Here is a 62,726-nt window from a genome sequence, read left to right on the forward strand (position 1 = left end):
TCTAATGATTTGTGGACTCTTTTATGTGTTTTTAGGATGCATCAAAATACTATATTAGTATGGAAGACGATCAACAAGTTGATGATAATGCAAATAATGAATAAAAAAGTTTTTTTCATAAAAAACGGGTTGGGTCGGGTACCCGTCATGTCGGGTGCGGGATACCCGACTCGTGTATCGGGGTAATACCCGACATAGTGCGGGGCGGGTATCAGGACAACAATTTTGGTCAAAATTGGGTGTGGGTACCCGCGGGTACCCATTTCGACACCCCTAGTTAAAGTAATATAAATGGATAATGAAACTCACATTATTATTACTGTTTAATAGGTAGAAGTAGTTGTAGTAGTGGGTCATATTGGTATAAGTTGTAAATAAATTGATGTATATAGGTAATGAGTTGAGAATAACTTTCCATAAATGGAAATGTTCGTATTCTTATGTGAAGGAAGAAAATAGAAAGTGCACATATATATATGGGACGAAGAGAGTATTATCTTTAAAAAACAAAAAAATTTATGTGAAATACTAGTTTGTGAACCTTGTCTCGACAATAAGACAGAGAGGTTGGAGTAGTGAATACTGAATAGGCTCCGAAAATCACATAACTCATAAAAATAACAGTTCTATTTTGAATTTCTATGATTTCTAGGACAACTTAAATTATATCCTTGGTCACAAAGCGCATCAAAGCATATTATGAATTTTTTTTATGCGGCTAGAGCTTTGCCTACATTTTAGCTGAGCAGAATAAGAGGAATCTACACTGAGAGCTCCGACGTGGCTACCCTACAAAAACATAAATAGGTGTATGAAAAAAATAAAGGAATTAAGATCATCATGTTTTCAACATTTAGGACCTGTTTGATAAGTTGGTAATGTACTTGTATGACTATTTTCAAGTGTTTGGTGTCATAGTTAACATATCATGTAAGCTTGTGTTATCCTATATGGCTCAACCAAGCCTGCAGTTTTTCCTCAAAATACCAGGTTATGTATCTCACAAATTTGGTCATATAGCATTTTCGCCTCATTTCTTGTCTACTAAACAACAACAAAAAAAAAACTCTAATCTGAGCTTATCTTGACACAAAGTTTGCATTTTTTTATCTTACTTTGCATATATTCTCATATCTCATCTTTCTTATCAAACGGACACTTAATATGTTAATGAAAGATACAGACACATAGTGAGACTACTGACAACAAATTTTTTTCAATAACAGTAATAAAATAGTACTTTCACCTCAACATCTGTAAGCTCAAATTCAAATATCTAACAATCATTTGCTATATAAGGACCGTCTCAATTTACTCACAATTCATCCCACAATTTCAAGGACTGTTCAACTCCATTTTGCCCTTAATAGTAGTATTTTTATTCCCAGTTCAACAAATTTAACTAGCATACCTTAAAAGCATATGGAAGACCAAATGATCCAAAATGTCCATGCAATTCTGAAACATATTGCAGATGTATAGATAAAACTTCACCAAGGTGATGTTGTTTTCCATGCGACAAGATAAAAATGATTGTGCATTTTGACATAGACAAATAATTTAGTAAATAACGTTCATGGTACTTCTGAGGTAAAGTCAACAGATGTTTGGGCTCAATAACGAATATTTGAATTGGAATAAGTCATAACACTTTTTGTGCTATCTTTTTGTCAACAATTTATTCAACAGAATGCATCTCACATATCATCAAATTTAATAAAAAATTTATACGTTATCTTTAAAAATGAAAATTTTCATGTGAAAATAGTAGTTTGGCCACCTTATCGGGGCAACAAGACAGTGAGGTTGGAATACTGAACGAACTTTGAGAATCACGTAACTTATATATAACAGTTCTATTTAAAATTTTATGATTTCCAGGACAACTTAAATCATGACCTTTGTATACAAGCCCATCAGTGGATTTCTTATGTGGATCGAGCTTCGCCAAAACATTTTAGCTAAGCTAGAATAAGAGGAATCAACATTGAGAGCACCAACAGCGGCTTCCCTACAAAAAAGGGGACGGCTTTGGATACGCAACCCTAGAAAATAAAAAGAGAGAAAAGGGGAGGAGTCATCGGACTGTCCTAACGAATCGAGGTTGAGGAAGAGAGAAATGTAGGCGGCGACTTAATCGTTGTGGTAGAACATTCGAGGACCTTGCCCCATTTCCGTTCAATTGGCGATATGGAAGCGAGACATGAGAGAAAGTGAAAAATTAGGGTTTCTGTCGTGTCAAGACATGATATTACCTTAGTCACTTATGCTATGAGCCACATGTCCACAAAACATTGAGTTACTTAGGTATGGCTCTGTTTTTATCGAACCCATGTTTCCTTCAATAAAACATTTGGGCCCACTTTTTATTTTACTTGATTCAAACTTCACTTATTGGATTAATCCATTTACATTGTTTCGATAATATAGTAGTACTAATTTTTTATTATCTCCTACATGGCTATTTACTTAATACTCCATCTGTTCTACAATAGAAGTCCCCATTTGACTCGGCACAAATTTTAGAAAATGTAAATAAAAGTGGGTTGAAAAAAGTTAATGGAATATTAGTCTCACTTTTATATTCTCCATCCGTCCCTGAAAAGTATGAACATTTGGTTCAGCACGACTTTTTTTGTATAAACGGTAAAGTAAGAGAGAGATAAAATGGTTGTGTAAATAGTGTTAGAGGAGAGTGAGCTCCACATCACTGATAGTATAGTGTAATGGTATATGTTGTAAATAAAAAAATGTGTAAGGTAATATGTTGTTTAACTATTCTAAAACTATAAAGTTAATGCTTTTCAGAGACGGCCTCATAAGGAAATACTCCGTTTGTCCCACTTTAGGACTCCCAGTCAATTTTTGCACTTGTTTTATAAAAATAATAATAATAGTTAAAGTGGAGAAATGGTAAAGTAAGAGAGGGAATAATGTTGTGAAAGGTATAAAACGAGTGCAGAAAAGTGACTGGACTCCTAAAGTGGGATGGAGGGAGTAGTTCATATTTTCAGGGATGGAGAGAGTATTAGTTTTATAATAAAATCTTAGTGAAATGAGTTACTGGAATGCGGAATGACAAGCTCCCCACGACATCCCATCTGCAGGCAACCCTTCACGCCGTCGTTTGACGGCTCCAGTGAGGTAAGATCTCTCTTACTCCCTTTATCTTCTCACTTCATCATCTTTAGATTTATTGCTTACTAGTACTCCCTCCGTCTATTAGAAATGGAATATTTGGTTTCCGGCACGAGATTTTATGCAATGTTGTTTTGTGAGTTCATGTAGAGAGAGCAAAGTAAGAGATAAGAAAAAGTAGAAATGATGTTATTTCCATTTTAGAAAACATTTCATTTTTAATGGGACAACCCCAAAAAGAAAAACGTTTTATTTTTAATGGGACATAGAGAGCAAGAGTATATTGTTTAGAGTTAATTATTTAGAAGCGATATTGTTTATCTTGTGAATTCTCAGCTTTCGTGAATAATTCTTTTCATTTAGTTTGTAATCTTATTTACTCATTTCTTTCACAATCGTCCAGTTATCGGTTCTAGTTCAATTAAAAAAAAATTACTTCTCTATATTAATTACCATCATATTCTTGCAATAGTTATAGTTTAAGAGACAATCCTCTAAAATAGTACTCCCTCCATCCGGCATTAGGAGTCCCAGTTGAATTGGGTGCGAGTTTGAAGAAATATTTGAGTGTGTGGTAATGGAATGTAGGACCCATTTGTATTATTATTTGCTATTCTTTGGATGTGTTTTTACTTGTGCTCTTTAGTGTTTTATTTTATAATATTTTTATTTCACTTTTTATGGAAATGTCTAACCGGGACTCCTAATGCCGGACGGATGAAAATGGTCAACCGAGACTCCTAATGTCGGACGGAGGGAGTACTACTAAGGAATGAACACAAATTATTTGTGTACCCCAATAGAGTTGTCAACTGGACCGTGAAACAAAGCGGGCCTGGGCTGGGCTCATCAGTTGAGATGGGCTCGAATTGGGCCATCTTGTAAACCCAGGCCCGGAACCACCCGAAGCCCAGCCCAGGCCCGGGCCCATCAGAGGCCCACCTTCTATAATTAGTTTTTTTTTTTATGTAATTAGGTGATTAATCACTGATAATAGTATACTCCATTCATCCGCCATTAGGAGTCCCATTACTTGGAGGCACGAGTTTTAAGAAATGTTAAGAAAAGTGGGTGGAAAAAAGGTTAGTATAATATGAGTCTCACTTGTATATATTAGTTTTAAATGAAATGTGAGTGAAATGAGTTACGTGAAGGTGTGACCCTATTACCATTTATGGTAAAAGTGAACCGGGACTCTTATTCCCGAACGGACTAAAATGGAAAAACGGGACTCCTATTTGCGGACGGAGGGAGTATTTATCTATTTATGCATATCACCTTGTGCACGAAACATGTTAATTTTGTTTATATCATTCCAATATTTTGGATGTCTCCGAATGGCTCAAACAATAATAGTTTACTATCAACATAAGTTTCCAACTAAATCATGAATGAAATATTCAATCTTGATTATATCTATTTTTTTTATAATTTTTTTTTATCAAAGATGTAATAAGATGATTTTGAAGTTTAACTTTAAGAATATTACGTATTCAAACCTTAATATATGATGATAATTATAGAATTATTTAAATTTGTTCAATAGTTCATATACTTGTAGCTTTAAAAATACAACATCAACCCATATGTCATCATCTACTAACAAAATAAAACTAACAATATTGGTTAAACCTTTAGTTATATACTTACTTTTAAATAGAATAAAGAACATGAAAAATATTGTTGACATAGAGCCAATAAATGAACTTAGACACATTATTAAATTTATATTTAGTTAATGTGATATAAAAATGCAAGTTATATATTTTATTTTTGCGTATAATACATTTAGGATATCTTTAAAATATTTAAATAAAAAATTTAAACAAAGCCCAGCTTAACATGCCCCGGACCAGCCCAGTCCGGACCCATGCGGCAAATGGGACTGGGCCGGGCCGTGCTCAGCAAAATTAGAAAAGGCCCAGCCCAGCCCGCCTCAGCCATGAGCCTGAGCCGGGCTGGGCCTCAATATAGATAGGGCCCGACGCCCGGCCCACTTGACATATCTATTACCCCATGTGAATGGAATGGATCACTTATCTTACAATTATGGCGATTGAATTTTTCAAAGCATGTGAATCACTAAACATATACTCCTAGGAAGTAGTACTCCTAGTAGTAGTAGTATATAGTAGTATAAAGACATTTTACACTATAATAGTCATTCGATTTTCATCCTCCTCAACCGTTTTTAAAATAATTATACGTATAATTACTTGCAATTAACATTATTCAATGGGTGACCTAGCTCTATCAGTATACACATTCGGCCTTTGTTTTTTAGGGAATGATATCCATTTTTAACTAATTTTGTTTTCCTTAGTAGTTTGAATTATAGAATTAACTCATAATCGACTATGCATCACCATCACATAACTTGTTTATAGCTTAGGAAATTTCGTATACTCCAAAAGACTTCCCTTTCAATGTGAATATATATGCGCACAAATATTTTTATCGCAAAAATCTAAAACTTCCTCACCGTAGCATTATTCTCTTTTAAGTTCATCCTAAAAGAATATGCATTTCCTAATTTTAGAAAGTCTTTTTCTCTTTAATGATTTAATGAGGTGGAACTCATTCTTTGATAATAATATTTTATTACTTTTTATGTTTGTTTTTCTCTGATAAAACTTATGTTTGTCTTTTTCTTATTTTATCAATTTTGTATTAAAATCTATATCGAATTCAAAGTGCATATTTTTTTGAAGACGAAGACACGGAGACGAAGTATATATGCATACATATTTTATGAGACCGCCTACATTCTTAAATTCTAAACTCTAATCCACCACCATCATCACAATCCATTTATTTTTTATTTATTATATATTTTTTTTAACTTACAAAAATAATCATCTCTTCTCGGTGTCCTTGTGATCGGCGGAGCAACCTATCGGTGAAACACGATGCGCGGCCGACTACCGGAAACTGACGTCGTCCCCTCGAACTAGGACTCTTCTTCACTGCGTGTATCTCATCATGGCTCCGGGGCGGAGGCGCGGAGGGAAAGGGGCGAAAACAAAGAGCGAATTGAGTTTGGGCGATCTCGTTCTTGCCAAGGTCAAGGGATTCCCTGCTTGGCCTGCCAAGGTACATTGCGATTCACGTTTAATCCTCTTCTATTTCTTTTACATATTGTTTTCTCTCAATTTTGTTCAAATAATGTTTTTTAGGAATTTATCGTATTGGGAATTTTAATTTTTCATTGTCCTCGCATTCACTTGGCTCATCACTTTTATGGGGTTGCCCTGGGCTATTGAGAATTTGAGATGGATTGCAGAGCAGTCTAGGTGACGTAGATAACGCGTATTAGGGCAATATAGATGAGCGGAGTGTGATGTTTGATACTGCTAGTCTTCTAGATCCACATGTAGACATATATACTATCGGGGCACTATCGGGGCACTATGAAGGTCAGCAGGTGAGGCTTTAGAGTTAGGGTTTAGAATGAAATAACCAGATGAATTTGGGGTTAGAGTTGATGAGATGGGTTATCTTGATGTGTTATAAGCTCCTCAGGGTGCCATATTTGTTTTGTATTTATTCAAGGTTTCTTTTTGAGCCATTGTATGCTTAACTATCTTTATACTTCCATTTAGGATAATGAAATAATGTGTTTAGTTTTAAGCTCCACACTTAGCGCATATAAATATATATATTTGCAAACGATTCTACTCTTGATTATTGGCCATTGTTCTTTTCTTGAGCATTTGGTGTCACATGTGTTGTATTGTCAAATTGTCATGCATGCACATGTTATCTAAACTACGGTTTGTTGCGACTGGGAGTTTTCTTGTATGTGTTAATCGATTGATTGGGTAACCTTTCATGGCATGAAATTCCAGATTAGCAGACCTGAAGAATGGAAGCATGCTCCGGACCCGAAAAAGTACTTCGTGCAATTTTTTGGTACAGAAGAGATGTGAGCACTTTCTGATTTTCTTCATACATGTGTGAGCGGAGTTTATTACTAATAACCCTTAGAAACTTTAATTTCATATCTTTAACCTGCTAATGCACAAACTTAAAAACTAGTACTATCACTTTAGGAGAATATCAATTTTGAGTTTTTGTAATAGTTGAAAAAATACACTGTGCCTATACTGCAAGTTGCTTGATGGTTTTTCTTATTACCGCCAAGGCCTAATATCTTCTTGGTAAGAAAGTTTCTATATAGTGGCAACCTGTTTGAACATAGGTGGTCAGTGGCAGAGTGATGTTATTATTCTTATCAGTTTGGTGTTCTAGGAGGCGTATAGGCCTTTGTGTAGTGATGGACATGACATAATAGGAGGTAAATATATAAACAAGCAGCAGGGAGCATAATAATCTGTCAAGTGGTTAAGAGAGCATTTGGAATTTTTGGTTTTTCGCTTATGTTTCTGGAGAAGAGAGTGCTTGCTTAAGTGATTTGGTTCTCAATCAAGGAAATAAGTGGAATGTATCAATTATTTTCTGCAGTTTGATGAGCCATTCTCAGTATCAAAAGAAGATATCAGTTAGAAAATACTAGTATATCAAGAGGAATTTTGATTAACCTCTATTCTGGAAGAATTGCACTTGGTCTAATCATGCATTGTAGTCAGATAAAAGCTTAAAATCAGCCTAAGATCAAGGAAGCATAGGTTTTGTTCACCATGCGCATTATTCAAATGCTTGATATAGTTTCCATCTGGTGTCTAAACTTGTCAAATGCTTTGGTTCACTAATGCTTCCACTGCAGAGTCAGTCCTTATTTTAGTACAAATCAAGTGGGATATGTCCTTTTATTTGAAGTATTTCTCGATCTTGTTTATCTACATTATTAGACATTGATCATACGTAGTGATTGATGTTTGCTATCTATCTCTTCTTTCTTCTATACCAAGTTGCCAACTAGCCCCAAATGGCTGCTGTTAGTTAAATATTTGATCTGGAAGGTGCTTTTGATTCATCATGTTAGTATATGTTGACATTTAGTTTGCTTGTTAATGATCTCACACGTGGCACTCTACGGCTCTCCTAACATTGATTTGATATTAAAGTATTAGGAAAATGAAATATTATCATGTTCTTGTGCAAGCACCATTTGTCTTGAACTCTGTGGTCTTACTTTTTCTTTTAATAGAGCTTTTGTCGCTCCTGCGGATATCCAGCCGTTCACAAGTGAATCCAAGAACAAACTGTCTGCTCGATGCCAGGGTAAGACAGTCAAATATTTTGCCCAAGCTGTGAAGGAAATATGTGAAGAATTTGATGAGTTGCAACATAAAAGCTTAAGTGGTGTAAGAGATGATAGCAATGCAGATAATCTTGCCTCTGAGACACATTCAGTTGATACAGTTACAGGAGAAGCCTCAGAGGTTAGTTTTAAGAATGGGAGGGACAGTGAGGGGCCAAACTGCAAATTAGAGACAGCAGGACTGAGTGATCTAGACCCTAGGTCAGAGCATTGTTCAGAAATACTTGGTGAGATGGATAGTCAAAATGTTAAGCCTCACTTGTTAGATGACATGAGCCATAGTTTGTCTCCACATCCATCTTTGGGAGATATGAATAATTTATGTACGAAATCTGCTAATCTGGTGGAGAAAAATGGTGACCAGAATACATTGACAAATGGCAGCCAATCAAAGCTGGCAGTGGATCCTAAGAGGAAGTACGATGATGCAAAGCGCAGAAATAGTGATGTGGTTATATCACATGAACACAATGAAGATGTAGTAAAACTAAAACAGGCTTCTGGTGGGAATATGAAGATGTCATCTGCAGATAATTCAATATCAGATTTAAGTAATGGCAGTAAAAGGAAAGGAAAAAAGTTGCTGACAGGGAAAAGGCATCCAGCAATGGCAGATCATGATTGTGTAGATGCTGAAGCCATTCCTGAGGACAATAACGAAGTAATCTCTAGGAAAAAGATGAAGCTACAACATGACCAGGAAAAGCAAACTTCTCGGAGCAATGAAGCATCACTTCCTCCCAAGATGGACGACATTGAGGGTACAAGGTTAATATCAGGAGGGAAGCCTGAGTACCAACCTTCCAGAGCACAGCCAAGTACAAATGAGTTCAGCAATTCTCCCGATGAAGATGATCTCCCTCCAACAAAGCGCCAACGCCGAGCACTTGGAGTTGTCTCAACTTCTACTTCATTCTCTGAAAATAGACGGGTAAGTTCTACATCAGATAAAAATAACGTGGTGCATTTGAACAAGGTTCAACCTCCAATAATGCAGCTTCCAGCAAAGAGGAGAGCTGTCCGCCTATGTGATGATGATGAGGATGACGAATTACCTAAAACTCCAATTCATGTAGGATCTACCCATAAGGTATCTGTTACACCTCGGGTTTCAGATTCCAAAAAGAAAAATGCTAAGCGTGGGGAGACACATGGAAACAGTCATATGGTCATGAGAAACACTGGAACACTCAAGGATGAGTTCAAAGATCAGGTACAATCTTCTCAAGTATTCACTAAAGCTTTATCACCAACTGCTCAGCCAGGCATGGAAAAGAGCACTCCAGAAATATCTGCAAAGCATGTATCTCCTGTTCATCCCCAGTTACATACTGAAACCATGCCCTTGTTAGAGGCTAAGCCAGTTTCAGGCTCCCCCGAAAGGTCCCCTCGATCTGTTACTGCTGCCAGACCATTAACAGATTTACGAAAAAAACAGTTGACCAAGACACCTGGTAGTGTGTACCAGAAGAAAGTTCCACTAGTAACAAACAGTAGCCTTGGTACAGCTCCTAACAGGCTAAATTCTTCTCTAAATCAATCAGCAACTGAAAGGAGTAAACCAGCTTTGTCTGGTGAGAAAAAGAAAACCACCTCGAGGCCAAATTCCCAAATCAATGATTCTTTCCATTCAGTTGGAAATACAGACGAAAGCATTACCTCACATAGTGAAAGGTAATTAGATGTTTTTGGTTTTCTATATCTAATTATCTTCGTTACTGTTGCATATCTGTGTCCTAAATCGGGTTTTATCAGGTTGGATGGTGGTAAAGCCACCAAAATAAATTTGCCGGTTGATTTGGCGACTTCAGACTCGGCCATGTCAATGAAAAACCTAATTGCTGCTGCTCAAGCGAGAAAGAGACAAGCAAACTTGCATAACCCTTATGGAAATCCTTTGAGCCTATTGATTCCTGATGCTGACATTCTTGGGCATAGTCCGAACCCGGCCTCTGCTGCATTAGCAGTTGAGTCTAGGAACATACTCCTAATCGATGGGCAAGACCATCCTACTTCCACTTCCTTTGATGTTCGCCAGTTATCGTCTGTCAATGGACATGAAAATGAAGACCTGGAGGAGAGGAGGGTGAATTCATGCCATCAGGCTACTGGGAGCTCTCTAAGTGGGGGTACTGAAGCTGCTGTTGCTCGTGATGCTTTTGAAGGGATGATAGAGACCCTGTCGAGGACCAAAGAGAGTATTGGTCGTGCAACTCGTCTTGCAGTTGATTGTGCAAAGTATGGGATCGCCAATGAGGTACATCATGAGTACCAATCAACTTTTTTTTGTGTAGGTCATCTAATTCCGCATTTCGTTTCTAACGATACGGTAGATCATATATGTATTAAAGTGTGTCTAGCATCTCCTGCGCATTTCAATTTTATATCTTCATCAGTGCTGGAGCATATTGTCATCATATTTATACTCACTCTCTATCATAGAAATAGGCCATTTGGAGATGGCATGGATTTTAATGCGTAATTAGTAAAGTAAAAGAGAAGGAGAAAAAGTAGTTGAAATAGTGTAGTGGATGGTGAGGCCCATAAATGATAAAAGTAAAAGACAAGGAGAAAAAGTTCCCATAAATGGATATGGACTATTTCTATGGAACGGAGGGAGCGCATTGTATCTGGTCACGCACTCAGATTCTCCTTTGGAATCTTTTCTTTACTTGATTCCTATTTCTTTAAGGGTTTAGGGTTATGAATTTCTGAGTAGAAGCAGTGTGCCAAGTAAATCTAGTGTATATGATATCAGACATCCTTGGAAGTTTTAGCTGTCACACGTGCATTTAAGTTCAAGGATTTTTCAAGAGTGGTTTTGAGAGAAGGGTTACATTGCTTCAGAAGCTGATTGTTCCTTAGTTGTATTTGTTGGTTTTAATTTCTAATTATGGTGACTCAGGATAGGTATGTAATAAGAACAATTTGGCCATTTTGATGTCAATAGAGTTTGAGTTATTGAGGCTGTGAGTAATGAGGAATCGCATATCATACTAAACAATAAGATCAGAATTCAGAGACTATCTGTATTTATAACTGTCCCCTTATATTTGAATTAATGTTCGTGGTTTTGCATGAACTTCATGGGTTTGAAATATTGTTGGTAGGTTTTTGTTAATTTCACATGCCAGGATTTGTACTTGGTATGATGTAAATTAGGTGCTCCTGTATCACCGGTAGCTTTTACATACTGATTATGACATTTGATACTAAAGAATGAGTCGAAGATTGCTACTAAGCGTGGTAGTTTCGCATATATATTTGAGGACAATTTTATGCATTCACATCTGCTAAATTAGCATTATCCTAGATTGAGATGCATGTTGTAATACGACCAGATAATCTGATGTCACAGAGCCCTGTGTTGCAGGTTGTGGAACTTCTAATCCTGAAGTTGGCAAATGAGCCAAGTTTACATCGCAAAGTAGACATTTTTTTTCTGGTTGACTCTATAACCCAATGCTCTCATAGTCAGAAAGGTATGAGATTGTAAAACATTACCTTACTATGCAAAATACTCTCCTCTCACAGACAAAGGGATACAATATACATGCAAGCCCATTGTCCCACCCCATTGCAGTCTTACGAGTTATGGTAGACGTTGAAGGTTTTTTTAACACAGATAATTATCAACGCTAATCAGATGCTGTTTGTCAAAATACTTCTCAACTTGCTTCGTCTTTGCCTGTTTTTCACTGTTTTTTTTATGCTTCTGGAACATAATTCTGCAGTTTCATCATCTGTTTCCTTAATCATGTGAAACATTTTATAATTCCTTTGTTAATGATCTTCAGGAATTGCTGGGGCATCTTATATTCCAATTGTTCAAGCAGCATTGCCTCGTCTCATTGGAGCTGCTGCTCCACCTGGAGCAGGTGCACAGGAAAATCGACGTCAATGTCATAAGGTGACTATATCTAAATGATAGAAACTATGCAGGCATTGTGCTTCTGTGATTTATTTGCAACCCTTTTAGGTCTTGCGGTTATGGCTTGAGAGGAAAATCTTTCCAGAGTCTGTCCTTCGACGTTACATGGATGAGATAGGAGCAGTAAATGATGGTGGAGCTGCTGGATTTTCCCAGAGACGTCCTTCCCGAGCTGAGCGGGCCATTGATGATCCAATAAGAGAAATGGAAGGCATGCTTGTGGACGAGTATGGGAGGTATGGATTATGAAGTTTACTCAATCCTCTCCTAGAATTTGTCTTCTATTTCCTCTCTTCCCATCATTCCTATTTTCTTAAGCTCTAATGTTTCTGTATGTTTGTGGTGGTTGTCTTTCTATTTCTATCCATATATCGCCTGATGGCATGTAGAGATATTATTTCATATTGTTATTGGTTTAGGAGATGGTTTGATAGCTAGGCGCAGTCTTTATTACTTTTTAAACTGCTAACTTGCTTATAGTTCCAAGATAAATTATGTTAACTTCACACTCAGAGCACACTTTGGGTCTTGGGGAATAGTAAGTTATGCTTGAACAAAGGAACTATGTAGTCCCTAAAGGAAGCTCGCCCTTGGCTGGATTGGTTGATACCTTTGAACTACAGTTTCACTAAAAGGGAGCATTTGCAAGTAGGAGTTGGGTAGTGAAACCACATAAACAAAACGTGCGCCTCAATAGAACCTCACATTCTTAGATTGTGTTTCGAGCAAATCCTGAATGTACCTATGTCTCAAGTCTCATAATAATAAAACCAAGGTGATCCACATGTCTATGCACTGCAAATCCTTGTTTAATGAAAAAGAATTAAATTGTGTGCATCATTTCATTTCACTAGAAGGATATCATATAAGCAAACCTTAATATGCAAGATAAATATCCCTTAACAAGAACGGCAATCCCACCCACATTTATCGTTTGTTTTTTGAGCGAAAACCATAACCAGTTTCCAACCATTGGGTCAAAATTCTAAAAGAGAATGTAGGGGTAGATCCGGAGAGGATTAAAGGGATTTGGCGATCCTTACTCGCTTATCTAGTTTTACGAGTACTATCATTTATACAAGAGTGTAATGGTTTATAGCAGAACCCAAGTTGTGAATACTCTTGGAAGTTCCGCCTTTTGTGGGTCCTGTTTTTATTTTATGTGATTATTGTTTGGTATGTGTCACTTGAAAGTTTGAAATAATTGCTTCTGAAATGGTTTTAGACTTTTAGTAGGCCTGTAACTGCTTTGTTTAATGATATATGAGCTCCTTAGTTGTACCCATCGATATATTAGTAGAATTTTTAATTGAGGATTATACGTTATAAGCATTTTCATCAGAATAGATTAGAGTTATTCTGTGGGGTATTAAGCTATGCATGTAGGCTATAGCTAGTTTGCATTTGTCATGATTCTTAACTATAGTGGATGTATTGTCTTAATTCTGGAACTTTTGGGTACAATGTTCATTTACTGTTCTGTTGGTTCCAGTAACACCACATTTCAATTACCTGGGTTTCTGTCGTCTCATTTATTTGAAGAAGATGATGAAGAAGATAATTCTCCATCAATGCTATACAAGGAAGTTTTAGAAACATCGTCATCTGAGCATAACCTTGCAAATAAGGATCTTGAGAACTGTACTGTTACTCCAAGTGACCGGCGCCACTGCATATTAGAGGATGTTGATGGTGAGCTTGAAATGGAAGACGTTTCTGGCCATATTAAGGATGATAGAATATTAATTGCCAATTGCACCTCTATAGTTGCTTCACTTGAGCCAAATTCAGATGTAAAACTTGAATCAGCTTCTGAAATGTCTGAGTTGCTTCCTTCTCCTGAGGGTTCTCCACCATTACCACCTGGCTCTCCTCCTATGACTCCACCTCTACCTGCTTCACCACCTCCAGTATCCCCACCACCTCCAGTATCCCCACCACCTCCACCTCCACCCTTACCATCATCATCTGCACCACCGCCCCCACCTCCACCACCACCTTCCTCACAACAACTAATTCCTCCACCACCTATCGGTCCTCCTCCATATGTTCAGTCATTGCCACCTCAACCTGCATTGATGTCCCAATACGTTCCTCCAGCTCCGTCAACTTCTCAGCCATTAGCTTATCACCCACCTCCATTACATCATGAGATTGGTGGCACAACCAGTGTAAGTCATGTGGCTTCCAGAACATGTATGTTTATCAGTTTATGTTGATTCAATTATTTTACTCTACAGTTATGTAAAGATTGTGAATATTGCAATTCCAGGGAAATCCACCTATCCATATGGTTTCCAGTACTCAAGGGTCCCATATTGAAGCACCAAGAGGTGAAATATATTCACAGCATTCCTCGTTCTTCTCTCCAGCTTCTGGCAGCAATGCACGAGAACATGTTGGCTATAATTCATCAAGGCCTGTTGAATATGGACAGAATGATCCATGTATTAATCACCATGCTTCACAGCAGAGGAAACATTTGCTGCCAGGTACTGCAACGTTTGTCCATAGACCACTGCATCCTGAGGCCCCACCTCAACAAATATCCGCCCATTTCTCGTATCCAAATCCAGTCATGCAGCATCAATATCCCCCTTATCCATTGCCAGTAGCTGATGGTCCTAGGAGGTATTCTACCGATGAGCAATGGCGGATGCCCGTAAATGATTACAATGCGGATCTTCCCTGTGGAGGGTGGAATGCCGCAGCCCAGCCATTTTCTGGTCAACCTTATTCGCAAGAAGGTGTGGGTTATGTTTTTTGTTCGGAAGTAAATAATCATGATTAGTTAGTCATTTTCAGCCCTTACTTTCAAAATTGTATATCCTCATTGAAAAGTTATGATTGCTTAAATGGCTTTGCGGTAACCACGTAATCTAGAAGAAAGCATATGAATACAGGAAAAGCTGCAACTCTTTAACCAGGAAAAATTTTGTATTTACTGTATTCTTTTGCCTGGTGGTCCTTACCAACAACTGGATAATCCTATTTTCTTGCACCGCTACAATCACATGATTTCTAGTTTGAGCTATTATGCCTTTCAAGAACTAAGGTGGAGTATTCTGTTTCATTTTTTTTCTGAATGTCTCTCCCTAATTGACTAATGACTGTGATCCTGGTTCTTACTGAAAAAAATAGTGGAAGAGTCCCGATTAGTGAAACTCACTTTCTCAGCATTTTGATCTCTAGCAGGTTATTTTCGACCACCTTCAGAAAGGGCTCCAGCAAGTGCCATAAATTTTCGGCCTGCTGCAGCAAATAGTTTACCACCAGCACCTCCAATTCCAGGTGATCTTACTTCTGCAGTTGAGCTGCTTGGTATTTGTGACTTTACCTACCCACAGAGTGCAGTTTATGTTGACCCTCTTGTTGTATTTGTCACAGTTCATGGTGTTCCAATGATGCCTTGTAGGCCGGACATGTCTGCCGTCAATTGGAGGCCAGTATAAGATGACTTTTTGGATATGTGGTGAGTAGTTGGTCTTTCTCCTTTTTAGACTAGCCATATTCCTTGCCAACAATTTTGGTCAGAAAACACTTAAATACATGGTGACTATAATAATAAATATAGTTCAGTGGTAAAATCTGTTCTATGGAAATGTGGCAAGCCTGATTATATTATGCTTATCATGTAACGTAAGTGGATCATCAATTCTTCCTCTGGTAGAATCTTAGAACATTAATAAATAAGTTCATTGAATTAGGGTGTGGACAAGTGAAATAGTTCGGAGTGAATTACGTGACTGAAGATGCCATATAGCAGTTATCTTTAATTCCATCCTTATAGCTGCATCATGATTGAATGCCAACACTTAGGAATATTCTTTCGGGTGTAAGATAGTAATGCATACCATTTGTTTTTGGAGAAGTTTTATTCTTGCAGCTGTCTGAATCTTTTACCTAGCTAGTTTTGAATTTGAACAGTTTGAACTTTTTTTCACACTGGCCATGACGCATTTTGTATGTACAGAATCACATACATTTGGTTACACACACACACACACACAGAGAGATGGCTATAGACACTGTTCTTTTTTTACTTAATAATTAAAAAAAAAACATCCTTAATAATTCTAGATAGATTCTACTTCACTGCACACTGCACACACCCACTTATGGCAATGCAGTGGTTAGGACTAGTCACACTGCAGCTGCATCCAATCAAAATCAAACTCTTCTGCAATACTTGAATGGTTGCATTTTTTCTCATCTTCCTATATTTTTTTCTGGTTATAGGCTGCGGAGCAAGAGGAATTGGCCCAAATAATGTTTCCACCTAGATCAAGATATAGATTGCAATGTGGAATTTTGAGAAGTTATGGAGAGCCTTGGCAGGATTGTTTATATTAGATTTTTTCCTGACAAATGCATCCCCGCACACATACTCCTAAATGTAAGCCATTTTTCTTATTTTTATTGATGCTTGTAATTATTTATTATATTATCCAAATTAAATGGAGGCTACAATTTCATCTATGTTACTGCATTCAAACCCTTCCTACCCTCCTGCATTTGTTGATAGCATGTTGATCGTCTTTATTGCTACTCTGATACAGACCGAGTGAACAGCATGCTAGAGCATAAAAGTTTTGAGATTTGGCTTTTTGAGTATTTAAGTATTTCAAAAGTGGGGATTTGATGCTTGCTGACTATGCTAAGTGGATTTCATGATTTCATCTCATTTTCTTGCTGATATATATCTTCTGACTTCTGAGAAGCCATGAACTACTGCTTTTATCTTCTTCCTGCTCAAATTTTGTCTGGACTTTTCTCTGTGTGGTACATGCTAGCTCGGGTCCTTCTAGGTCATTATGTTCCCTGGGAGGGATCAATGCTACTTGGTAGTTTCTTTGCAATACTATCTAGAGGGCCTTTAGAATTCTATCAGTTAGTTATTCCCTGTTATCTAGCCTGTCTTTTGTCGTCACCGAAAATTAGATATGTGTTTGATGGGGTAGGGGTCTCGTTGAGAGGAATAATTGAATCATTATTATCTTGCTATTCCGAACTGTGCTTTTAGTTTATAAGCTACCTGGAGCATGCGATGAACTACACACACTCCTTGAGAATGGTTTTGATTCCATGACCGTATTAGGACAATTCAAGGATTAGAACTTTGCTGATGGGATGGGACCCACTTAAGCTCATTTTGTGAACTTAACTAGATATAAGTTTTACGAATTATGTTTATTAGAATTAGCAAATTAAGGATGCCTAAAGGACATACTTCGTGGGACCAAGGTATGCAGTTTGTGGATTCATTTTGTTTTTGATTGAAATACTTGATTGTGCAAATTTATAAGTATTTTAATATCTAAAATCCTGGCATGCATAAAATAGATAAGGATTTAGATGTTGCTTTCACTATAATGGAAGAAATAAATCTAAATGCTTGACGTTCCATTGGCTGTTTTAAGCATGTGATAATATAGTACTCCTACTACTAGTATCAATGTCATTTTCTTGTGCACTTTTATACTTCCTGAATTATTGAGATTAGTTTGAATAAGTTGGAACTGTTTAAGGTACTAAACATAGAAGATACCATTTACATTTTCTCTTACTTTGCCATAACTGAATAATTAAGTGGTGAATTTAGTGTATTAATTTTCTAGGTTATATAAATATCTATGAAAAAACAGCTATACTACGACAATAATTTTCCAGTTGCTAAATTTGAAAATCATGTCGGTATGAAATAGTGACATTTTCTCATGCGATTGACCGCTCATTTCTTTATGATTCAGACAATAGAAAATTGTTCTATCTCTGTCATTTTCACTCATTTAATAATTGTTTCTTTAACCCTTTATTGAGAAATTGTTCGAAAATGATGTATGAAGTATGATTGGTTTCATGTTTTTGTTGTAATGGGAACTTGATGTAGTTAGGTATAATGATTGGTTCAACTTTCTGGAAATATAAATATATTCCGGAATAACTATTTATCAGAATCTTTAAATAGAAAAGAGAGTATATTAGAGATTATGTAAAATTACTCTGTAACGCGGAAAGTTGTCGGTGGGGCGTGAGAACTGAGAAGCCAAGCACCAAGTCCTATATATTTTTTTTCTAAATCCAACGCAACAACTCGTTTTACATTGTTGACTTTTTCTCCTCTATATTTAATTAGAACAATCATTTTTCTCTTTTATCATTAATATTGCACATGATTATTTATTGTTTTTGGCGTGAAGTGCTGAATTTTTGCTACGCATGTCTTATGATATGATACCATACTATGCTACTATGTTAATGAAACAATTTACGATTATTAGTATTATATTTATTTAAAAATATATTTTGAAGCTGGTTAGGTACTTAATTAAAAACAAATGAAAAACAAAAAGAAAAGAAAGTGCTATTAGCTATATATATACACTCGTAAAAGTTTGACATACCGGAGATGAGATAGGCAGATCTGCAGCAGCTAGCTCATCTAAATTCCTTACTGAAATTTGATGAAATTGATATTTTATCAGAAAAAAGGTGTATTCGAATTGAAGATGGATGATTAGTTTTAGAATGCAGATATTCTAATACTTGCTGTAGTTCCACTATCTTTGGATTTTTTTTTATACTATTTAGTTTTATCGTTTTGCGGTGGAGAGAGAAGGGTTTCTGAGAATGAACGAAGCCGAATTATACCAAATCGGAGCGGCCCGATCGTCGTCGCCGACGATTTATCCTCCGCCGTCTTCCGCCGGGGGTTTAAATTACATAGTCCACACCGTGTCGAAGTACGACACACTCGCCGGCGTCGCCATCAAATACGGTGTCGAGGTATAGATGGATAGTTTTCACCTTTCTTCTGTTTATTATAGTCTTAATTAACTTGTGCCACTCCGTCTACGAACTTTCCAGTTTTCTTCCGTTCTATCTGTGCGACGTCACTACTTTGCTTCTGCTCTGTATAGTTATTTGCTTGCAAGTAATACAAGTTTGAATTTTCTATCTTCTTGCTGTTGGAAATGTGTGTCTATTTTCAGTTCGCGCTCAATTCTGCTGAAATTTCGTAAGATTTAGCTCATTTAAACTTCGAATTGTGAGTGTGTGTATATTGTCGCATCTGAGTGTTGCAGATTGCCAGATTCTAAACTGAAGTACTTTCAATTCTGTGTAAAAAATTCTTATCTCTGCTGTAGGTTGCTGATATAAAAAGGCTGAATGGATTGGTGACAGATCTTCAAATGTTTGCCCTTAAGACAATTCAAATTCCGCATCCCGGGAGGCACCCCCCTTCACCCGTCTCGTCTAATGGTCACAAGACTCCTCCACGGTACATGATTTGTTCTCATTCTTAGGGGTGAGCAAAAAATTGAAAATCGAATATCAAAACCGAACCAAACCAAAATTTTGAATAATAATATGGCAGGTATTGATGTCAGTGAAATGAACTAATCATGCCATAGATCCTGATACTTTTTGTTCTTCTTCAATTTTTTTATGCCAACTAAGTGTGCATTCTCTTTGGTTGTAAATATAGTACCAGCTATGGATCTCAAAGTTATTGCATCTCCCTACCATGTTGAATAACACCAAATAACAAATAGTAGTTCAGATTCAGAGTTTGATGACGTGGCTTATTTTGGTGTCCATTGCAGGCCAAGCAGTACTCAGCAAACATTATCAAGTTGTGGACACTCTGATTTATTTGATTCATTTTCATCATTGAAATTGAAATCGAAATCTTCTTCAGAAACGAAAGTGTCTGTGTCCATGAGCAGGATGCAATGTTATTATGGTCTTAGATCAGCAGACATGAAAGGTGCTGGAGAAGGCTGTGAAATGGCAATGTACAAAAAAGGGGGAGCTCATTATCTTGAGGATGGGCCACTTCTCAAATCATCCATCTCTAATCCACCACTTAGCCATTATAGAAAGTCAAAAAGTGCAGCTGATTGTTTAGATTCAGAAAATGGCAGTCTCATTGATCAGGATTTGTTACAAGGAGCTGAAAGTAATGGCTCCACTGATTTGATTGACAAGTTGGTAAGACGCCGCCAAAAATCTGAGGCTGATTTTACTTCCCGCTCTACTGAAAAGCTTCTGAAGGAGGAAAACAGCAATGGTACTGCAATTTCAGCTATTACCGGCAAAGGCCTGGCTCTCAGGCCCAAGTCATCTGGTCGTACTGTGTCACTAGGGGCTGATGATGAAGCAGGAGGGTTTAAACCAATTCCTATAGGGTTGGGGGATGCCTTTGTAAATGATGATGTTAATGGTGTAAAGAAGTCATCAAGTGTATCCAGTTTGCAGGATTCAGACAACAGTGCCTTGTCATCCATATGGCCGACGTCAAAGTGGAGTTTAAAGCAAGATTTTCAGGCTCTTTCTGCTGCAGCCATGACTAGTCCAATCTTCGATGGCTTATCTAAGCCTTCAAACTGGAGAAGCAAAGCAGCGGTTGATTAATCCACATCGTTTTTCCAATCTGGAATCACACGCCATTAGAAGCAGTCATTCAGTGAGAAATATCAGGCAAGTATTCTGGGTAAATCAAAGAAACAAGAATTTTACTACGATCGGATATTGTTCAAAGATTCTGTTCTGCCCTGTAGTCAATGCCTAGAAGAAAATGAGCTGGAGAGTCGAAAGCTTTGAGTTGACTTAGAGAATTGCTTAGATTGCATCATGGGACCTAGATAAAGAATTGTATATTACATTGTCAGAGGTCTGTTATTTTTTGTCAAGAGGGGAAATGAATTCGTTATACATGTAGATTTACTCGTGGGAAACTGTTTCTTTAAATTTGTTGTTACAAGCATTTATTAATAAAAAAGTCTGGTCTCTTTCGGTCTCCATTTTCGAGTGATTCAATGTGAGGCGGTGGAGAAAGCATGTGCAGTTTGACATTTTTCTTTGCAGGTAAAGATCCTTTTTGAACGGTGAAGTTAATGGGGGTGAATCTGACGTGGCATTAAAATATTTTCGAATACACGTGGAGTTGTAACAATAAGAAAGATCCAACTCTTGCGTTGCGTGATGGTACTCCCTCCGACTCACGGGCGGATCTGGGGGGGGGAACAGTCGCTCCTCCGTGCGACTGCTTTCCTCTTATCCGGAATAAAATTACTATGTCCGTCTTCGCGTCGCCCCGAAAATCGTAAAAAATTATCATTTTCACCATAAACCAACCTACTAATGTATATTTCGCCCCCTCCGTTTATGAATCCTGGATCTGCCACTGCTCCGACTCACTATGACTCCGTTGAGGAGTTTCTTTTTGGCGTTTTTGAAAAATGGATACTCCCTCGTTCCTAAGTTAACTAAGTTGAGACCCAACTTTTGGGTGCGGAGATTAAAAAATTGTGTTGAAAAGTAGGAGTGAGGAATAAAGTAAGGAGACAGTAAAGTAGATAGTCGAATAAAATAAGAGTGATCAGATGTTTTATTCTTTATTAAAAAGAGAAATAACTCAACTTAGTTAAGACATTCAAACAAGTAATACGAGTTAATTTAGTTTGGGTAGAGGGAGTATTTATTAAATTAAGTGAAGAGAATAAAAAGAAAAGAAAATGTAGGAGAAATGTTGAGAGAATAAAGTTGAAATAAAAAGAAAAAAGTTAGAGAGAGATGAAAAGAGTGTTGTTTTTGAAAAAAAAAAGGAAATATAATCACTTATAATGGGACAACTTAAAAATGACAAGTTGATTACTTAAGGTGGAACTGAGTGACAAAGAGAGAATGATATATATGCTTCAAGAAATCAATTTCCATGCCCATAATTGCCAAATATGTGAAGGCATTAATAGAATTCGAATTGTTTGTTACATAGTTGCTTACTCTAAAACTAAGTCATCTCCAATTCCACATCCGACTATAGTAGTACTCCATAATACAAGTAGTCTAGGAGGTGTTCGGTTTGCAAGATTGTATCCGAGATTAGATTAAATTTGTAGTGTGTTTGGTTCATGAGATTCAATCTCACAGCTCAATCCTCGGGGGGCGGAGGCAGGGTGGGGCCGGGGGGCCCTTGGGCCCCTCGGCCATTTGAATAAGTACTGTATATAATATATGTATGCGAAAATTAGTAGTGTATGAAATGCTAGCGCAGTTGGTTCAGGTTTCTACTTCTACACCATGAGGTGCTGAGTTCGGTTCTTGCCTAGAGCTATACGTACTAATTTGATTTTGAAGCTATGCAAGTAGTTCATTTGCTGCTTTTTTAAGATTTTTTTGTTTTTTAGTAGTTCTATAATAGAAAACAAGTCTTTGATCTAATAAATATGAAATTATTTCATAAAATACTAGTAGTAAAGTATGTGAGATGCTCTAAAAAATCTTTCCACTATTAGTTTTCTCATCATTCGTTTCTCATGCGCGGCTTTTTATATTGTTCATGTTTCGGCGTCGTTAACACTGAACACACTCAATAAATTTTAGTGGTAATTTGCCCCCCCGTTAATATTCTGGCTCTGCCACTGTCTATCCTAGATGGACAATCATGGTATAATTAGTCTTAGCTAACCTCCTATGACTAAAATAATCTCACTAACTCAATCTTAGATTATATATTAGTATTATTTTATTTTGACAACCGAACCCCACCTATACTGCTTTGTGTTATTTAAAAAGAACTTTCATATAATCTCTGTTTTTAAAAAAAATTGTATATCTAAATTTATATTATTTGAAGATGACATGTTAGAAGGGTCAATATTAACAAATACTATGATGATCACTAAACTAAGTTAATTTAATAGAAAAGTACTCTTAACTTGTTTGCAAATATACAAATTTTTTAAATTATATTGTTTTTCTTGAACTTTTGAGATTATTTAGAGAAATCGTTCTTTTCAAAAAATTTCATTGAATACATTTACCGTCAACCAGTTGTTTGAAAGTTGGGTATATTATTACAAAGACGTGTTTCCAGTATGAGTATAATAAATATGTGTCTTATAGGTTGATGAGTTTTCAGTTTGAACCGTATGTAAATCTCCCGACTTATGAGAAGACTCGTGCGTAAAAGCACTAAAGCAATTGCAATTTAAAGACAATAATCCCAGACATCTCAATCCACAAATATATCGTAAAATTTGTTGTCCATTCATGATAGTATATTATATATAGTCCAATGTACTAATTCACAAAAGAGTTGTTATCTACAAAATAAGTTAAAACTTAATACCATTTATAAAATAGTTAAATTAGAGCAAAAGACAAAACATCTTTAATTTGATTGAAATTATTTGTAGAGAAAAATAAAAAATAAAAATTCAAAGTTCATGTACGTAATTAAAAAAATGAAAATATAAGGAAAAACAGAAAATATTACTAAATGTTTAGTCCATTATTTTAATTTGATCAAATTATTGGTCAAAAAAATAACAAAACAGTCAAAAATCATGAATTTAGATTATAAAATAAAATTTAAGAAAAAAAAGAAAAATAAAAATTTTACGAATTTTACCCAAATTACTCTAAAAAGTAAAAACCATCCCATTTTTGGGTCTAGTCTCTATGCTAAATCTGTGGTAATTCATATTTTTTATGAATATATTTGAATGAATATAAAGATAATTTAATATTTAATGTGCTATTTGTCCTCTGAAATTAACAAGAAACGGCTAAATCCCATTCGCCAAGGGTTTTGCATTCGGCACTGCTACTGTCAAATTCTGAAAGGGAAGAAGATCCATCAACATTTCTTCCTTAATTTGATTCGCTTTTATATGTGATTTATATGGATTTATCTTCTCCGGAAAAAGGTTTATCCCTTCCCCATTTCCTTCTGTTTTCCTGGCTAATTCCTATTTGCGATCCTTAAAATCTGCTTTGCTTTAAATTTTTAATGTTCAGTACGGAAGAGAGCCATTGAGGCGGAATTGGTGAGTGCTAAGAAGCAGAAGCTAGCGGAAAATGTGACTGAGACCATAGAAATTCAAAAAAAAGTCGATACCTACTCCCTGGCAGATGATTGTTGTTCCAAGCCCCAGCACTGTATCGAGGTTTATGTCATTCTTATCAGTTGTCAAATTTACGTGTGTTTTCACTTGTCAATATATTCACCTTCATGGCCTACCATACATTGCTTATCTCTTAGATAATTTGTTTACACAAAATCTCTGTTTAATGGCTAATTATGTATTCCTTCAACCATGAACCGGGTGAGTTCTTCTCGTAGCAAGTAAACTAAGTTTATTTCATATTCTCTTTTTTCCAGGGTAAAGTATCTGGAGTGGATGTGCACATAGTTTCAGTGTTAGAAGAAAAAATTAATGTTTTGGACGAAGACACTGTCTCAGCTGAGGAGGGGCATATAGCTGCTGCCTTTGAGATAGATGAACCAAATTATGACGTTGACTCTTGCTTTCGGGGTGAAACCAGTTTGTGTGAGGATGTCCCTGCAGCTATATCGTTAAGTAAGAATGACACCACAGATCTCCAAAAGAATAAGGAAGAATCAAGTAAGGATTTTGTCATTTCCTACGAAAATGCAGCCTTTCTGAATGGGGATGTTACCACAGGCAACTTATCTTCTCCACCACCGAGTACAATGGACTCACTGGTTTCTGTCGAGGAGAAAGATAATTCGAAGATTTATGAATTTGACTCTGCTCATGAGACTAACAATGATGATAATGTTGATACAGCTCAGGATGAAGATATGACTAATCAGGAACTGGAATTAGATGATGAAACCAGTAGCTCAGACGATGATGTAAGGTCATAATCCTAGGCTTGTTTCTATTTCTCAGTCAAGCATTTCTTTGCCTACAACATACTGCACATGAAGCATGTTGAAAATAATTTTCACGTTGTATAGATCCAAAGGTAAGTGAGTTATGTGGGGTACATCAGTGGGAAATTAAGCCTACTTTCTGATATGAAGTTCTTACTTAGAGACGCTCCAAATGTCACCTGGATAAATATATTTAGAACTCAGTTCACGATCCCCTTCATATTGATTTCTAACATTATGCAGCTCCAGACCCCTACCACTCCCACAGAGCAGACAAGTGGCAGAAAAACTTTGTATGTTGGGAATCTATCCTTCTCCGTTGAGCAAGAGGACCTGTACGGTTATCTTTTCTTAAAATCTTCGATTGTAACTGGTATGTTTTCTTTTTCATGAAACTTCTGTAATTTTTCAGCGAGAATTTCTTCAAAGCTGCTGGAGAAGTTGTTCATATTCGCTTTGCCATGAACTCCGATGAAACATTTAAAGGCTATGGTTATGTTGAATTTGCTTCTGCAGAAGCAGCAGAAAAGGTAACTTTTCATGTCACACTTAAGAATCAATTTGATATTCACACTCTTACCTTTGTTCTATTAGCTGTCAGTTCTCATTTGTATACTTATAAGTTATAGGCTCTTCACGAGTTGAATGGGAAAGAGTTGCTGCGACGTCGTGTAAGACTTGATTTTTTGAAGGAAAGAGGATCGGTTACCCGATACAATGGGTATGGACAAATTTTTCAGTGGTTTATGTGCCTGTAGTATTTTATTATATAGCTTTGAGTATAATTTTTTTTTAATTCTTCTAGTTGTCAAGGAACAGAGTCTTTTCAGAAGGGAGGAAATGCTCAGGGGCGAACAGTATTTGTCCGTGGATTTAGTAAATCTAAATGTCAACATGAGGTTTGTGTTACATGTTCTTTTCACCGTGTGTTTATCTCCCCTGTGCCTTTTCAAATCTTTTTAATTAATTTAACAAGTTGATGGCTTCAGATCATGAAATCTCTGGAAGAGCATTTCAGTTCTTGTGGTGAGGTTTCAAAAGTTTCTGTTCCAAAAGATCAAGATGGTTGTGCTAGAGGGTTTGTATCTCCTTCTCCTCATTACTGCAAAATTGCAAGCTCACTTTTTTATTAGTTTTTGAATCCCTAAAATAATCATAGATTCATATAGATTGAGGACGTCTCTGTAAATAATTGTTTAAGTAGTTGATTTAAGTTGGCTTTTTTATGGTTTTATCACCACCAAAGCCAGTCCCTGTTAATTGTGTGACCCCTACACAAAGTCACAAACATTTCTTATCTGACTTGCATGCTTGGCAGATAATATCACTTGAAGCAAAGATCTAGAAAGCCTTAAACTATTCAACCACTTTTCAATGGCCCCTCTTTCTAGGGTAATTTAGACGTGTACCTGATTTGGCTGTGTAACTGAAACATAACCTTTGGCATTCTACACCCTTAAAAGAGGGGATCGTTGCAAGTAACATCCTCCTGCTTCTGTTCATTTTTTCTTGGCACTATGATTGCACCAACTGCTATAGGGTGACTGGCCCATTTAGTTTAGCTCTATCTTTGTCAACATACACCCGATATTCCTCTTCAATGTTTCTACCACACCCATAAAAAAGGATATCTACTTATTCTATCATTTTTTTGCTTATTACAAGGCTTAGATAATTATAAGCTTTCAACAATATAATAGGATGGAAATAAATAAATTTCCTTAAATAGCCAGTTATAGTCATCTTATCAACATTTGCTGCCAAAACCTGCCAGATTAACAGCATTGGCCTATTATTTGGTTCTCTTTTTATTTACCTTTTTCGTGAAAAGATGATTGCTTCAGAGTTCATTCTTTCAGACAGTGGGATTTCACACTTATTTAGGTGATACTACTTGTTTACATATCCTTGGATTAAGGTCATCCAAACAATTTAGTGACGCCACTAATAAGATTTTAACCTATAGAACTCTAACAATTTTTTTGTATAGTGCCTTCTGTTATTCAATTTCACTGTTGTATATGCCACTGATTAATGTATTCCCTTGTCTGTTCACAGCATTGCATATATAGAGTTCAAGGAAAGGGATGCTTTTATCAGAGCATTAGCATTGCATGGATCTGAATTTAGAGAGGGCATCATGTCTGTGATAGAGGCAAGGCCTAGAGGCGATAGTCAAAATAGCGTTGGCAGTAGCAGATGCTGTGAGAGTGAGAGGATTGGTGGGAGGCATGGTTGGAACAACTTTGGCGGAAGAAGTGGTTTACAGGACTTCAGAGGAAGAAGTGGCATTCGTGAGACTGGTGCTTGGTCTGGAGCTGGTTTTGGGGGGCAGTTGAATGGAAGAGGTGCTTCAAGCCACTCCAGTGGAAGAAGTGTTTGGGGGCACTCCAATGGAAGATATACTACTCGCGGCTCCAACGTAAGAGGTCCTTCATGTGAGTCCAGTGGAAGGGGTGTTTGGGGAGATTCCAATGGAAGAGGTACTTGGGGGAACTCCCGAGTCTTCAATGGCAGAGGTGCTTCGTCCGACACCAGTGGAAGAAGACGTGATTGGGGGGTCTCAAATGGAAGAGGTTGGGGGAACTCCAATGGAAGAGGTGGTTGTGGGAATTCCAGTGGAGGAGGTTCTTGGGCAGACTCCAGTGGTAGAGGTGTTTGGGGCAACTCCAGTGCCATGGGTGCTTCACACAACTCCAGTGGAAGAGGTGCTTGGCGAGACTCCAGTGATAGAGGTGTTTGGAGCAACTCCAGTGGAGGAGGTGCTTGGGGAAACTCCAGTGATAGAGGTGTTTTGGGAAATTCCAATGCCACAGGTGCTTCACGCAGCTCCAGTGAAAGAGGTGTTTGGGGAGACTCTAGTGCAAGAGGAGCATTGCGCGGCTCCAGTGGAAGAGGTTTGTGGTGGGGAGGCTCCAGTGAAAGAGGTGCTTCGCGCGGCTCCAGTGGAAGAGGTTTGTGGGGCGACTCCAGTGACAGAGGTGCTTCGCACGGCTCCAGTGGAAGAGGTTTGTGGGGCGACTCCAGTGAAAGAGGTCCTTCGCGCGGCTCCAGGGGAAGAGGTTTGTGGGGTGGCTCCAGTGAAGGAGGTGCTTCGCGCGGCTCCTGTGGAAGAGGTTTGTGGGGCAGCTCGAATGAAAGAGGTGCTTCTCGTGGCTACAGTGGAAGAGGTGTTTGGGGTAATTCCAGTGAAAGAGGTGGTTGGAGCAACTCCAGAGGAAGAGGTGATTGGGGGGCCTCTAGTGGAAGAAGTGGTGGTTGGAGCAACTCCAGGGGAAGAGGTGTTTGGCCGGAATCGAATGGAAGAGGTATTCTGGGCAGCTTTACTGAAAGTAATGAAGTTGGTGGAAGTGGTGTTTGCATTGGAGGTGGTGGCGGGGGACAAGGGACTCCAACCGATCCAAGTATTGCTTCACCTGAAGCTGCTATAGGTATGACACATACTTTTCCTCTATCCACATTCTCTGTTTCATTTTCTCAAAATGAAAATATTTCTTTCATAATTCTATCTACATACGTGTTCTGTTTCCGGTGATGCAAGGCCATAACTAGTTTCACTAGGCTGTTTTTATAAATGACATGCTACACAATTTGTATCAGTCACGAATTAAGCTTCTTTGTTAAGAGAATGCATATGGAACTAAGTGATTTGATGGTTTCTTTCACTGCTTTATTTTCTATATGATATTTAGTGAGCAATAATATTTTTGTGCAGGAAATAATACGTCACTCAATAATGAAGGCGAGGTCGGGGATAAGATGATAAACTAGAATTCATGTATATCAGGTAGGTGTGGTCTTACTATTGGCTTAGATTTATACCACGAATCATCCAACATATGTTTTGTACCAACAATGTGGTCTTTTGAAAATATGGCAAACCGATCATACATAATCAAACTATAACTTGTTCTCCATTTTGTCGTAAGAAAATGATAAATACATTAAAATATTTAATAATTTTAATTTTAAAATTTCAATGTGGCAAATGAAACTCGAGACTTAGCTCGTTTGTCAAAGTGTGGCACACTTTTCTTTGTAAGCTGTTGCATCAGCAATGTGTTTCGGCAATATGAGTTCATCAAACTAAAGACAATAATATGAGCTATATTGAAAAATTGATCCAAAAGGTGGTAGTATTTCACATTTTGTACATGATACAAGAGGATAATTAAAATACACTAATATTAGATACGATTACAATTGCGTTGCTACATCAGTTTTGTTTGCATAGTAAAATAATTACAAAAGCTTTGATGGGCATGAAAAATAAAAATTATCCAAAACACCAAAGGATAAGACAAGAAAAGAAACAAAGCAAAACTTGGATTGGCAATAAGATGTGAAACTTTACAAGCGGAAAAATTAAATAAAGAAAATTTACATTACAAAACGGTATTGATATGTAGTGCTTTAAGGAGTGAAGTGGCCATTTGTTTAACCAAAACTTGGCCCCCAGAACTCTGTCCATCTCTCCTCTCCTCAATCAAATTCTTAAGCTTCTGAGGCAGATCATTCTCCACAATCAGTTGCTTGGGACGCGGGTGGTGCTCATATACAGCCTGCGGCAGCATCAAAACAGTACAATATGAACCTAAATAGAGATACTCATTCGATTTCTGTAGATAAATGAGAGCAGAGGAACATGCTAAACAGGAGTAACATTTTCTCCATGATAGCCACTGTGTACATTATGTGGTAGTGTGAGAGTGCTGTCTCATATAAATTGTAAATTAGCAAATATAGTTTTACACAAATTCCCCTGCAACACCTACTAGTAAAATAATAAAGCACTTAAAGTTAGATTCAAGGTCATTCAGTTTGACTGAAGACTGATTTTTCTTGACATAGCACAATATGGAATATAAGTCGCGTACCTTTATTAACTTAAGCAAATTCAGACGAGCTATTGCATCTGGATGATCAAGTCTCAAGATTAGCAGTGGTGTCAGTCCATTAACTGCCAGAGTAGTATTTATTCGAGAAGATTTCCTGCATCATAAACCATTGTGAGATGCACTGAATAGAGGCAGTGATGAAAATTGTCACTAGACCCCACTTGCTAATGAGTAGCAAATCAACAGAAGGTGTGAATATATGGAAACTAAACCACTTCCCCATATCAAATATATATCCTATTCCCCAGACAGGAAGGCTACAACCTACATCACGTTAACTGTTCTCATTATATAATTCAAAGAATGTTAGTTTGGTTTGAGATCCATGGTTGAAGTTAAGTCTGATTACAGCAGTATAAAAGTGGGTTGACCTAAATTCTGGAGGAAGTGGGTCAAGCCGAACACTTTCGAAGTAAACAAGAATAAATTTCGGTGGTCATGAAAAGTGGGTACGAATTGCACATGCATAAATTGGACTTGTAGATGATACTAAAAAAATTTCTGGAAAGGCCAATGACACTTCTGCAGTATTTCAGATGCAAATGGAACAAATGTACCCCACTTCTATGTACAATTCGTTACTCGCCAATACAATACTAATTCATTCTCTCTTCCCTTAATCTATTCGTATTTTCTACAAAATGCATTTTTATTTCAGCCTAGTATCAAATTAGAGAAGGAAATAAATGCTAGTAATTCTCCTGTAATTGTTTTCCATAGCTAATTCCAGAAAATTAACTCCTTGAGAAGTTATGCATCAATTAGCATATTCAAACGAAGCTAACGATTATATCTGTAATAACAATATAATCATGCATGAGGGAACATGAGATATAAAATACATAAGATAACAGATATCAGGATAGACATACGTGATAATTTTCAAGAATGGTTCTAATATGTGCAAGAAGTGTTGTTCCGGACAGCACTGGAAGAACTTAACCAATTTCTGGATGGCATCCTTTTTGAGCAAAGCTTGCTCTACTTTCTTATTCTCATTGTCGTGGGCCAAGCAAACAGCAATAGAATCTAGTGAAGTCACCGACCAGATATTATCTTCAAGAAGGCTCAGATATACATCCAGTCCTCCATGGGCTCGCAACTGTTCCCTCGAATTTCTTGATGCATGAGCCATATCACATAGCAAAGGCAAAGCATACTGTCTTAGAGGAGAATCTGACATGATGAAATGCAGTAAGTGGGGAATGATTCCATTTTCTGCAGCCTGTTCCTGTCTCCTCTTATTTATCTTACATAGGTTGAATAGTGCATTAAGGACCTTCAGCAAATGAAAGAAGACAGACAATGTCTAATGAGAAAGATTTAAGTATACAGTAGGAAAGATAAAATAGTTAACAACATTAAGAGCTCAGTGTCAAAGATACTAGAATCATACAGTTTAGTATTTGGTCAACTGTGTGTACTGAATCAAATTGAGTTTTTACCAGTTAAACCCCAAGACACCACCTATAACTCTAACTACATTCACGTTCAAGCCTCTCAAGAAATATATTTTAATTGTACAGACGGACTAGAAATTTTATCAGATCTGTCTCTTTCTCGTCATCCGACAAATTTTATTCTATTGGTGCTCATTTAGCTCAGGGACAATTGCTGGATACCTGTATCAGTCTGCCATACATCCACTAAGTAATGAACTCATACAGGAACTTGCGCAAATGCAGGCTCTGCAGCCTATATTGGATTCTTGGGTAATTATATACAGAAATACTAAAAGTAATAGCACTCATTGCCTATACTACAGCAACTAACTAATTAATTTAATTTATACAGAGTAGCCATTCACACGAGCTAGTAAGAGGGCAGAATATAATCACTATAGTAAATGTAAGTAAGAGAATGAAAATAATGTATCACCTCATGATGTATTTGTGACACAAGGGAACCTTCTCTGAGATCAAGATTTGGGATTAAATACTTGATAGCATCAGCTCGTTGAAGATGTTCTAAGCAATGTGGGTCCGTCGATAGATGGTTTATACACTTCAACAGCTGAAACGAACATGATTATAAGAACCTTTGGCCAGAAACAGTACAAACCCAGAGCAACGCTGAGAAAAGAGAAACTTTTGCTATACCTTAAGAAGAATCGGGGGTTCTATCTTATTGAACATTTGGAAGAGACGACTAAGCAGACTTTGGCTACACATATAAGATTTTACTGCTGTGTCTGCTGAAGCAAATTCAAATAGAAGGTCTGCCACCTTTTCCAGATACTCCCGAGCTACATCAACATTCCATGGTGAGACCATATGGGTAAGTAGTCCGGAAGATGCCGCACTCCCTGGTCTGGCATTCAAAACTCCTGAACCAGATAGCACACCAGATGCTCTCTGTGATGCAAGTCCAGAAGCGACAACAGATCCCCCATTTGATGTCAGAGGTCCATGTTTCTTATTAGCTGCTTTAGGTGAACTTCTAGGCAATGAATCCACGTTAGAATTTTCCCTTCCTTTGCCAGAGACCTCTGGGAAAAAACTAGAAACTATTAGGATCATAATTTAGCACTTACGACTCGTACTGAAAATAAGCTAAAACGGCTAAATGACCATTCACAATGTAAAACTGCAAAGCAATACGTCCAAGACTCAATTATCACAAGAATCAAAACTGAAAATTTCTAAAATGTCCTTTAGGCATGTACTTGTGGGACTTGTGTTGGATATTAAAAAGAGTAACTCAGAGATTGACTCTCAAGGCAACTATGTGAAATGAGCAGATATTGCCCACCTGCAAATTCAGCCATCAAAAAGTCAAGACCATTTGTTTTCTTGTCAGTTGATCCATGTAAAAGAGGCAAATTACTATCATGTTTCTCCATCCCTGTAAGATGTTTCACGTACTCAAGCTGCCCGGAGAAATGCCGTGATGGAGGTTCTTTATCCAACAAACTCAAAAGGGGTCGAATATTCTCTTGCTGACTACCAGTGTGAGCAGATGATCCATTTGTGGTGGCATCCATGGATTTTGGAGCCCTATCCATGGATATTCTTCCACCTGTTACATTGGCTCCTCTTTGCTGCTTTAGGTCAAATTCGGCTCTAGAAGGCTCATTCTTCAACCTGTCTACACTTTCCTCGTCTCTAGTTGGAAGGTGGTCCTTTTTTACAGAATTGGATAATCTGTCCAAGGATGCAGGATCTGTTACTCTTGAAGCACCACTAGCCTCCAATTTAGAAATACTGGATTGAGGCCTATCAGCATCTGAAGCCTTAACTCTCGAGTCAGGAGAATGTGATGCAGATAATCGCAAAGGTTCTAGTGTTCCAGTTTGTAAAATATGATCTCCAGGCTTAACTTTAAGGTGATCAGGCAGGTCATTCCCATAAAATACAGAATCTATTCGTGTCAATGGACTGTTAGAATCCTGTGCATCAGATCTTGGTCGTGAACTTAAACCGTCTGGAGCAAACCCACCACCAGAAGCTATAGAAGCTAGACGGGTTGCCTCATTCAAACTATAAAGAGTGTTAATAAGTCTGAGTAGTATCCCATTCTTGGCAGCTATACGACAAAAATCATTTCTAGAGGTTGACTTTTGAAGCTTAAAAACTTGCCACATGCCATCAATAGCCATATGAACCATTACCCTGGAATTGAGGTAACAAAGGTAATTAGCATGCCAATAGGTAAACCAAAACAAGTTCCTATGTCACAATTATATAGTGACTCAGAAATATGGATAGTCACAAAGAATGATTTAATACGATACACCTACAAGTGACAAGAGTGGCTGTAATACCCAATAGCCAGTCTAGATGAAATAAAGTTAAATTATCCAAATTTGATTAAATTTCTAATTCTGGTGAAAGAGAAAGCAATTGAACTATAAATGTCTTTCTACAAAAGCACTCTTCTACTTTCAGCGAAATGTGATTCGGGATGAAATTTGATGTTATTACAAATTAACGATTTAGAATGTTTTAAGGTGCAAACTACCAAGACTGGCCAATTTAGAAGGTGCAACATATAACTGAGCCTTGGAGGGGGGCACATTTTTTCCCTTTAGAAATGGAAACAATGGATAAAACTAAAATATTTTTATGTCCAGATTTGTAGTTGGAGTTTTGCTACATAAGTGCATATCATGTCATCAGTACACAAATAATATGCCAGTACCACAAATGTTTGGCAACAGATGACACGCAGTCAAATTTTTCTAACTGTATATTTATTCCCTCCGCCCCTTTAAAACATGAACTTTTAAAGGGGCGCGAATTTTAATACACAATTGGTAAATTAAGAGAGAGATAGAAAGAAAAAGTGGTTGGTGTATTGTTGGTGGAGAATGGTCCCACCTCATTAGATTAGAGAGAAAAGAGTTTTCTAAATTAGAGAGTTCATAATTTTGGGCCAGACTAAAAAGGAAATAGTTCATAATATATTAAGGGATGGAGGGAGTACTATTTATTATTATCTTGTGTGGTGAGTAAGGTTCTTGCTGCAGATAGTGTTCATGCACTGTAATAATTCCTGATATTTCAGAAATTTGTTACAGCAATCCCTTGTTTTATGGCATTATTATATTTCAAAAGTCCATCAGAGGACCCTGTTAGATAAAATATAGAAGTATAGGAACCAATTAAACAAAAGAAAGTGTACATCAACATATTGAAACACACATTAAAGTACAAGGATCTGAATCCAATTTCTGAACTAGATAAAACTCTTGGTAATTAAATATCCATTTTAAGTCTTGGTAAATTGCGAAACATCTATGTAAACTTACCTGTACTTCGCATAATCAGCCTCTAGAAAGCCCACCAAGATAGGTATGCCACGACAAGCAATAAACATTTGCAATGTCAAGGAGCTGGAGGAAACAGAAGTTTAAATATCACACATCAAAGCAGAAGAATAGGTCAAGAGAATAACAATCAGGAGATAACATGTAACCTTGATTGGCAGAGCTGTTGGAAAAAAAACGCTGCTTCCATGCGCACCTCCCGTGGACGATCATGTACAGCAAAGCTCATCACAATGGGAATCTGGAACGTTTTTTATATATAAGCGCATTTTACTGTAACCAGCAATACCAATGCAAGCTCTATAACACACTTTATTTCTGTGATTCTCCTTTCTCTGGAAGGGGATCAAGCAAGTTACAATCCAAAACCCTAATCCAGAGTATGCCACCAGAGCAAGAGATCAAGTGATTTCTATAAACAGCTTAACCAGTCTTAAATAAGTAAGTAGCTTGACAAAAATTGCGGTGAGTTTTCGGCAACACAATCATACTTACAAAGAAGTCATACTCCTCCGTCCCATAAAAATATGGGCATATGATTTGGCACGAGAATTAAGACAAAATTGGTAAAGTAAGGGAGAGGAGGAGAAGGGTGGTTAAAGTAGTGTTAGTGGATAGTTGGGACCCCATTATTATTAGTGTGTTAGTGGTGGTATAAGTTGTAAATAACTTGGATGTATAGGGGTAATAAATTGGGATAACTTTCCATAAATGGAAATGCCCATATTTTTATGGGACGGACGAAAATGGAAAGTGCACATATTTTTATTGGAAGGATGGAGTATCAGAAAGAAGAATCTAAACTAAGAATAAAGTGAAAAACTAAGAAATTCTAGCTTTCATGTACAGCGAGACCCTATCTAAAAGTCAATTTCTTCTCGAGTATTTTATAATTATTTATATACAGGAAGATGATCTCTTAATATAATAATCATAATATTTAACAGTCATCCTAAGTAAATCAAAAGTTTAAAATCATAGAGTGAAGCCATCTTACATGGACAAAATGAGTTGGTATTTAATTTTAAATCAGAAACTTTGTACAAAATATATTGGGCACCATTAGTGAACCTAAACATTACATATTCCTGGGATTACATTGTTTAAAATCTCTTCAACTTTAACCCACACATACAGAAAGAGAGAAGCAATTAGATTTGTAGAACACTTACAAGACCCACTAGACAAGCATTCTCCTGAAATTCAGTGTTATCTTTAATTATTTGATTCAGTACTTGTAGAACTGAGCATATAACCTGAAATGGGAAGAAACTGATCAGCCATGTTGGAACCTCAAGCAGTTCCATTAGTGGGAGCAATTCCATTAGTAACAAGGTAACAAAATTTATTAAACTTCGTGCTAGTTACATACGCGGGGTCTTGGAACCTCAAGCAGTTCCATTAGTGGGAGCAAACCATGTTGTGTAATGAAAACAATCTTCTGGTCTGGTCGCTGATGAAAGAAAGAGGTCAACTTCTGACAAGAAGATACTATCACATCTTCTGGTTCATCTGGCCTCAGCAAAGATACCAATTTGCTGAATTCAACAGCCTGTGCAAGAGAAACCACATGAGGGTTAAAAAGTTGCATCTATTTCTGCACAGAAGAACAGAATCACAACAAAATTTGAAAAACATGTGAAATTTGGCCACAACACAACTAAGATCTATATACAAATAATACCATATCTAACAAATAGATCATTAAGCAAGACAACGTGTGGAAATTTCTCAAGAGATACGTGAGGCATAGACTCCAAGAAGCAGTAAAGGAATTTCGTAAGTGGCTGAGTTAGAAAACATAATACTTCTAATAGACTGGAGAAAACATCCATCAAATCTCTTTCATCAATACCAGAGAAAATAGTAGCAATAATCATTAGCATATATGATGCATTATGTAGATATATTTAAGTAGACTAATGACTAAAAATAGGAAAATAAAATATGAATAGGAGAAAAAGTTTATCCAGTGAAACTGAGCTCAAACGAAGTCTCTCTCCCTTAACCCAGTGGTCGTTTCTAGTAAGCCACCACCAAGCAGTACCAGTCAACAAATAATCAGGACAACCTTGTAGGCTGTAGCCAACACAATGTTGACATAAACTTGGATAAGAAGAGAACCCATAGAATACACATTGAAAGTAACTCAGCAATAAAATAGATGTACCTGAAGGTGAAAAAGATTTTCTGCAGGCAATTTATCTTCAAATACCTGACAAGCATGCCAAGCATAAGAGAAAAAAAACTAGAGGAATTCAAATTAGAAAGTGAATTCCATTTTATATTGTCAATCGTACCAGAGAATCAATATCAATTACATCTTCCTTTAAAACACCCATCATTAAGCGAAGTAGGTCACCACTAGCCTGAACAGATTCATTCTCCATTTGTTTCCGAGCAATTGTAGCCCTTAACTTTGTTGCCAGATCAGTCTTTCCACCTTCAGATACAGCATTTCCTTGGATTACTTTTGAAGAGGATGCAGAAGTAGAGGCTTCAGCTACCTGGTCCTCCAAACTATCCAAGGGGTGAAATAAATCATCCAAAGAAGCATCGCGTGGAGAATCACTAAATTTACTAAGTTCATTGCCTCCAGAAGTCAGTGGTTCTTCAACACCCTATACAGGCAGCAACCAGAACAGATTAGATCTATTAGACATGTAAAATAGTTACTGTATATAGCACATAAATGCATAAATAACCACAGTAAATTGGCATTGCTGACAAAATTTACCTAGGGAAGGCTAAATTTAATCATGACTGAGGACAGTGTTGAACATTCATTTTCAAGTTGTCGTGGCTAAAGAAATAAGTGGAATTGAATTGCCAGACAGACAATTACTCCATAGCAAGCAGACAAATACAACAAATTTTCAGTCTCATGTACCGCATATAAGTAATTTAGTAGAAACTCAAACGAGAAGAAAATACAATTAAATATGAATCTTCAAGAAAGAAAAAGATAACAGTATATGTTTAATAGGAAGGCGCAAAGGATCCAAATGTCAGAATTACCTTCCTTGGGCTAGGTTCGTGGTTCTTTTGACCAAAATTAAATTTTGCATGAATGATACCAACTGCACTTCCTTTTTTTTCAACTTTTCTGCCAACAACAGTTCTGTTTGTAGACTCGGCAGCTTCTGCCTCACCATTTATCAGCACTTCGTCCTGCTGATTTAGATTAGAACTCTGGTCTTCGATCTCTGACTCATGACTATCCAAAAGTGTGCTTGAGCTGGTCTCAATGGGTGATTTCTCATGGATAATAAATGTTGGAACTTGATCTGAAATAGTATCTTTTTCAAGGTTATCTGTCCTTTCCTCAGTAAGATTAGTTTTTGAGCTATCATCCTCGTAAGACTTGCTAACAACTGAAGTCCCTGAGGATGACATCTCAGTTTTATCCTGAACGGAAAACATGGTTTTAATATATAATTATATCAGTTAAAGCATCATCTTCAGATCAAGCAAAACCTGAAAAGAGGATGAAGTACTCAGATGTTCAAACAATAAGAGGCAAATCAAGCCACAAAACACAAAAGACAATCACTTTACTTTCTCAGCAGAATAGGTTTCAATATTATGCCCTTGCTCACTGCTACTTATACCAGCACCCCCAGTTCCAACTTCCTCAATGTTCCTGCATAGATTGCACCATTTATGCTTTAAATCTGCATCTTCTCAACAGTCAAGAGATCAATGACAAATTCAACAGAATAGAAATAAGAATACAGAAAACAAGGCTTGCAGTTATTTCAGTGAAGAGCACTAATGTAAAGAAATGATGTACTTGAACTGAACCACAAACTCGTAGCAGAAGAAGAGTGAGAGAGACAAAAGACTTCTCACAAGCACTATATTATAGGCCCTAAGTCCATAGATACAACAATATAATGAATCTCTTGCACTCGTGCGTTAGAAAATCAGAATCAGGTCAGCCAAATAAACCATAAAGTCTCCCAACAAATTCTAATACTAAGGTCATGATATGAACTATTAGGCATTAAGGCCAATGTTCTGAGATTGTAGATCAAGTGACATACTACATGAAAAGAGAAACTATTCATTTCATACCGTGCAAAACAGTTTAAACAGCACATCAATAACATTTTAGACACTATTCTGAGAATCACACTTATTAACCAAATTCATCAGAATCAATTACTGAAGACTCAAAGACAACAAATAAACCCAAGTCAATCTGGCTGGAAAGACTATATCCCAAGGATGAACTAGTGGACGCAAGTATGCATGTACTATTACAATTCCATTGAGCTAACTCAATTATCATATTGATGCTTATACTGAGGAACAAAGAGAGAAGCAGTACGGACTACCTCAAGGTTCCACTATGACGAAGAGTATTCTGTAGGGCACGCCTTGAGTTTTTAATCCAAGGGTGTGAAAGTAATGTCTTTGCATCAGGCCTCTGTCCAGCATCCTGAATGTCAAACTAGATGTCAGAGTAATTAAAATGGAACAAACATGATTCGGTAGTAACATTATAGACATAATAAGCAAATAGCACTAATTTAAATAGCAATGGAGCACAAGAGATCACTTTATATGTTTGAAGAGCAGCAATCACTAGTTTTAGAAGAATCGGTCTACCGACATTAGTTACGTGGAATAACGGTCTACCGATATTAATGGAAGAAATCAAAACAGTACAAAAGTGATGATCTAGACCCTTAAGAGAGGCTTCTTGGCAAAGTGTGCCAGGTACGGGAGACCGGGAGAGGAAAATATCTAAAAACCTTTGTAGCACATCATGAGTAGGCAGCTTAACCAAACAACAACAACCACAAAAAGAAGCTTCCTATGTACAGAAACCTTCCAGCTAGATTTAAAGAAAGAAAACCAGAGGGGAAGAATCATTAGGAAAGAAAGAATTCAGAAAGGATTTGCAAGTGACGAGTCACATGGAGAAACAATAATCTCTATGTCCAGAGGTCAATATAATCATTAAAAGACAAAACCCTACACATCATTAGCTGAATATACTCAACCAAGACTCTCATTAGCTTTTTCAAATTTAACTCACAACAGGTCATGTATTGCATTTGCTGGAATTATGGGGACATCAGATATATTAAAGTCCCCAAATAAGAAACATCTAAACAGAAAAAATTAAGGACCATTGTCTTACTTAAGACTGTAAGAACTTGGCCTCAAGCAAACAAACAGATAAGCGGAGAAGGCTAAATTTCAAATATAAAGTGATTTCCAGCTGACCTTTTTAAAGCATTGACGCAGGAAATCTGTAATAGCTGGGGATAGACTATCTGGAATTGGAGGATGTTCATCCTGAAACAAGAAATGAAGTACCAACTTCAGTGAAGCAACAGTAACAGAGCTGCTAAACGAGTCCATGTAAACTTTCGCCATTACTGTTGTAATTTGTAATTAGTAATAGGGTGATTGCAAGTTAGGACGGGAAGGAGAATAGATAAAAATAACTAAGAGCTGACCAGAAACCATGAACTTCAACATAAAAAGAATTCGAGAAGAACAAGTATACTGCTGCTACCTAACCTACCTGCACAATCCTAAAGAGGGCGGGCATTGGCTGCAGATCAAAGTACGGTGGAATACATGTAAGAAGTTCAATTACAGTGCAGCCTACACTCCAAATGTCAGATGCAGCACAAACTCCTGACATTTCAATGACCTGAAATTGGCAAAGAAGGCAAAAGGTGTCCTTATTTATCATGCATCGATTCCAGAAACTGTGAAAATATGCACACAGCCACACACATATACTAGTTTAGTACAAAACCTTTATGGGTCTAGCTTACCAATGTATTTCGACAGTCATTGGCAAAAAAAAAAATTTATCAGAAAGACAGTAAGTATGTTGAGGTATTTATTGGAAAAAAAAGATAGCATTCTCAGAGCAATTATTCAACCAAAACATATTACTACCAATTATCAAGCAGAAAAGATTGAACACTCATAAATTGAGGAGGAGCTTATCCTGTTTTCAGTTTTCACCTTTATACTACGACTATTAACGAATGTTCTACATTAGTAAAATCATACTTCACGTTTACCTTTGGCAGGCTCAGTTAGTTTTCCACTTGATCAGAATTATTGGTAATACTAACATTGTTATGTGATAATGTGATATAACCCTCTCGCTGATCCAATTCGTAAAGCTCACCCATTTTCCCTTTTCCTATAATAAGATTGGCTAACCCATAGTTCCATAGGTGATATTTCCGAAGCTTCCATAAGGGAGCATTGTGTTCACCAGAGGAGGGCGAAGCAACGAGATTCTCTGACCTAGTGTCGGGCTTTTCCTGGGTTTTCTTAATTAATTCTTATTCAGACATTAATATTGTCTTTCTAGTATGTTTGCGGGATCCTAGTTCTGCATGGTCTTGCAAATAAAAGAGGTCATACAATTACAAAAGAGCTTGTCTAGGATTTTCTTTGATCAGAAACGGCATGTTGGTGCTTGGGTAGAAAAGGTTCTTGATAGAAATCCATAGGGTCCCATCCTAAAACCAATTGATGATAAGAGGAGTGCCCATGAAATGAGGCTTATATAGTGGTTTCAGTTCCCTCTTTACACCGATGTGGGATATGCATATATTTTTCTTTCATTTGCCAACACACTCCTTCAAACCCTTCAAGAGGTTGGACTTTTTCTGAACGGGTTGGACCAACTCTCTATCGAACTGACCCAAATTTAAAGCCCAGATATACTGTCATTTTTTAGTTCAGTCTAGATATATAGTTAAATTTGGCCCACAGTTGGCAAGCCGTATGATACCACGATAGGAATCCATATGGTAAGATTTCACAAAGTGAATCTGTAGGCACTTACTATTAGCTCACAAGCCTCCCATAATAGATGTCACACTTTCCTTTTCAGTTTGTCCCATAAAAGATGTCACATTTTCTTTTTTGGAAAAAGTTTTCTCTCACATTAATATAAATATACTATTTTCTCTCTCCACTAAACACACAAAACAACATCTCCTAAAATCCCATGACATTACCCAAGTGTGCCATCTATTATGGGACGAAGGGGTACATAACTTACTCCTATTATAAGAGCTTGTACAGTGAATTACATGACTGATGTACATATAATAAACTAGCAGAAATTAGTAAAGAAAAAATTAAGAAATTCATTAAGGAAAAAAATAGAAACTAAATCCCAAATGCCAAGAAAGATATTAGTATACCTCAGGGGCCATCCAATAAGGCGTTCCAACAACAGAATGAGTATTAACATCTGCTTCAGTAAGTTTTGTAGCAACCCCAAAATCTGCAAGTTTGACAAGGCCCTGAAATTTTAAGTTAGATCAAGAAAATACAAGTTCAGCATGCATCCGTTTTAATGTTAAAATATCATCCAGGGGGAGGATACTACTAAAATATTTGAATCAAAGTATAAGCACCTTTTATAGCAAACAAAGACACAAAAGTCACAAGAATCAAAGAAGAAAAAAAAGGCAAAAGCCGACAGCCATTAATTTGTATCAATCAAACAAAAAAATCCCCTAATAACAGGCTAACAGCTAATCACATTACCAAAGCAGCATAGGGAAAGGCATATCAGTATCAAAAAATCTGAGCAGAATAAGTGACAAAACAATTATAGCAAGATTCGGTGTACCTCTTTTGTTGTCAGGATATTTGCCCCCTTGATATCACGATGAATCACACCTTGTTCGTGCAGGTAGACCAATCCTTCTAATACCTGGTTACAACATACCGATATATTTTTTAGACCGATACATTAAAATAAAAACGGCTGATAAAGGATGAGATTTGTCATGAAACCTGAGCTATGTAAACAGCCACCAATGACTCTGGAAAAGGCCCAAATTTGTTTGGCTTTATTATATTTGCAAGAGATCCGTTCTCCACATACCTTTGAGAAAAAAATAACTAGTAGATCATGAAAAATTGTGGCTAGAAATTTATAAGTTGGAGAAATATATGTCTGAATATGGACTTACTCAAGTATAATGTGAAGATGAGATTTTGTCTTCAAAGATCCAAGATATTTCACAATATTCTTATGATTCAGATTCTGGAAGAGGAAGGCCAGAATCAAAGAATGCAAGCAGGAGTCAATGACACAGCATGTGATCTATTTTTTTAAAAAAATTGTAGCATAAACAACGAAAAAAGATGTGAATGTGAGGAAGCACACTCTAGTACTATCCATAGCGTCCTTTAGGCACTACGGCCATTGCCTCAACCCTATCAATCAACTTATTGCTGATTAGTTATTTAATCTCATATCAATCTACTTTAAGAGAACTAACTAATGATATTAATTTTCAGTATTTCAGATTTAAATTTTATAAATTTGTGTAACCGTTGAAAATATGACTTTCCCACTCTAATTATTTTAGTCAAAACTGCCATTTTCCCTCCCAATTTCCTAGGGCTTTGTCTTCTCTAGAATCATACTGAATTCGTAGTTTGAAGTAAGCTCTCGAGATGGGTAATTACATCCAAACGCTGCTAAATGGTAGCAATACTTGTTGCTTTCTAATTTTCACATCCGAGAGCTGAAAAGTTACATAATAACTAATTTGCTACATTGCAACTTGCATAGTAACCATATCATTAACAAGTCAGAAAATCAACTTTTGCGTGCATGCATTCTGAGGAATCATGTCTGTCAGGGGTAAACCACAAAAGCAATCAAACATTAGAGCGTTAACATAACAGTCATTTCTAAGCAAATGGCTTGAGAAACATGCATTCCGGGTTGGACCTAAAACATACTCCGTACATAAGCTAAAGAGCGGCAGCATGCACGCACTAAAATAAAAGTTAATTGATGTGACTGATTGCACTTTATTTTACCAGGAAGGTTGAAAAAAGAAGTTGAAGAATAAGAAGAATATGCGTATTAAGTTTACCTTAAGCAGATCGATCTCTTGCTGTCATGTTTGTACCAGCAGATGGAAAACGACGTCATGCAATTGAAAAGAAAATCAGCAAAGAGTCCGAATTCATGGAAGTCACAATCGAGGGATAAAAAAAGACCAAGTTTTAGCCACATTAACTAAACAGTTTGTGAAATTGAAAAGGATAACTCAGACCATAATGATGTTGAGATCCTCCTGAGCAATGTTCTCGAGGGAAACTTGCTTGATTGCAACAAAATCTCCATTTTCCAAATCCAAACCCTTGTAGACTCTTCCATAAGCCCCTTTGCCGATCTCATCTCCAAGCATCTAAATTCAGAATTAATCCAGAAAAAATATCCATCACTTACAGTAGAATAACAAAAGCATTCATCACAAAATTGAGCTCAAGAGAGATTGTAACAGCTTACATATTTGTTGTCAAGGGTTTTTGATTTGTGGAAAGCGGAAGTCGCCATTTGCCGCGCCATCTCCGAGAGTTCCAACTACAATGGAGCCCTAATTCGCGGAAAATTATGCCTCCATTCAAAGATACGTAACAAAGAGAATATAAATCCGCGACAAATTGATGAAAACAGTTGGCAGCGGAGTGTTCTCAGACGACTCTCTGCCGTTCAGTTCCGCGGCGGAGGACAGATGGAGATGATCGTGTATTCATTTCTGAGTTTTTTTAACACACCAATTAACAGGCAAATGAAAGGGCAAATTTGTCTATTGGTAATGGGTGGGGGGCTAATTAGTCATTTTCATTGTATAATTAAATTTCTAATTTTGCCAAAAAATTAGATATTTTAGTTGACGCCAAACGGAAATGCGACTACATAACTTGCAAGTTTCGGTTATTGACGAACAGTAAATTGGTTTTCCTTTGTTTCTGAGGTCCTCATTTCTCCAGTCTCTCTCTCTCTCTCTCTCTCTTCTGCATATTGTTGGATTTCTCTCTTCTTCAGTTGAAGTAGTAACCGCCAAATAGCTGATATCTCAACTTCTAGAGATGACTAGTATCTTGGCGAGCCGGCCTCCAGCAAGGCTGTCGGCGACTGGAGACAGTTTTGCCGCTGTTCTGAAAGCTGCTGATTGCAGAATCCTCTGTTTCGGGTATTCGAATTTGGAAACTCACATCCGCACGCGTACTACGCAGCCGCGCGCTAGGAATTCGTGCGTCGTTTTCTCCGGTAAATTGGACGATAGTGTTGAAGGTGATGATGCCTCTGATAGGGAAGAAAGCGGCAGTGATTCTGTGAGTCGAGTTTTTTCCTTTCTTATGTTTTTACTGTTACTTTCCCTTTCCATTTTAAATAAATGTCCGATTATTGAATGGAGCTTTAGAGAATCATAAATGAGTGGTTAACACTATAACCTGAACTCCCGTTGATACTCTTCCGACGCTTTGTAGCTTCCTAGTGTCCTGTTTTGTAACAAAATATTTGCGGTTTGGCAGCTAGTGTTAACGCTTTTAATGTATAGCTCTGATATTTGCTTTTGCAGCCAATCATGAATCTTGATGGAGATGGTAAAGTTTATAATGTATGTTTTGTGATATTCATTCTACATGAGAGCATAAGGAACCATATTTTCTTATGATGCAGCTATACATTGAATTTCTTACACACTCCAATAAAACTGATATATCCCACATATTAGAGATTCATGGTGGTCACGAGTGAAGTCGTGACAGGTTAACTGTCCCTCCACACAAATCATTTGTAATTGTTTTATTTATATGTTTATAAACAACAGTTGGAGTACCATAGCCTTTTTCCTTGTATATTCCCAATCAGTGTAAACTTAATTTGTTTTATCTGTAACCAGTACATGACACCGAATACTTTTCCATACGGGTGGCTAGAAAATAAATCAAACCTTTATTATGGCTTCTACTTGAGAATCTTCATTGGCGAACTTATGGAAAATATACGATAATTTCTGGTCTTCAGGTTAACAGTGACCTAATCAGGGAAGAGCTTGAAAAAATTGTTGGGAGAGATGATTCCAGTTTCAACGGGATGGATCTTGCAACTCTTATACGGAACAGATATGGAAGGTCTTATGATGTGCAACTAATTAAGAAGGTCTGTTCAGTGTCAATTAGTCTATTTTTATGCAGTTAGGAAGTACATTCACTTCGCCATGAATGGGCAAAGCCTAATCTGACCATGCACAAAATGCCATATGATCCTAATTGAAACCATTAAGCATTTCCTATTAGTTTGAGGTTGATCTTTTTATTTTATCCCATAGAATGTATGGTGGATGGTTGCATTCACTCTTCCTCATCAAGCATGTTGCATATACAATTATGTGAAGTTCATGTAAACAAATGTTGATCCACAATATAAAGTGAATTGAATTATTAAGAGGAAATAATCAGTTACCTCCTACTGCTGCGCTACATATTCTCATTCTCATGTAGCCCTGCACACATGTTTTGATGTACAGAACTATCCCTGAAAGTGTACTAAAGTTCTTTTGGATGTGTTATCGTGAACTGATACAAATCAATCCTATAAACTATATGCGGTGTATTGAATGCACACACAATAGCACCAGCTGCCAAGATGGGTTTGAGTGGAGTTTTTGAATTTACTTGAACTTCACAAAGAAAAAAGTAGGATCTTTAAAGTTAGTAATAAAGTATATAGACCTAATTTGGAAATTGAATTATTCACTCTGTAGTAATTCTGATGTAGAAGGATTGATGGTTGGAAAATTGAAGTCTCACTGAAGTATCAGTGCTCTGCTATATTTCACATTTCCTGCTTCTTACTATTGGGAAACCACAAATCTTAGCAACTTTTTTTATGAATATCTGATGTTCTTGTGTATAGCATTTAGAACCAAGAGCATATATTTGTGATCTCCAGAAGAGTAAATTTTGGTTCTCCAATACAGGAATTCATGGGCAGAAACCTCCTTGCTTTAAATGTCATGTGGAAGTACATGGAGCAGGTCAGTTGCTTTCTCTGCATTGGCCAATATTAGATTAGGTTGTTGTTGTTTCCTTATGCTGCAACCACATGAGATTTATTTTTTGGTGAAGTGACTGGTTACACTCGATGATTTGATTCACCCATCCACAAATAAGAAAATTATTTTTAAGCACTCTTACCATAAAAATTGGCAAACTTTGCATGCCTTAGATTTAAATAACAGTAACGTTGCTCCTGCTTGACTCCCTTTCTCAACTACTTTTAACTCAAGCTTAGTAAGTATTTCACAATAAAACCTACTATGTTATGTGGAAACATTGAATTTTTAGGTAGTTATACATAGCACTTTAAATTTATATTTCTCTTTAGAAGTGTTTCAAGACAATAAGGATGGAAGTTTTGCATTGGTAAAGGATGTGCGCATCATCATTTATACTTGCAATGACACAAATGAGGTGAATTAAGTAAATAAGTAAATAGTACTCCCTCCGTTCCTTCATAGTTGAGTCATTTTTCCATTTCGGGAAGTTCCCTTATAGTTGAGTCATTTCCATATATAGTAACTTTTTCCTCTTTCATACTTTACTCTCTCTTACTTTATTCTCTCTACTTTATTCACTTTTACTTTATTCTCTCTACCTTTTTCTCTTTCTTACTTTTTTATCTATTTATTTAACATACTCAACATTCATTTCTTAAACTCCGTGCCGAAAAGTTCCGCCTCAACTATGAGGGAACGGAGGGAGTAGTAACATCATATTCCACTTTAAAAACATGTCATATACAGTTTGCCTTGGTGATTAAGTAAAGTTCTAGTTTGTTTTCTTTGCCATCTCAACCTCAGCTATGTGTTGCTTGTTCCGTCATAGAGATCATTCCCGTTGACTGAAGAAGAGTATATTTTGAGACTTGATGATGTGGCAAATACTTTGAAATGTTGGGGCGCTGTCTCACATATCCGGAACAGTCTTCAGAAGGTGAAAGAACGGCCTCGGATTGGCAAGGTAAATCCCTGGTTTTTTTAATCTCTTATTTCTACTGCCAACAAGTATCCTACCTTACACCTTGCATGTCTAACTTCTCCTTAACTTAACTTATATGTTCCTTATTCCTTTTTGTCCATCTCAAAGTAATAGCCCGATTACCTTGTAAAAGGTGGCATTATATATCATTTTCCTTTAATATATCCCTACTTAATCTTATTTGCTACTATTAACAATCTTTTGCTTTGGATGAAGTAAATAAGGGTACAGTAGGAAAATTGTGTTGATTTTACTTTTCAAGTAAAATAAATACATTTTCGTAATGTGTAAAAAGGATAAGATGACTTCATTTATGGGATGGAGGAAGCAGTTTAGTTAAAAAATTGTTGAGATCTCAAGTATTTCTTTCATGTAGTGTCCCCTAATCTTTTACATACAAAAATTGTGGTAGTCTTGGATTACGTATTCTCCAGTAAACTTATACTTCCAAGGTTCTCAAAAATTGGACATACATATTCTTTTTTGAACTAATCACTTGATGCTTGGTATTCGACTTCTTGTTTGAAACTCGAAAACTGCTATCCATAAGCTGCCAGAAATTTTTTCTCCTTTCTGCCTAATAGAGTGTAGTGCTTTTCATTGATCTTCACTATAGGTGGATTAGGCAAGGGTAACTATCCATTTATAATCTCATAAAAGCCAAATATTAAGCTTCGGAAGAGCACAGTGGGAATCAAACTTGTTTTCAAGGAAGAGTAAGGATGGTCAGTTACACTGGTAGCCTGATTACTCAATTTATGCATCATCCATGTGTACGGACTTGCTTTTCTTGTGCTCAGATAACCATACGGGTAGGGGAGTGGAGGATTATTTTTTGTATCAAGTGTGTCTAATTGGACAAACGACTTCTCATGGAGACATTGTTAGGCTAAGCACGAGAAATTTTGTGGCATTTACAGAATGCTCGTTATGCACAGTTAGATCAGTTGTGGTTGTTTAAGCATATGCCATAATACAATGTGATTTAATGTGTGAGTTAGGAATTAATGTTATCGATCTGCTGGCCTCAAATTTGTGCATTTTGTGCAGGCCGTAAGCATCTTCATAGATATGGACGAGTCTGGGGGGCGAGCAAATGAGTGGATATACAAGTAGGCCTTTCCAAATCCGGTGGATCTTTTTTAACTGTTGCAGGTGCACTATATATGTATGCCACTGGCAAAGCTGGGACACGTTGGTTACTGCTTTCAGATCGTAACATTGAAGGCCTGCTTGATGCAAGTCAATATATCTGGCGATGGTGTTGGAGGTGAGCACATCAGCAAAAGTGATTAGCAATACTTGTGTTTAAAAGTGTGCTATTCTTTCCTTTTCTTTGTAATTCCAAAATGACAAGTATATGTTCTTACACGACAAATAATTGGTACTCTATAATTTAGTGTTATTTATTAATTGTTGCTTAAGTACAGATTCCACAACTTCAGCTGTAAATGTAATGCCCCCTTTTTTACAATTGAAAGGGTCACCATTTTAATGTTTTCAATGACTCAGTTAAGTCCATTATAGATTGTGTTGATTTATATAATGCATCTCCAATAGAGATGCAAAATGCTCCATCCATGAAGAAGAAGAAGAAGAATCTTACCTCAAAACGACCAAAATAAATCTGAATTAGCACTTAAATTTCTGGAGGGGTGCAGCATTTGTGGTATCAACATTCACTAGTGTGCCATATTTCAAAATTATGTGAAAGATTACGTTATGGTATCCTGTACAAATTAATGTGCAATTTTCAATTTGGAAAACACAAACACAAAATTGTGTAATATTTCAGCAATTAAGAATGTGTTTGGCTGAATATATAATCTCTTGAATGAAAAAATAAACTTCTATATAATTCATGAGTTCCCGAACATATGTTCGTCAATCTTTGCGGTAATTACACAATGCATATAAAATGCTTTCCTACCGCTTCATGCAAGTACAAAAAGTTTAAAGTATGTGTAAATTGTAATAGTACAAAAAGTATTACTTGTTTTTCATTTTAATGCATTTTGTCATGAGTATGTTTAAACTTTAAATGTTGTCAACTCTTTTCTTACACAAAGTACAAGATGTTTCATCATTATTTCATATTAGTGCAAAAAGTTTAATCATTATTTTGTATTAGTACAAAAATTTCATCTTTATTTCATGTTTTTTACCCTATATACGTAAAGAATAGACGCCGTTTAAACATAAAAAAAGGGGATGCATTAATTGAAACATATATGGGGAATGAGAAGTCCAATATACTAGTAATATTTTCTTGCAACTTGAAGATTGAGAAGTCAAAAGGGGGATTATCACACAGGGAGGAAACATTTTCAAATGTTCAACAAGGTAGTATAAGGTACTCATATGCGTGTAATGTAACTCAGTTATTTAACTTTATGAAATTTAGATCAGTTTCCATACATTTTTTTCATATTCTCCTCACATGCATGCATATATGTATGACATCTGGAGTCTTTTAAGTTGGCCAAATGTGAGTAAGGTTTTCTTCACATCAAAGTGTTGTAGTCATAGCAGCCATGGCGTCTTAAGTAACGTTCATAAACTTGTTGTCTATATCAGATAAGATGCAAGTGATACAGTTGTCATGGGAAAGAGTATCTTATAATTCTTTCTCCAAAAAAGGTAGAAACTAAACAACAATGAACCAAAGGTTTAACTGAAACATTACTAGTGAAAACTTAATACAAAAGTTGCTAACTCAAACCAAACTTACCAACACACTACTAGCATTTTCACAAACAAAACACACATACTCTTGCGTCAACTAAAACAAGTAAGCACGTTTTCACAACTTTCATCTTCGTCATCGCCAAGCTTATATGCACTGAAATGGTTGACTCTGAACTTCCATTCTCCTTTCACTGGATCATAAGAAACAAACTCGGCACCTTGATCCTCAGCTTTTCTTTTCAGCATCTCTTTGTACTTGCCGATTCTTGGCCCCTCCACATATTGCTGACCTGTCTTCTTATCGAAGCATTTTATGTTTAGGAGTGTAACCTCAGCAGGCTTGTTCAGACCTTGTCCAACGGGGGGTTTCTTGCTCTCATCCATGTAAACTATCACCTCACGATTGTTGAATTGGATCAGAGACTCGAGATCTAGCCTCCGCACATCAGTTTCCCCAAAGAACTTGATGCTACCATATCCATGCCTTCCCACTACAAAATCCTTCACATGGCGACAATAGCCTGGCTCAGCCCTTTCCTTTGCAGCCAACTCCTGGATCCGTGGCTCGGTATAATAGTCAGAGTGGCGGAGCTTTGGCATCAGCGCCTCAATTCCAGCTCCATGCTCATAAACTATAGCAGCTTCACCAGCTCGATGCCCTGTAAGAGTTATGTATGAGTCACCTTTCTCTGTGGAAAGACCATTATGGACACCATTAGCTTTCTGGTTCCCTTTTACAGGATTGGCTTGTTCTTTAGCCAGGCCATTTTCCACCGAATCTTCTCTTGGGGAAGCTGAATTACAAACAATTAATCAGATTGATTCACACATTTTTTATTAAAAGAGAAATGTTAAGTGCATAATGTTGCATAAATAAGAGATCATAACTACAAAATAATATGAAGATTCTTTTGTGAAATTAGCCAAGGTAGTGGAACTGATTCATGATTTCTTTCATATGTTTGCCAATTTTAGCAACTCTTGATGAATCTAGAATGAAGGGATTCGGATACAGAGTAAAAGGCGGATATATCATATGCATTTCGCTAATATCTCAAAATACAAAGCATATCGCACAATTGGCATGATAACAATGAAACAAAACAGAGATAGGAAATAAATAAAAGATAAATACTCCTATGATTAAGTGGTCATCCAAATAAAAAGGCCACAGCAAAAATTGCTTAACTAAACTTAAATATTGAACCCTGCAAAAGTAGGGACCAAAGCCTTATTTATAAGACTAAAAAACTGCAACTAGAATAAAACTCTAAAAGGATAAATACTAACTATCCTAAACCAAATCAAACTCTAAAATTTGAACTCATCTCTAATAACTAAATAAATAGTGCTAGTAATATAATCCCTCCGTCTCGCTTTAGCAGTCCCATTGACTTTTCTGCCATCTTTTTGTAAAAATGATAAAAAATAGTTAAAGTGGAGAAATGGTAAAGTAAGAGAGACAATAATGTAGATAAGACTCTTCTATATATTATTCTCTCTCTTAATTTACCATTTCTCCTATTTAACTATTTTTTATCATTTTTACAAAAAGAGGGCAGAAAAGTCAATGGGACTGCTAAAGCGGGACGGAGGGAGTAATAACTAACAAAATCCAATGATGCATATCTGTATCAGATTCTGGCAGCACAAATGAGAGATTAAACATTCAACTCTATAACTAAATTGATGTTGTCAAGAATGTAATTTAACACTAGTAGACATGCAAACAAGTTCCTCCTACTCGGTCTAGCACACAAATTTACATATATATTCTGTTGAGTTGGGCAAGTATAAGATTCTGAACAATTAGGTCATTAAATTTAAGTACCCTTATTAAATGATGCACAACACCATAGCCCAATGAGCAACCACAACAATTCAACGATTTTATCTTTTTTTGAATATAAAAGAAAAGGCATACAACTACTAGATTTAACTTTCAAAGAAGATAAAACAACGAAGAGAAACACAGAATAAAACCTATTTTAAGAACCAGCAGAAATGTTATGTGATGAAAATCTGAAGTACATGATATTAGCAAAATCTCAATGGAAGAAGAGCATATTTACCATCTTTGTTCCTGTTCCCATTCATGGAATTGTAGCCATCATCATGAAGCTCACCTGTTCATTACCAATGAAAATTGGAGATGAAGATAACTACAAAAGTGAACAGATAAACACACTTACAGCCACAAGTCCAGTTAAGCCCTCAAGTAGGGAGGAAAAGATAAAGAGGGGAGAATAACTTAAACAGTATCGCAGGCACGATCTCAATATCCAACCCAACTATGTTATTAGTAAAGCAACAACGAAATGTATGTCTCTAGTAATAGTATTCTGATATGGGATTCAAACTCCATTAATGACAGTCTCAGCAGTCCTTGAGATGGGAATAGATTTAATTGGAATTTAGCTAACCCTCCACGTGAGCTCTGATGAACCATCAATCATCTCCACATATGATACTGATTCTACAGAATCACACCAACAGCACAATATTGACTATTGCATACCATTGTCTTAATGTATGGCTATACTACATTACGGTAATCATTGCTCGCAAAATTTTAGGTCGGATGGAAGGAACAACAGAGCTCAAACTAGAATATTGTCTTCCCAATTTGTTGGATAGATCTTTCAACAAATCAATTTTCAACAATATTACCATGTAATATATCAATAATAACTGAAGCCTCTCACCCCTCCAGTAAAAGGGTTCCAACATCATAGGGAGCATACAAGACATTACATAATCAAGAACATCATTGACAAATTAACATGTTTCAGAATGTCATGAAAAAACATGGAGTCCATCAGGACCTTTATAACCACAGGATCATTCACAGATGTCAGAAATCAGAAATGGATTATCAAAGTAATTAAATAAAAGCACTTTGTGCAAGACAGTTTCTTTTGAGTTCATACACAAGATCAAAAGCAAACACTCAAGTGAAAAGATTTGTTTTATATGTACCAAAACATACAGACATGCATAGAGGACAATGCAAGCTCAAAGAATAACAAGAAATTATGCCAAGGTACTTGTACAAAAATATTCCCACTCATCTTATCCAAACATCTACTTACGTTACCTAGAAATCATGCATAATCACATTATTACTAACAATCCAGTAATAAGGCAAAGAAGATACTGGTATATACCATTTTCACGCATGGGAGTGCCAGTGGTCTTTGTTTTCTCTGCACTGGATCTAGAATGCCACTGTTCCAGTGGACGGATCACTAGAGCTCTTGGATTCTCCCTTGGCACAAACAGAGCATCTGCTTTTGGTGTGCTTGCTGTTTCTTCATCATCATTAAAGAAAGGCACCTGGGAGGATTGGAAAATAGAAGGAACCCGTCTATTAGAAAGCTAATTACCTTAAGCTGCATAAAAAATTGATCAGATAACACATTTGATGCATGTTGATTTTCATTTAGGAGTAATCTAACCTTTGGGCCATTGGATTTAGGGTGATATTTCCTAACTGGAAGCTTTACACGCCTTTGGGAGAGGTGTCGAGATGTTAAAAGAGAGGATATTCTTACAGGAACTGGTTTTTCAACAACCTGTTATAAAAAAAAGATGTATTCACAAAAATGCCCCAAGACATCATGCAAGCTCTCTAATCTGCTCAAGTCCTGTGAAATAATACTTACTGGCAGGCTAGAAATCCCATACTGAACAGAAGGGGAAATCCCCGCGCGACCAATTGACACTTGAGGCATTGTAGGTAAAGTTCCAAAGGGATTTGTAATGGGAGCTGCTTGTGCAGCAACTGCGGTTTGCGTGCCTGGCCTGTAAAATGAAAGCAAAGAAACTCATATCACACAGTACAGGAGGGAGGGATTAAGGTCTGGCCCCACTGAAGCTGGTTTTACAGAGACCTGTATGACACAAAAACCTGCCAATACAATTTCAAGCTCATCATACAATCAAAGAGAAATCCATTATGGCTTCAAAGTCAACAAAAAATTATACTCCCTCCGTCCACGAAAAATAGTCTCATTTTGCCATTTTTGGATGTCCACAAAAAATAGTCCCATTTCAAAAATGGAAACTTTCTCGCATACTTTATCCACTTTTTCTCCTCTCTTACTTTTTCTTTTTTCCTCTCCTACTTTATCTACTTTTTCTCCCATCTCTCTTACTTAACCAATTTCTCATTAAAACCCGTGCCGTCCACAAATGGAACCATTTTTTTGTGGACGGGGGGAGTAAGTAAGATGGGAAGGTGACCGAGGGATAGAGCTAGGTCATGAGACATAAGATAGTCATTCACTGACATGCTTGACCATAAAAACAACCAGAACCAAGGCACCATTCTAAATAACAGAACCTAAGTGTAAACCTAATTGTAGACAGACTGGCATGTTAGATAAGTAATAGGCAATAATAGAGCACATGGCCCAGCAAATAAAATGCAACTTCAACCAGATTCACCCTTCAACAAACCCCTCCACAACAACTAAAAGAAAGAGCAAGAGCATGTACGGTGAATAAATGAGCTAACAAAACTAATCGAAAAGCAAGATCAATCACACAATGAGTATGCATCCAATAATTCTAGTTTTCGTAACTAGTGTGTAAGATAAGAAAAAAGTGACATACGCTTGTCCAAAAGCAGTATTGCTGAACATGCCAGGGGTGCCAGTAAAGCCACTTGGAGCAGCTGCAAAGACAGGATCGTTAAATACTAGGATGCTGCATTGTAAAAGCTACAGAGAGAGAGAGAGAGAGCACTTGATTATCAGGTCAAACTGAAAATTCACAACAATGATTACCTGCTTGTGACTGGCCAAAATTGCTGAAGTTGAAGCTCCCAGGAGCCGGCTGTGCCGATTGAAATGGAGTAGAAATAGAAGGCTTCAAAGAAATGAAAGGAAGAGTATATTAGAATGACGGAGAGAGAGAGAGAGAGAAACAAGACCAAATAAATTTCTGGATATCAAGAAAAATAATCTCCTACACAAAATGGCAACAAAAAACCTCTATCATCCTCATTCAACATATGTCTGTTTATTCAGTAGCTATCATTCATACATGGCAAAGGACTACAGTACAATTTACGGATTCTCAAGTCTCCATATGCTTACTTAGAAAATTTTATAAAATGTCCATACCGAACTCCTACAATTCAACTGAATATCTAAATATTTTATGTAGCAAATTCACATCCTTCGACAAAGAGATCCCAAGCTTAGCACATAAGCATGGCTCAGAGAGAGATACTTAAATTGCTTTTTGTTAAAGCATATGGCATTATGAAATCAGCTATCATCCTGTTCATTTTGAGTTCACTTGAAAGCCTTGGCTAAGTTTGCTTAAAATATATAACTACAAGCAAGAACAAGAAGAGAAGTCATAAAGAACTCACAGTTGTTTGACCAAATCCCAAGGCGCCACCAGTGCTGCTTGGCAGTGATGAACTGCTTGCAAACAGATTGCCAGTAAAACCCGTAGAGGGTGTAGGAAACAAATTTGACTGACCAAAACCTGAGGTAGTTTGACCAAATGCAGTTGTCTGTCCAAAAGGTGAACTACTCTGTCCAAGTGTAGGTGTCGTTGACTGGAATAATGGGGAAGACTGAGTGTTACCAAACCCCAAGCTGGTACCAAATGCAGTTCCAGTCCCCTGTGATGATGAAGACCCAAAAATAGATGGTGATCCGAAAGGAGATGGGCTTGAAGAGTTAAAAAGAGAAGAAGAGGTATTGGCTCCAAATGGTTGAGCTGCACCAAATAAGGAGGTTGTTGTTGTTGATGATGTAGAGCCAAAAGGGTTAGTTGTATTTGATGTTCCAAAAGGTGAAGAACTAAAGGCAGAACCAGTTGAAGGTGCAAAGCCTGAATTGTTAAACGCTGGTGTTTTAGGAGCGAATAGATTGGAAGGTGTTGAAGATGAAAAGGGATTTGTGGATGACTGGCCAAATGAAGGAGTAGGTGTGGCTGAAAATGGAGCAACAAATCCAGGAGCAGCAGTAGCCTGACCGGCAGGAGCTGGCCCTCCTGATTTTTAACAGAAAAAAAAAAAAAACATTCAGCTACATATTAGTAATAAATTCTCTTTTGGGCAAGAATCATAAATTTAAACCAGAAGAGCACCTTTATCTCCTAACTGGTAGTCCTCCCATCTAAGTTCTTCATGGCTTTTATCTTTATAGACCGGCATGGCTGAGATAGATTCTAGCTTTCCAGCAGGCTGTGTACCTGTGGCACCATCTGTCTCGGGTGTTGCTGAGTATGGAGTTACTCTACTCCCGCCCCGTTGCCCTCCAAAAGCAGTCTGGCCAAATCCTGAGTTACCAAATGCAGGCGTTGTAGTCTGAGCTCCTGTAACAAATTATTCAAGCGAATAGTCAGAAGTAGCAGTTGCTGACATTGTTTTTAAACCTGCTCTACTTGATATTGTTCCCACACAAGTAGCAAAATTTATTAGGACTTTTTTGCAAAGGAAAATGAACAAACTAAGTTCAAAGTTTCATGTATGGAAAGCAAGTGCAAGTCCCTTACACTAGCTTAAATGGAATTGATCACCACAGAAAAACAAATTAGCCAGTTTATGACATGTGATTCTCAAATTTACTCATTCAAATACGTTTTTTTCTGCTCAACTAAAACAAGGTAAGACAATCTACTCAGTATAAAGATACATTCATGAATAGGACTTGACTTTAGAATGATACATTCGGACATGGAAAGCCAGCTTACCAAATGAAGTACTTTGAGCTCCAAAGGATGATGTTGCACCAAATGGACTACTTCCAAATGCAGAAGTTGATTGGCCAAATGCGGATGTTGATTGGCCAAATGCAGGACTTGATCCGAAATTAAATGACGGAGTACTTGAAGCACCAAATGCAGAAGTGGTTGTGGCACCAAAAGCCGGACTGCTTGTTGCACCAAAAGCAGGAGAAGCTGTGGCGCCAAAAGCTGGCGTGCTAGAAGCCCCAAATGATGGAGTGGAAGAAGCACCAAATGCTGGAGTGCTTGATCCAAAAGGAGAACTTGACGCACCAAAGCCACCACTTGTGCTGCCAAATGTTGGGCTTGCAGTAGAACCAAAGGCAGGGGTGCTAGTTGCACCAAAAGCTGGAGTACTGGGTGCCCCAAATGCAGGACTACTTGACGCACCAAAGGCAGGTTGACTAGGAGCACCAAAAGGTGTTGATGAGCCAAATAAATTGCTCCCAGAGGCAGGCTGTGATTGCTGGAATGAACCACCAAAAGGACTTGATTGAGTAGTATTAGATCCAAAACCACCAAATGCGGGCTTCTGTCCAAATACTGAGGACCCTATAATTCAAAAAAATTTGGCTCAACACAAGTATGTTTGAAGAATATTAAAGGAATTAAAAGATGATGATTATTCATGAAACATGTCTGATAAGTGAAACTCTTAGTCGATTTAAGGATAAATAAGTCCATGATTTTGGTTATCATGAACTTCATCAGTTAAAAATATTAATTCGTTTACGTTTTCCATTTGTGAAAATTGTCTTGAATTTCAGGACTCACCAGTGAACCACATAATGTATTTCAAGGTCCACATGCTTTATATTGTTTGAGTGTGGGCAATGATATATCCATTCATTTTTAGGTCAAGAAATTAGCAAACAGAATCTCACCCAAAGCAGGGGAAAAACAATTCATGTAAACACTAGGTTGAGAACATGATAACAGTGGTAGCGGTTATGAAGAATGAAGAATGAAGATTGAAGAATGAAGAAATTTGAAATTAACTGAATAAAATTATCATTATTTTTAAAGTTTAATGTTGATAAAAAGAGGGAGAAGGAGAAAAAACGAAGCGTAGAAAATTGCGGGCCAAATTCTCTCAAGAAGACAAATATTAGTATTTTTTAGGGTTAGTCTTAAGGACATCTAAGCCATTTATCTGAAAGAGAAAAACAGCCTAAGTTTTTTGCCTCGCTCCATTCTCACAAAACCATCATACGAGAAGGCAATATGCTGGATTTTCTGATTTTGAAACGCATATGTATAAGCACAATTCTAAAACCAGGGTGTATAGACTGCAACTTAGTATAATACAAAAAAATTTAATAAATGCAAAAACACTTGCTTCAAGCAAATAACGGATACTGGGCCAACCATATTTTACACCTAGTTCATGTCATCAATACAGCTACTCACCACCAAATGCTGAAGATGTGTTTCCAAATGCAGACCCTGTGGAAGCTCCAAAGGTTGGGGTTGCACTTCCAAAAGCAGGTGATGAGGAAGCACCAAAAACAGAAGTGGATCCAAAAGGAGAAGAAGATTGGGCACCAAAAACACCAGTAGACATGCCGCCAAAAATAGAACCCCCTGTCTGCGAACCAAAAGGGCTAGTATTGCCACCAAAAGGTTTAGGGGCAAAAGGATTGTTAGTAGCGCTGCTAGTTTGCCCAAAAACAGGTTGAGACCCAAATGGGCTACTAGACGACTGCCCAAAAGCTGCAACAGAACAAGGAAAAGTCAGGATGTACAAGCATAAACAAGAGCATACTGTATGATCTTCAATTGTGTATTCTCCCATTTGTCAAATAAACAATGAAACATTTGATCTCGCGTATGACTTTATAAGTAATACTTTTGAGGGCTCGGGAACACAAATAGATCACATTGAAGAGTTAAATGATGGCATGGTAATTCATAAAGAAGTTAGTACAAAGGATTAAAGTTGTCCTTACACAGATGAGAAATTGGAGAATGACTCACTCACTAGATTTGATGTACAGATTCTATAGGATATAAGTCCTTAGCAAATGTAAATCCTTATCGTATGTGTTCCTCAAAAATTTCCCTCAAAACAAGCCTCTTGGCTACATGTCTTTATTATTCTCCCTGATCTAAACATCCTCTCCTTATTCATCATATAAATTAAGAGAATAGTAAGCCCTAAGCAGCATTAGGTCATGTACGATGCTCGGATGAACTGTTACCATAACACAACAAAATAAATTCATTAGCATCCACAATCATGCACATACCCAATACCATTATCATTACCTAAGCAATACTTGACAAACTCGCGTTAGGAATTTGTTGTAAATAATATATGGATTCAAAGGTGTAAAGAGGCGGCATAGACATCCTTCTTAAGCAGAGTTTTCCACAGAAAGATACCAGAGTAGAATAACCAATGTGGCAATATAAAATAATCAAAAGAATAACCAATGTGGCAATACAAAATAATCAAATACTACAAAACTGACTAAGTTAGGGGATAAAGCACTTACGGTTGCTTCCGAACATTATTCTTCAGAAAAAAGAAAACCAGTAGTGCGTATTCTTTTATCTGGAATCTGAACAGCAAGTAGGAAAACAGACCTATTCAGAACATCAATAAACGAAATTCAAACACGCATCCCCAATACAACAATCAGTTCAATGAACAAATAAACACCGAGGTATCGACATTATTATAATTTGCCACAACACAAGCAACATTAAGATGACAGAAGCAGCATTAACACGATACTGAGCGGTAAACAAACAAATCAAATAACTGTAGCTAGAAGAAGAATGAAGATCATCGGAATACAAAATTAGTTTTACACGAAGAGCGGGGAGATACCTTGGACGAAAATCCGGGGAGAGCGAGGGATCCACCGGCAGAAATCGACGAGCAGGGTCGCGTAGACAAGCAGCGAAGAGTTGGAGAAATGTAGAAAGAAAAGACGAAAATCAATTATTTTAAGAGAATGGAACCGACTATTTGGGGATCGATCGCGTAAGATTTAAGATGGGCTTTTAGAGTTGTTATGGGCTCCCTTTTTTTTTTCTCAATTGTTGGTTTGGAATTTGGATTGTGGAAATACGGTTTCTATCAATATTTTATTTACTATAGTATTTTTATGGTTTCAACATTAGGATTCTTCGTACCAGCTACCAAGGACATTTTTACTTTTGAGTCTCCGGCGGTATCCTATCTTAATTCTGGCATTTCAGTTTTGAAAATTAAGTATTTTATATGTATTTATTAAAAAGACATTTATGTAATTGTTATAAAATGATAGTGTATTATTATAATTTATTTTACCAAAACACTAACTCAATAATCTCATCCGATCTGATTGTATATTAGTAAATTATTATTACAATTATTTATTATAATTACATGCACATGAATATGATCATATGATAACTCATAGTCTTTCATAATAACTACATAAATTTATATGCACCACACAATTTTAAAATTTAGTGGTTGGATTTAATCCCTCGTTTTTCTAATATTTGAATATAAAAAGGAGTAATTTTGACATTTGAATATAAGAAACTCACGGTTATATTATTTCGAATCTTACATGGAATATACTTTCTCCCTCCTAAAATTATTTAAAATTTGATATAACTTTTATAATAGAGTAATTATTGATTTACTTGTATGCAGTACTTTAGATCTCCACTCAAAAATTATGAAACAAACTAAATAGAGTGTATATAATAGTTAAAAATAAATTAAAAGGATAATCATATATGCAATGGTTGGATAGAAATTTAGAAATTTAACGATATCACTTCAAATTTTAAATGATAATATTAGTTTGATAGAAATTTTAAAAAGAATTTCAATTTATGAAATTTGACAGAATAATGGTATGTTTTCATTGCCACGATTATTTATAATTTCACACCATATAGGCATATACTAAATCTTGTAATTTAGTAAGGAAATGATTTTGTAAATATACTATAATAAAAGAGTAATTTAGTACTAAAAATAACAATCCAGTTAATAAGAAATCCGATTTAAATAAAAATCAATTTAAAATTTGAAAATATTTTATATATACAAATTTTGTCAATTTATCTTTACTCTTTAAATACTACTAAGGAGTATGTAATTGAAGGCGACAAATTCGTCTGATTTTCACCACACAAACATTTCACAATTTATTGGATGCATGGAATGCTTTGATCAGTTTTCAAATTGAACACCAGTATAATATTTTAAGGCAAAGCACAATCCTTAAGTCCTTGTATGTTTATTTCAATAGATCCTTATACAATTTTTCTGTTTTAATAAGTCCTTGTACTTTTATATTCGATATATTCAAATCCTTATTTAACGGAACCATTAACTTTTCCGTTATAAAATGACACATCATATATTAATTATTTAAAATATTCCACCTAATATCCAAAAATATAACATAACATAAAGAAAGAGGTAAAACAAGAGGAGAAGCACGCCGGCCTAGTGGTTAGAAGGAGCGGAGTTCACGGCGTCGCGGACTCTCCGAGCTGCTGACGCTAGGTGTCCGATTAAACTCGACCGGCGGCGGTGGCGGAGGCATTAATTGACGGATGATTTTCTTGGCGGAGTGAAAGGCGAGGGGTTTTGGGGGTCGAGGCGATGGAGGAGGCACCAGTTGACGATCGTGGATCTGAGGGCGAGATTGGGGATGATGGTGGAGAAATCTGTGGCGGCGCCGGTGAGAGTAGAGTGGAAGGAGAAGGAGACGCAGCTGCGCTCGAATGTGTGGCCGGAGGAGACGATTACAGGATCCGCCATGAGAGCGCCGGAGAGAGGGCAGAGGAACTCGGCCGGAATTTGGACCTGCTTGAGCGCAGCGATGAGGAGGATTTGTGGAAGGAGATTTTCCAGCGCTGCTTGCCGCTCCCCATTGCTACGAAAAAATGGCGCTAACGGAGTGGGAGATTCATGCAGAGAGAGATTGAGGGATTGAAGAGAGAGATTAGGGAGAGGGATGAAAAAGTGATCGAATTATTATTTTACCACTTTTTTTTTATATTTTCCAATTAGGATATTAGGTGGAATATTTTAAATAATTATGATATGTCATATTTTTAACGGAAAAGTTTACGGTTCCGTTAAATAAGGATTTGAATATATCAAATATAAAAGTACAAGGACTTATTAAAACAGAAAAATTGTATAAGGATCTACTGAAATAAACAATCAAAGTACAAGGACTTAAGGATGTGTTTTGCCTAATATTTAATTAATCTATAGACATAAGGCCATCCATGTCCATATCTCTTAACCGTCTCATCTTTTTCACTATTCATGGCCCATACTGTACTTTTCACTCATCTCTTAACTAAGAGAAAATACATGCATACCTCTATCTCTTAACCATCTCATTCCTTAACTATTCATTCAATTTTATTTTTTATTTTTATTTCCAACAATTCAATTAATAAAAACACACTTTATTAAATAAAATAAAATTACAACTTAAAATCCTAAAAAAACAAAACAAAAAAACACATCATTAAAATCCTAAAAAAATAAAAAAGACATAATTTAAAATACAGTCTAAAATCCTAAAAATAAAAAAATAAACTACTCCGCCGGCGAATCATCCCGCGAAGGCAGTGGCGGTGGCGGAATACCAAGTTGTCCCGCCAGATACACAATGCCATTATGATGGGCTTGAAATTGGGTAGGCGTCATGCGGGAAGTGTCCGCCATCGTGGCGGTAAGTACATGGACATTAGGGTGTTCGACTGCCCTTGGGTGCCCGAGCCCGCCTGGCTTGATTCGCCTC

The 62,726-nt window shown here is 36.9% G+C and overlaps 6 protein-coding genes across 17 annotated transcripts; 4 read left to right on the plus strand and 2 right to left on the minus strand.

The window, feature by feature from the left end:
- Nucleotides 1–5,950: 5,950 nt before the first annotated feature.
- On the plus strand, nt 5,951–16,772 carry LOC125214958 (ENHANCER OF AG-4 protein 2-like). 4 transcript variants are annotated; one of them, XM_048116217.1, is made up of 13 exons: nt 5,960–6,231; nt 6,987–7,063; nt 8,249–9,293; nt 9,360–10,036; nt 10,118–10,619; nt 11,736–11,844; nt 12,160–12,272; nt 12,342–12,529; nt 13,786–14,464; nt 14,566–15,040; nt 15,486–15,584; nt 15,681–15,765; nt 16,533–16,772. In XM_048116217.1, the coding sequence occupies exons 1-12, from the start codon at nt 6,121–6,123 to the stop codon at nt 15,743–15,745; spliced, it is 4,140 nt and encodes a 1,379-aa protein (XP_047972174.1). In that variant the 5' UTR covers nt 5,960–6,120; the 3' UTR covers nt 15,746–15,765; nt 16,533–16,772. The 4 variants fall into 4 exon arrangements, with proteins under 4 accessions (XP_047972175.1, XP_047972173.1, XP_047972174.1 ...); XM_048116216.1 differs by having other exon boundaries at nt 5,959–6,231; nt 8,249–10,036; nt 15,489–15,584; XM_048116214.1 differs by having other exon boundaries at nt 8,249–10,036.
- On the plus strand, nt 16,606–21,100 carry LOC125214959. The gene is made up of 4 exons (XM_048116219.1): nt 16,606–16,689; nt 18,901–19,079; nt 19,442–19,575; nt 19,901–21,100. The coding sequence occupies exons 1-4, from the start codon at nt 16,662–16,664 to the stop codon at nt 20,709–20,711; spliced, it is 1,152 nt and encodes a 383-aa protein (XP_047972176.1). The 5' UTR covers nt 16,606–16,661; the 3' UTR covers nt 20,712–21,100.
- A 2,768-nt stretch (nt 21,101–23,868) lies between these two features.
- Nucleotides 23,869–28,901, plus strand: LOC125215569 (nucleolin 1-like). 4 transcript variants are annotated; one of them, XM_048117025.1, is made up of 11 exons: nt 23,869–24,010; nt 24,102–24,250; nt 24,466–24,793; nt 24,896–24,963; nt 25,228–25,319; nt 25,397–25,514; nt 25,614–25,705; nt 25,790–25,883; nt 25,974–26,062; nt 27,043–28,415; nt 28,700–28,901. In XM_048117025.1, exons 1-11 carry the CDS (start codon nt 23,986–23,988, stop codon nt 28,753–28,755), a joined length of 2,484 nt encoding a protein of 827 aa, XP_047972982.1. In that variant the 5' UTR covers nt 23,869–23,985; the 3' UTR covers nt 28,756–28,901. The 4 variants fall into 4 exon arrangements, with proteins under 4 accessions (XP_047972982.1, XP_047972981.1, XP_047972983.1 ...); XM_048117024.1 differs by having other exon boundaries at nt 24,466–24,709; nt 24,770–24,963; XM_048117026.1 differs by having other exon boundaries at nt 24,466–24,709.
- A 392-nt stretch (nt 28,902–29,293) lies between these two features.
- LOC125213675 (MAP3K epsilon protein kinase 1-like) lies at nt 29,294–44,217 on the minus strand. Of its 4 annotated transcripts, XM_048114341.1 has the most exons (24): nt 43,967–44,213; nt 43,731–43,865; nt 43,548–43,568; nt 42,630–42,703; nt 42,451–42,541; nt 42,284–42,367; nt 41,850–41,951; nt 40,193–40,324; nt 39,889–39,960; nt 38,991–39,094; nt 38,209–38,293; nt 37,669–38,058; nt 36,951–37,271; nt 36,821–36,865; nt 36,023–36,202; nt 35,823–35,906; nt 34,800–34,891; nt 34,633–34,716; nt 32,634–33,493; nt 31,982–32,370; nt 31,761–31,895; nt 30,755–31,161; nt 29,862–29,976; nt 29,294–29,546 (listed from the first exon to the last, which is right to left on the minus strand). In XM_048114341.1, the coding sequence occupies exons 1-24, from the start codon at nt 44,024–44,026 to the stop codon at nt 29,370–29,372; spliced, it is 4,239 nt and encodes a 1,412-aa protein (XP_047970298.1). In that variant the 5' UTR covers nt 44,027–44,213; the 3' UTR covers nt 29,294–29,369. The 4 variants fall into 4 exon arrangements, with proteins under 4 accessions (XP_047970298.1, XP_047970299.1, XP_047970300.1 ...); XM_048114343.1 differs by lacking the exons at nt 29,294–29,546; nt 29,862–29,976; nt 30,755–31,161 and adding an exon at nt 31,235–31,514 and having other exon boundaries at nt 43,967–44,217; XM_048114344.1 differs by lacking the exons at nt 29,294–29,546; nt 29,862–29,976; nt 30,755–31,161 and adding an exon at nt 31,505–31,577 and having other exon boundaries at nt 43,967–44,217.
- A 206-nt stretch (nt 44,218–44,423) lies between these two features.
- LOC125208893 lies at nt 44,424–49,029 on the plus strand. The gene is made up of 5 exons (XM_048108405.1): nt 44,424–44,796; nt 45,494–45,628; nt 46,449–46,505; nt 47,356–47,490; nt 48,559–49,029. Exons 1-5 carry the CDS (start codon nt 44,551–44,553, stop codon nt 48,622–48,624), a joined length of 639 nt encoding a protein of 212 aa, XP_047964362.1. The 5' UTR covers nt 44,424–44,550; the 3' UTR covers nt 48,625–49,029.
- Nucleotides 49,030–50,105: 1,076 nt separating this feature from the next.
- Nucleotides 50,106–59,918, minus strand: LOC125212228 (nuclear pore complex protein NUP98A-like). 3 transcript variants are annotated; one of them, XM_048112330.1, is made up of 13 exons: nt 59,783–59,918; nt 59,445–59,510; nt 58,357–58,659; nt 56,914–57,498; nt 56,308–56,535; nt 55,580–56,211; nt 54,987–55,068; nt 54,814–54,874; nt 53,862–54,000; nt 53,655–53,771; nt 53,364–53,532; nt 52,269–52,322; nt 50,106–50,855 (listed from the first exon to the last, which is right to left on the minus strand). In XM_048112330.1, exons 2-13 carry the CDS (start codon nt 59,458–59,460, stop codon nt 50,287–50,289), a joined length of 2,955 nt encoding a protein of 984 aa, XP_047968287.1. In that variant the 5' UTR covers nt 59,461–59,510; nt 59,783–59,918; the 3' UTR covers nt 50,106–50,286. The 3 variants fall into 3 exon arrangements, with proteins under 3 accessions (XP_047968287.1, XP_047968285.1, XP_047968286.1); XM_048112328.1 differs by having other exon boundaries at nt 50,106–50,990; XM_048112329.1 differs by having other exon boundaries at nt 50,106–50,990; nt 59,445–59,535; nt 59,783–59,916.
- Nucleotides 59,919–62,726: the final 2,808 nt, after the last annotated feature.

The sequence above is a fragment of the Salvia hispanica genome, chromosome 3 (genome assembly GCF_023119035.1).
Source record: "Salvia hispanica cultivar TCC Black 2014 chromosome 3, UniMelb_Shisp_WGS_1.0, whole genome shotgun sequence".
NCBI classification, from domain to species: Eukaryota; Viridiplantae; Streptophyta; class Magnoliopsida; order Lamiales; family Lamiaceae; genus Salvia; species Salvia hispanica.

Coding starts and splice junctions, on each gene's coding strand:
- LOC125214958 (XM_048116214.1), top strand. CDS start 6,121: ATGGCTCCGGGGCGGAGGCGCGGAGGGAAAGGGGCGAAAACAAAGAGC. Junction 12,273..12,341: donor ATCGACGTCAATGTCATAAG/GTGACTATATCT, acceptor CAACCCTTTTAG/GTCTTGCGGTTATGGCTTGA. Junction 12,530..13,785: donor CTTGTGGACGAGTATGGGAG/GTATGGATTATG, acceptor TGTTGGTTCCAG/TAACACCACATTTCAATTAC.
- LOC125214959 (XM_048116219.1), top strand. CDS start 16,662: ATGCATCCCCGCACACATACTCCTAAAT. Junction 19,080..19,441: donor CCATCAAATACGGTGTCGAG/GTATAGATGGAT, acceptor TCTCTGCTGTAG/GTTGCTGATATAAAAAGGCT. Junction 19,576..19,900: donor GGTCACAAGACTCCTCCACG/GTACATGATTTG, acceptor TGTCCATTGCAG/GCCAAGCAGTACTCAGCAAA.
- LOC125215569 (XM_048117023.1), top strand. CDS start 23,986: ATGGATTTATCTTCTCCGGAAAAAG. Junction 26,063..27,042: donor CAAGATGGTTGTGCTAGAGG/GTTTGTATCTCC, acceptor GTCTGTTCACAG/CATTGCATATATAGAGTTCA. Junction 28,416..28,699: donor TTCACCTGAAGCTGCTATAG/GTATGACACATA, acceptor ATTTTTGTGCAG/GAAATAATACGTCACTCAAT.
- LOC125213675 (XM_048114341.1), bottom strand. CDS start 44,026: ATGGCGCGGCAAATGGCGACTTCCGCTTTCCACAAATCAAAAACCCTT. Junction 36,203..36,820: donor AAAATCTTTTTCACCTTCAG/GTACATCTATTT, acceptor TCTCTTGCACAG/GCTGTTGAATTCAGCAAATT. Junction 32,371..32,633: donor TTTGATGGCTGAATTTGCAG/GTGGGCAATATC, acceptor GTTTTTTCCCAG/AGGTCTCTGGCAAAGGAAGG.
- LOC125208893 (XM_048108405.1), top strand. CDS start 44,551: ATGACTAGTATCTTGGCGAGCCGGCCTCCAGCAAGGCTGTCGGCGACT. Junction 46,506..47,355: donor TGTGGAAGTACATGGAGCAG/GTCAGTTGCTTT, acceptor GTTCCGTCATAG/AGATCATTCCCGTTGACTGA. Junction 47,491..48,558: donor AACGGCCTCGGATTGGCAAG/GTAAATCCCTGG, acceptor CATTTTGTGCAG/GCCGTAAGCATCTTCATAGA.
- LOC125212228 (XM_048112328.1), bottom strand. Junction 56,536..56,913: donor AGCTCAAAGTACTTCATTTG/GTAAGCTGGCTT, acceptor AATTTGTTACAG/GAGCTCAGACTACAACGCCT. Junction 55,069..55,579: donor TGGGATTTGGTCAAACAACT/GTGAGTTCTTTA, acceptor ATTTCTTTGAAG/CCTTCTATTTCTACTCCATT.